The 67,745-nt window shown below is 50.9% G+C and overlaps 3 protein-coding genes across 12 annotated transcripts; 1 reads left to right on the forward strand and 2 right to left on the reverse strand.

Moving 5' to 3' along the window:
- Positions 1–12,201: 12,201 nt before the first annotated feature.
- Positions 12,202–14,253, forward strand: LOC310904682 (olfactory receptor 10A7-like). Its single transcript, XM_083849781.1, has one exon. It carries the CDS (start codon positions 12,556–12,558, stop codon positions 13,663–13,665), a length of 1,110 nt encoding a protein of 369 aa, XP_083705907.1. The 5' UTR covers positions 12,202–12,555; the 3' UTR covers positions 13,666–14,253.
- A 7,956-nt stretch (positions 14,254–22,209) lies between these two features.
- Positions 22,210–33,664, reverse strand: LOC310904986 (mitotic-spindle organizing protein 2B-like). 8 transcript variants are annotated; one of them, XR_014588711.1, is made up of 5 exons: positions 33,488–33,664; positions 33,242–33,387; positions 31,773–31,920; positions 29,128–29,754; positions 28,841–29,038 (listed from the first exon to the last, which is right to left on the reverse strand). XR_014588711.1 is itself a non-coding variant. In XM_083850446.1 (4 exons), the coding sequence occupies exons 1-4, from the start codon at positions 33,622–33,624 to the stop codon at positions 22,464–22,466; spliced, it is 441 nt and encodes a 146-aa protein (XP_083706572.1). In that variant the 5' UTR covers positions 33,625–33,662; the 3' UTR covers positions 22,254–22,463. The 8 variants fall into 8 exon arrangements, 6 of the variants coding, with proteins under 6 accessions (XP_083706571.1, XP_083706572.1, XP_083706573.1 ...); XM_083850446.1 differs by lacking the exons at positions 28,841–29,038; positions 29,128–29,754 and adding an exon at positions 22,254–22,473 and having other exon boundaries at positions 33,488–33,662; XM_083850447.1 differs by lacking the exons at positions 28,841–29,038; positions 29,128–29,754 and adding an exon at positions 22,254–22,473 and having other exon boundaries at positions 31,769–31,920; positions 33,488–33,662.
- A 3,268-nt stretch (positions 33,665–36,932) lies between these two features.
- On the reverse strand, positions 36,933–60,199 carry SHF (Src homology 2 domain containing F). 3 transcript variants are annotated; one of them, XM_083850439.1, is made up of 7 exons: positions 59,529–60,196; positions 51,724–51,853; positions 50,487–50,705; positions 48,903–49,040; positions 45,890–46,061; positions 45,435–45,554; positions 36,933–42,172 (listed from the first exon to the last, which is right to left on the reverse strand). In XM_083850439.1, the coding sequence occupies exons 1-7, from the start codon at positions 60,009–60,011 to the stop codon at positions 41,986–41,988; spliced, it is 1,449 nt and encodes a 482-aa protein (XP_083706565.1). In that variant the 5' UTR covers positions 60,012–60,196; the 3' UTR covers positions 36,933–41,985. The 3 variants fall into 3 exon arrangements, with proteins under 3 accessions (XP_083706565.1, XP_083706566.1, XP_083706567.1); XM_083850441.1 differs by having other exon boundaries at positions 42,035–42,172; positions 45,421–45,554; positions 59,529–60,199; XM_083850440.1 differs by lacking the exon at positions 48,903–49,040 and having other exon boundaries at positions 59,529–60,195.
- Positions 60,200–67,745: the final 7,546 nt, after the last annotated feature.

Below are 67,745 nucleotides of genomic sequence, written 5' to 3' on the forward strand. Positions count from 1 at the left end.
TAAAGTTTCGTGAAGTTTTAATGGGGCCTTCTGAGGCTGTTAGAGATAGAGCTGTTGCAGGAGATCCAAATGGCCCTCCAGGGAGGAGCTGATTAGAGCAGAAAAACAGAGCATGGTTACAGGTAAAGAAAGGAAGGAAAAAATGCTTTCATGAAGCAGCCCCTGTGAGGTGTCCTGTCAAAGAAAGGAGCAAGGATGCTCAACTTTTGCAGCCCTTGCCTGCCTGAGGTTTCTTTCTGATCAGCATGGAGCATGAAGAGGAGATTGCACTCCCAGGATCCTGGAGGGTGCAGAGGCAGCACAGTAAAGGTGTCTGAGCAAAGATCTCTTCCTGCTTGCCCTGCTGCTGCAGGAAAAAAGCAGCCAAGGGTCTGTGAAAGGGACAGACCTCCCTGTCACAGTATGGCCCAATGATGCTCCTCTTCAACTACAATCACTGTGACTCCTGTCCCATATCTCCTACACACACACGGTATCCGTCTGGCCTACACATCACTGCTATCCCAGCTGTGGGACTACCCTCCTCTCCTGTGCTCCCCCGCCTCAAGCACTGCTGCTCAGTCGTAAAACAGAGCCCTCAGACTCAGTTTTCCCGATACACCTCTAGCCTAACCTGCAGGCCCCCAGCAGTCCAGCCTCACAGAGATGGTAGCCAGATTCTCCACATAAAGCTTTGCCTGCCCCAGGCCAATTTCCCACCCCATCAGACCCCATTATTTCAGTGGTGCTTTGTAGACTGCCCCTGCAACCCCTAAACTTCCACTTGCCAAAGACCATTTCCCTAGCTTTCCAGAAATGGATGGCTAGACCATCTTCTCCTAGGTGATGTGGTATCACCCTATAACAACTTTCAGGTCCCAGTTGTCTCATTCCTACCACCCAGCTCCACTCAGCTCCCATTTTGCATCATACCCTCTTCCCCATCCCAAAGCCTTGACCAATTCCCTGAAATACTGCCCACCCAGATCCACCCACCTCAGAGGTGCCCAGCTCACCCAGTGTTCCTCAATGAACTGCCATCACAATTCTACATGGGTCCCCAATGGGATGTTCAATTCACCTCTGGAAATGACTCTTTCAAAGGGCCATTGTAAACATTTTATTTGTCTGAGACCAGGTTATGAGTTCCACTCCACTAGAAAGTGTTGTTTTCAGAGCAAAATGCATACATGTTATGATGTGGGTGCTCAAAAACTGCAGTTCCAGGCCTCTGTCACTGTCTAAAAGTAATGTCTGCCCACAATGTCTTTGGGCCTGGATTCACAAATCTTAGGGATGCATGCATCAAATAACAACCTCTGAGACAAGTGAAATCTGATCTATTTCACCACAGAATGACAGGCGAGGTTCAGGTTGGGTATCAGGAAAAGATTCTTCACCAAGAGGGCAGTTGGGCAGTGGAACAGGCTCCCCAGGGCAGTGGTCATGGCACAGAGCCTGCCAGAGTTCAATAAGTATTTGGACAATGCTCTCAGACATGTGATCTGATTTTTTTTTTAATGGTCCTTTGGGGACCCAGGTATTGGACTCAATAATTCTTGTGGGTCCCTTCCAACTCTGATATTCTATGATTCTATAAAGGCACAGCTTGCAAATCATAAACAGAAAAGAGGATGGAGTATTTGAAGTTAGGCTGATTTTTATCTCATCTTTTGCAGACAATAAATATGTCTTAGCTGAGAAAGCTCAGAATCTGCAGACAGTTCAGAAAAGACATCTCAGACCAGTATTAAATCTCTGTTGGGAGGTTTAATAGGAAGGAAGGAAGGAAGGAAGGAAGGAAGGAAGGAAGGAAGGAAGGAAGGAAGGAAGGAAGGAAGGAAGGAAGGAAGGAAGGAAGGAAGGAAGGAAGGAAGGAAAAAAGAGAGAGAAAGAGAAAGAAAGAGAGAGAAAGAGAAAGAAAGAGAGAGAGAGAGAAAGAGAGAGAGAAAGAAAGAAAGGAAGGAAGAAAGGAAGGAAGGAAGAAAGGAAGGAAGGAAGGAAGGAAGGAAGGAAGGAAGGAAGGAAGGAAGGAAGGAAGGAAGGAAGGAAGGAAGGAAGGAAGGAAGGAAGGAAGGAAGGAAGGAAGGAAGGAAGGAAGGAAGGAAGGAAGGAAGGAAGGAAGCCCTAAGCCTTCTATTCTCCAGGGTGAAAAGACCTAACTCAGAATCGCAGAACTCCTTCAGTCTTTATTTATAGGGCAGGTTTTCCAGCCCTCTGATCATCTTCATGGTCCTCCTTTGGATCTTCTTCAGTCTGTCTGCATCTTTTCTGAACTGTGGGAACCAGAACTAGACGCAGTGCTCCCAGTGCAGCCTGACAATTGCTGAGTGGAATGATCGCATTTCTGTCTCTGCTAGCAATGCCCGTTTGGATGCAGCCCAGGATCTAATTTGCCTTTGCTGCTGGATCAGCACACTGCTGACTCATACTCAGTTTGTTGTCCATCAGGACCCCCAGGTCCCTTTCAGAAAAGGTGTATGGGGCTCTTTGGTCATGTTATCCCAGATGCAGGATCTTACACGTCTTTGTTAAAATTCTTACAATGTTTGGTGTCTGATATCTGAATATCCTCCAGGAACACTTCTCCATCGGCTTCTAGACAGACAGCTTACCCCAAGGACAGTATTCCTGCTTTGTTAATGAACATGCTAGGCCAAGCAGACAGGACACTGTTTTCTAGAATCATCTAACTCATACTGTTAGCAACTCCCTTGGGACCATCTTCTTCAGGAAACAGGAAAACCTGGTCTCTGACTACTCATCTGATATCTTCATCCTGATTGCAAAGGCTTGGACTGCTCCAAAATCCTCACCAGCCCACCTAAGACATATCATTATGGATATTTTTCTAAAAGTTTTCTGTGACATCAATTATCTTTCTTCATTTCTTCTTTTCTTCTTCTTTTTTTTTTTTTTAATTTCCTTATTTAGAAAGTTTCACAATATCCAGATTTCAGCAGGAAACAGCCTTCTCCTCCCCAATAAAAAAGAATTCTTAAGATGTAGATTTCAAATTTCCAACACATACAGTAAAATTACACCTTTCTATTTCATCAGTTCTATTCATATTTCTTAACTTAAACAGGAGTATCAATTCAGATTGCATGACCATTAAATTCCACAATAAATATTTCAGTTAAACAATTTCTGATTTTGCTGTCTATTTATACCTTGATTAGTACTTTTGTCTCTGTTGTCAGAGGAAAACATTTCAGAAAAGTGAGAAAGAAATATGTCACATTCATAGGATATTAGCTTCTCTCCCATCTAAAATCCAAATTGTATCTTCCCAGGTTAAAGCTTTGTTAGAAAAATAGTACTATTCTGGCATCTATAATTATTCCCAAAACACACATGGTTGAAGGGTGAGATAAGCAGAAGGAATGGGATTCTAAGGCAATGTACAGCATATATTGGATTATATGAAAGAAATTTTAGCAAATGAAATGAGGATGTTATTATTAGAGAAGATTATTTCAGATTTCTATTTAAGGATGGGATGAATCACACCTAAGAAGTGAGAATGTCTTTGTATAAAGGGAGTCTTTGTATTTGCACTTATTTACACCGGAGAACTCCAGGGTTAGTTATGCCCTTCTGCCCAAGCTGTGTTTACCACCATTTGCATAAGGCTGCCTAGTGTAGATGAAAGTGCAGTAGCTCCTATGCCTTCTCCATGAGATTGACTCTGCCCTTTATCTTCTGTGGAATGAATAACAGCAGTTCTGAAGATCCCTGCACACTTATGAGTTTTTATCATAGCAGCAGAAGCTAACATGAGATGAACCAAGATGTTGTCACTGTTATTTCAGTAAACTGCAAAATTCACAGAGGTCTGCTTACAGAAGCTGCTACTGCAGGTGATGCCAGATTCTGAATTTCAGCATCCACCATCTACCCTTGCAATGCAGATAAGAGACATTCTGCACCAGCTTGCTTGGAAACCACATTTCTCTCTCTGTTTCAGTCCACAAACACAATAAAAGTACATTTGCAAAGTATCTGAGCAGATTTTTCATCTTCACATGTCTACATGCAACATCTTTCTGCTTGTAGAACCTGCCTCTTCAACCACACCATCCTAGCACAAGCTTAGGAAACAGAGAGGGAAATTAAAGAACATTTAAATGTCTCAGGACTGAAGGCAGGTTAAGGCAGGCCTCACTCAGTGTTAAGGCAGATTGGTTTGCGCTGAGGAATTCAGATACACGCGAAAGCAAAGCTATCTAAATTAACGAAAAAGATCTAACAGTGAGCTGTGTTTCAGACAGCAATGGGAACCAACATGCAAACTTGAAAAACAGTGCCATAGTTGGTATTCACAAAAAGCTACGAGAAACTATTGAATAAATACAAGCTTGAGCAGCAGTAAGGGCACGGCTTGTCTGTTCCAGAGGGAACTAGTTGCAAAGAAATGGACAAGTTGAATCCTGTATATGTACCCAAAGGTTTGGTATTTAATCTAGACAGTTCTGTATTGTTTAACTAAAGATAATGAGCAGCAACAATAAAATAGGAAACTATTTTGAGGATTCATTACACTCACTTCCAGGTTTAGAATCAATGTGAAAATCAGGGCTTTCGGATATTTTTGCACATGATTCTGTCTGCAGTTGCTTGTCAGTTCTTATAAGCTACCTGAAAGTTACAACGGGATCAATCTTTCTTGAGGCATGTCTATTGCTTACCAAGAGAATGAGAGGGGAAGTCTAGTTGACTAATTCGGAAGGTTTATTTAATTTGATGGGGATATCTGTGGCATAGGTGTCTGTATCTGACCCTTAGCTCCCTTTTTTTTGGACTAGATAAAATCAGTACAGAGAGCACAACCTGGTATTAGATTCATCTCCTCCTACAGAAGACATAATTTAGTCATTTAATTTCATCCTAAAAGTACCTTTTCTGGCTGTTGTATATTAAGGGAACCAAAAGCTGAAGTGTAAGTGTCTTACTGATATTGGATTAATTTACTGCATTCTTAAACATAAAAATTGGATATGCAGGCTCTGAGCTAGTCATCCTAGTTTCCTTTACAGTCAGTAGTTATGAAGAGTAGTTTGATATGAAGAGCAAACTAGTACTTTTCCAGAGAAGACTCTTCATCACCTCTAGTCATAAAGGGAGCCAAGGGAATGAGCTCGGGGTCTGAACTTCTACATATAAAACTAGGTCGTATGAACCCTATTTTCAGTCACCTTTTTGTCAACACTGGAAGACAATGCATTTGATCATCTTACACCACTTTACTTATATAATCACATGCAGGAGAGGTGTTTGTGGCATTCCACTGACTTCTGAGGAGCCTTTGCATTCCTGGCATAGGTACAGCTCTTCTTGCTTAGTTGGCTAACCATAGTAGAAAAGGTGGCCACCCCTGGCCACACACCTGTAGTGTGCAGCTTCCTCCTGATCCCCAAGTAATTGGTGAAGGGACAGTGGCACTACTGATGGGTTTGAATGCTCCCTTTTTGGCAAAGCCTATTTTTTTCCATGACCTTCAAGTTAACCCAATCTATTGTGGTGAGAGCAGACAGACCTTTAATTTTCAGGTTCCTTTCTATCTGAAAGAATAGAGTCACTAAATAGAGTCACAGGTACAAATGTCTTTATCATTTTTGACCCCGGGGAAGTATTGCCAAGGTGCTAAAGGTGCCTCCTCAGGAAGTGGTACCCAACACCTGGACAGGTAGAGCAGGCTAGCTCTCACCCACACTGCCACAAGTTCCTTCTGGCATGGCCACGTAGAGTACAGGAGAAGCACTCAGACATCCAAGACATGTTCACAAGGCAGGGAAAAATGACCTGTGCCTTATGAGGGATCTACGTGCTTTCAGAGCAGTAGGTGTAGTACAGCTAGGCATCCCAACAGCACCTAAAGGACACCATATCTCTACATTCAGGCAGCTGAATCCTGTCCTTCATACACACACCACATAGCATTTGGCCCAGGTCATCTTTTGTGTCATACAACACATTTTTAATTCTTGCGGCTTTTGACTTCTAAGTAATTGATATAATTTAAAGACATGACAAAGATGTTTTCAGTTTAATCAAAATTGTTTAGTTTTAAATAAACTTGTTTAGTTTTACAATTTTTTGTAATAAACTTATTTCAATTTAACCAAAAACATATATGTATTTCAAACCACCACTCAGCTCCACTTGTGACTGGGCAAATCATCACATCAATGACCATATGCTTGTTGAAGAAATTACCTCCAATAGCTTATATTTTTATAGTCCAGTGCCCGCCATTGTCACCATGTAGATCACCAGCAAGAGAAGGAAGAGAGGAGCCTGAAGGTCAGGGAAATTGCTAAATCCCAGGAGCATGAATTCTGTAAAGTTGGTTTGATTTTGTTTTCCTATAACTGATACCATGCTGAAGCTTGGGTAAAGCAAATATTGAAATGCAATGTAAAAAATTTAAAAACTGTTTTCCATGCATGTATGTAAAGATACACCATTCAAATCAATCCTTGGATCCAATCTCTACATCCTAGTAGCATATTTAAAATTCCAACTCTTAAAATGTTTTCGCAATGTGAAAAAAAATCCAAATAATCTTTCCTCAGTTTCAATAATAGTTGATAAGCCTCAGGGACATGACTGTTTTCTTCTTCTCTGAGAAATATGGATGAATACATGTTATTTTTTTGTCTCTGTGTTCTGGCTTATTTCACTGTCTTGTAGGAACAAACCCCAAGTCCTATTTTCTGTGCTCTGGATATGCTTTTATGTACTTATGGTCCTTTGCAGATAACCCAGCTATGCTAATACAGGGCAAGTTATTACAAACTACTTACATCTGACCTGTGGTTTTAGCTTGAAGTCACATCACCAGTTTCCCAAAGAGCCAATCTTCACACAAGCTTTCTTAAATTCTGAAACTTGAGTGACCCAGTTGGTTTCCCAGGGTAGGGAAATAATAAGCTTAGGAAAGGACTGTTTCATATTACATATATGGAATTTATTCAGTTTTCTCAATGCCTCATCATTTACAAATTACTGTGTCTTACAGATAAAGATGCAATTGGCATAATAAAATCATGTCTTTTAATAAAATCATGGCCTCAGGGGGCCTGTGTTGAGTGGTGTACTTCAGGGGTCTGTCCTTGGACTGGTACTGTTTAATATCTTTATTAATGACATAGACAGTGGGATCAAGTGTGCACCCTCAGCAAATTTGCACATGACACCAAGCTGAGTGGTGTAGTCGCTACAATAGAAGGAAGGGATGCCATCCAACGTGACATGGACAAGCTAGAGAATTGTCCCACGTGAACCTAATGAGGTTCAACAAGTCCAAGTGCAAGGTGCTGCACATGAGCTGCGGCTATCCCAAACGTGAGTACGGACTGGGAGAAGAACTCATTGAGAGCAGTCCTGCAGAGAAGGACTTGGGGGTTATGGTGGATGAAAAGCTCAACATGAGCCAGCAGTGCGTGCCTGCAGCCCCGAAGGGCATCTGCGTCCTGGGCTGCATCAAAAGAGGAGTGGGCAGCAGGTCGAGGGGGGTGATTGTGCCCCTCTGCTCTGCCCTTCTGAGGCCCCACTTGGAGCACTGTGTCCAGGTGTGGGGCCCCCAGCACAAGAAGCTTGTGGATCTGTTAGAATAGGCCCAGAGGAGGGACACAAAGATGATCAAGGCACCTCTCCTACGAAGAAAGGCTGAGAGAGGTGGGGCTGATCAGCCTGCACCTCATTGCAAACTTTCAGTACTTGAAGGGGTCTTATAAAAAAGATGGAGAGGGACTCTTAGCTCAATGAACTAATGACAGGACAAGGGGGAATTGTTTTTAACTAAAAGAGAGGAGATTTAGATTAGAGATTAGGAGGAAGTTTCTCACTCACAGGGTGGTGAGGCACTGGCACAGGTTGCCCATAGAGGTTGTGGATGCCCCATCCCTGGAGGTGTTCAAGACCAGGTTAGCAACCTCATCTAGTGGGTGGCATCCCTGCCTAAGGCAGGGGGGTTGGAATTAGATGATTTTTGAGGTCCCTTCCAACCCAGGCCATTCTGTGATTCTGTGATATCTTCTTGTCAGCCTGCTTGTCTTTTCTTTTTTTTTTTTTCATTTGATACAGCTGAAACTCAGTACAGAATAAGATGAAACTCAATTTATAGTGGATAGACCAGTTCTTTACTAATGTTAAGTTCTAGATTACTCTTAGTTCTTATATCTGTGGTGTAGATGCCTATATCAAAGGTAGTTGTCTGGTCTTCCTCAATTGCAAATGAAGAGAGTGAGAAAAATTTGTTTGAAAGTCGTTCATCTGATCTATTTTATATGTCTGCCTTATATGTCTGGGTAATATATATCATCAGAGTTCCTAATTCAAGAACTCAGTGACATCTATCTGTCACATAAATAGGTCAAATTAACCAGGCCCAGAAATGTCTATATCACTTAATTTACTATAATGTCTATCCAGAAAGCTAATTAATATTTATACATCTGTAACAAAAACTCTGCATGACCCTAAGTGCCAGCTACTGCAGTTAGGTCAAGGCAGGGCAGGCACCCCAGCCTGTGGTGTCAGCTGCTGGAGCGAGTGAGGATGTCTCGGCAGCAGTCACTGATGTGACTTGGGTGTGTGTGTGTGTGTGTGCAAGTGGAATTGGTGCCATCTGCTGGAGCACGTGGGGATCCTAACATCAGGAATTGGTGGGGCCAGAGCTCTCCGGATCTGAAAGGGTCCTACAGACTTTGAGCATGGAGTGCCAGTTGCTGGGAGGGAACTGTGTGAGTGGACTGGCTGCCAGCAACTGGAGCCAGACAAGGGGCACCTTTGCCCTATGGTGCCCGCTGCTAGAGTGACCGAGGTCTTAGCATCAGTAGTTGGAGTGAATGTGAGTCTTTTACTCCCAGCCATGGGGCGGGAGTGGTGTTTGTTCCCAAAGCAGCTACTCAGGGCACTGGTGTGAGCACAGACTCCTCACTAGTGGCTGGAACAGGGCCGCAGGTCACAGCCCGTGTGCCTGCTGCCTGCTGCTGGCAGACTGAGTGTCTGTATCTTCCCCAACCTTGTATGCATGGGGTGTGTGTGTGTATTCACTAGCAAACTTTAAGCTGGACCAGCCAGCAAGTAGGGGGGGCCTTGCATCTAGGTAGGGGTCTGTACTGGTACACTCAGAGGGACTCGGGGACATGGTGTGCCTGAGGCACAGCTGTGTGAGTGTGTGCATCTGCAGCGAACTTCAAGCTGGACTGGCCAGCGAGAAGGTGACGTGTGAAGGGGGTGAAGGGGTCCAGGAGTATGGGCAGGGCTGCTGAGTGGACAGAGGGGCCGTGCCAGGTACTCAAAGGATCTGCAAATGCATGTGTGCGTGAACTTGGAGAGTGCTCTGTGTGTGCCTTCACTAGTGAACTTCTATCTCTACCAGCCAGAGGGGGAAGGGTCTTGACTCTTGGTGTCTACATTTACGAGAGTCCTGTGTGTTGTTGAAGGCAGCCCTTCCGACCTGTCATGTCAGTGTCCTGTGTCTATCTGGTGTTTCTGTGTGGATCTGGGACACAACATTCAGCTTTGCTACCAGCTGAACCTGAAAAGGGGAAAGTGGCAGCCACATCCCCCAGCCTGGGCAGAGAGCTCAGGGTGTCCGCGCACCAGGGTGGGCATCAGGGGCTGGGCAGAAAAAGTCCTGGGACAGGACAACTGGAGGAGTCCACCATCTTCAAATTGCTCTATATCTCCCTTAACAAACTTATTGCTTCTGTGCATTTAAGATTAAAAAATAATAACTTTCATTAATTTAAATTGTTCTTTGTCTGCTGCAATACCAAGGGAGGTGTTTTGTCTTCTGAGTATACTTGGTAATGAAGCCAGAGAGGAGTTGCGATCTCAGAAAGCAATATAAGACAAAATGTAGTTCAAAACAGCGAAACCTCACTGTCTCTTCAGGATCCTACATGAAACTGTTTACAGACTTGAAGTGTTGCCCAAAAGGCAGAAGAAGGTATCCCAGTATCTGAACTCACGAACAAAGGCGTCATATCAGAAGCTCTAGATGGCTTCTCATGAAAATTGAGGTATATGGGTATTTTCTGGACTTTTTGGTAACAAAAACTGTCAAAAAATGGTGTTAATATAGATGGCTCAAGAAAAAATAATTTGTTTTTAAAGGGCAGAATAGCATGCATCTAAAAACTCTAGATATTTGTAATGCATACAATGTCTGAGCCATATTTATTATATATATATAATTAAATATTTTTATATTTACATATTATTTAAGACTGACTGAGATGTAAGAGAGATATTACTTCCAAAGGATGAACAAAAAGAACATCTGAGAGTTCTCTTTCCTATTCATAGATTATAAGGGAAATTTAAATGGTTTTCTCAGCTGCTGTTTTGTCATACAGATGTTTGCAGAAATAACACAAGAGTTTTTCTTGATCATTCAGTAAAATGCCTTGTAAGAAGACAGATTTTTTTGCTCTGAAAAAGAATATTTTTTAAAGAAACAAAGTAGTTGCACACTTTGGAAAAGGGAGGTGCTACCCATAGCAGAGGACAATCAGGTTATAGAGTACTTCAGTAAGCTGAACCCACTGAAGTCCATGGGACTGGATGCAGTGGATGGTGCTGAGAGAACTGGCTGATGTCATTACCAGATTACTATTTGTCGTCTTTGACAGGTCAAGGTCATTGGGGGAGTTTCCCAGTGACAGAAAAAAAAAATAAAAAAAAAAATGTGTCCATCTTCAAGTAAGCCAAGAAGCCAAGAAGGAAGATCTGAGGAATGTCAGTTTCACCTCAGGCCCAAGGGAAGAATATGAAGCAAATCTTCCTGGAAGCCATGTCCAAGAAAATGAAGGGAAAGAAGGAATTTGTTAATGCACAGATTTACCAAAAATAAGTCATGCCTGACCATCACACTGACATGACTGGCTCAGAGTGGGTGTGATAGTGATGAGATGACTGACTACAGGGGAAAGTGGTAGATGTCATTTAATGACTTCAGCAATTCTTGACACTATAGCCTTGTAGCCAAATTGGGAAGATAGGAACTGGATGAAAAAACTAATTGGTGAGTGAAAAAAAAAAAACTGTTTAGACCATCAAGCTTTCACAGGTACATTCAACAATATGAGTCTAGGTGGTAGCTGGCTCTAAGAGGCATTCTTCATGGACTGATACTGAGACTAATGTTTCTTCACATCTCCGTCAGTGACTGGGAAGATGTGATGGAGGAGAACATCCTCGGGAGTTTCCAGATGCCAGCAATTTGGGAATAGGGGAAAAGGTCCATACACAGGAATGTCATGAAGATAAATGCCAAGTCATGGCCCTGGCACAAATGATGAATCAGATTGGCATTGACAGTCTGGGGAGTAGTTCTGCAGAAAGGGATGTGTGAGTCCTGGCGTATGGCAAACTGAGCGTCAGCCAGCAGGGTATCCCTGCAGTGGAGAGGAATAACCACCTAGCCACCTGTGTTAGCAAGAGCCAGACAGCTGGTCAAGGGAAGCACCCATTCCCCTCTGCTTTGCATGTGTGAGGCCACCTGTGGAGAAAGATGTCCCATTTTGGAGTCCCTCAGTACATGAAAGAGACGGATGATTTGAAGAGAGTTCAAAATAGGGCCACTAAAATGATCAGAGGGAACACAGGTCAAGATGGTAACATCCTGAAAGGGATTGTGTTGTATAAGAATGCAGATTTATAACTCCAGTTTACTGTGAAGAAACATAAGAAGGTCGAACAGTGCTGATGATCAAAGTGCATGTCAGAGGGTGCCTTAAGTTCAAGCTGTCAGGTAGGATCTTTCTCAGCTAATATTGCTTTCTGCAGTTCCTGTAGCTGCTCCTTTCTGTGCTAATAAATAGAGAACAATAAGCACTCCCAGATAGGGAAACCAATGAAAATAACGGGACTCAATGAAAAATACAGTATAGGTTTCTGACTTGCTATTGTAGCTGGTATAAACAGAAAAGGTACTTCAAATGTTTATCTTGAATATGGTTATCTACATTTCAATTAGCTAAATAAGGACTGATAGATTGCAGATTAACTGAAAGAGGAAAGTTTCTTAGAATACTGAATTCATAAACAACTGACAGTAGAGCTGAATAAAGAGCAATGATAGATTTAAAAAAAAAAAAAAAGGTTAGCAGGTCATCATTGTTTTATATTTTAGCAGTGACGAGACCAAAAGTATGCATTCTGTCCACTCTTCAAGCTATCAAAAGTATGGCTGTACCATCAACAATTTTATTGTCCTTTATTTATTTGAAATTTAGTTATGCATATATATGTATGTACGTGTGAAAATAAGGGAAAATACTTTTTCCAAAAGTAAAGCAGAGAATTTAATTAGATTTCATTTCAGTAGGAAATAAACTCACATTTCACAAACAGAAAATAAAATACATGAACTACTGATGAAAACATGTCTGAGAAAATACTGGTTGAATTGATGTAGATGTGGCAATATTTTAGCTTAATTAAAAAGGGAAGTAAGAAAACAGCAAAGAAAATCCTAGCTCTTCTGCACTTAAGCACACGTTTTTTCTTATTACCTTACTTTTATGATATTTTACTTTTTTTAGTGTGCTTCTCAAAATGTTATATGCCCATCTATATTTGTTCATCCCACTTAGTTTATGGAACAGATTTCAGACACACTCAGTATTTTATCCTCATCCGTATAAAGATTTTTCTTCTTCATGTCTTTCTTATTGGCTGATACAGGCTGGGTTGTTCTTTCACATGGAAGCAGACGAAGAACTGGGTCTCAAAAACCAGACATACTTCACCTTGCAGGGGTTCTCGCACCTCGCCACTCTTCAGGTCTTCCTCTTTGAGGGAATCCTCCTGATGTTCCTAATCGCAATGACAGGGAACTTTCTCATCATTTTAGTTGCAACCACTGACCCTGCCTTGCATACCCCCATGTACTATTTTCTCAAAAACCTGGCTTTAATTGAAATTTGCTTTACATTGAACATAGTACCCAAGATGCTTGTGGATTTGCTCTTGGAGAGAAAGGTCATCTCCTTTTCTGCTTGTGCCCTGCAACTTTACTTTGTCATATTCTTTGTCACTTCTGAGTGTTTCCTCTTAGGTGCCATGGCATATGATCGATATGTGGCTATATGCCATCCCTTGCACTACACCACCACAATGAACAGGAGAGTGTGTCTTCATATGGTCATAGCATGCTGGATTGCTGGTATTCCACTTTCTGTAGGACTCACTGGCTGGCTGTTTAGCTACCCCTTTTGTGGCTCAAAAGAGATTAAGCATTTCTTTTGCGATATTGCTCCTGTTCTAGATCTGGTCTGTTCAGACACATACTTATTCGAGCTTCTTGCGTTCATCGCCACTGTTGTAATTGTTTTGATTCCATTTGTCTTGATAGCAGCGTCTTACATCCAGATAATCCATGCCATCCTCCAAATGCCATCTTCTGAAGGAAGGCGCAAGGCTTTCTTCACCTGCATTGCTCACCTGGTGGTGGTGACGCTGTTCTACTGCACAACTGGCTTGATACATTTAAAGCCAAAGTCCAGACTCTTGGTAAAGAGCAGGAAACTGGTGGCTCTTTCTTACACAGTAGTAACTCCTATGCTGAACCCAATCATCTACAGCTTACGAAACAAAGAGGTAAAGCATGCTCTGAGAAAGACGTTTGGAAAGAGACAGTTCAGCAAGATGGATCTGCCCAGATAGACTCACTTATTTTCTAAAAATTGTTCGCACTTGAAAGGATAAAATCAAAGAATGAATGTTTTCCTCAAAGTCTATAAGGAGTTTGGACATTTTATCTTTTTTTTTTTTTTTTTTTTTTAATACTGAGAAATATACATTCTCTATGTACTGAATAAATACTATGTTTAATGTAACTGTCCAAAACATTACAGAGACTACAGAAATAAGCCATTAATTCATTATATTAATTACAATATGTTTAGGCCTCTCGCCCTTTTTCTACACACTGTTCAGCTTTAAAGCGTATATAAAATAAATCACTGTCATAAGAACACATGACTCCAAAATACGTAAACCTAATGGGTAGCAAAGTACCATCAAAGTCAGAAAACAAAATTGCATATTTTTAGGAAGAATATGCCAAAAGATTGCTTGTCCCATGGACATAATTTACTTCCAACAGAGAGTAAAAATGAAGTAGAGAGATTCAGATGACTGGATATATGGCTGGGATTCAGTTCAAGATTATGATATCTGACTGTAGATGTCTATAGGTAAGTCAGCACCTACACCCCCATCAAAGTCAATGACAATCTAATCAGCACAATCATCAGCATTTAAGGAGTGATTTGGTTGAACAGCTGAAAGAAACTTGATTTGGTTGCTTGAAGACAGATATCTAGCAGTGCTATAAAAGTCCTACATCATCCTGTTTTGCTTCTAGTGCAAAACAGTGTGACTTTCCCATAAGTCTGTGATATATCTGCCAGTCCAAATGTAGCAGATAACCCTGGGGATTTCAGGCAGCCAAGGAGGTTTCGGATCACGCCTATATTGCAGCATAGTTAAGGAATGCTTAAGCACTGTGGTGTAACCCAAAAGGACTCCAGCTATCACTCCAGAAGAGTGTCAAGAAACTGAATCCAGTGTCCATGGCCCTTTAGCCCTTTGGGGGGCCGGGGGGAGGATGACACACGACTGTGGTATTTCTCTGACGGCATGGGAGGTGGTTAGGGATCCTGCTGCATGAGATCTTAGAATCACTCAGTGGCTGAGGTTGGAAGGGACCTCTTAAGGTCATCTGATTCAACCCACCTGCTTAAGCAGGGTCACCTATAGCTGCTTGCCCAGGACCATGTCCAGATGGCTTTTGAGAATCCCCATGGTGATCCCACAGGCAATCAGAAGCGAGTATTGCTGTGTCACAGAGCTGCAAACCAACACCAGGAAGAATTACTCCAGAACAGCTCACAACCATATCAGAGAGCAAATGATGGTGCAACTCCCACCCCATCTGTGCAGTGTGGGAATATGGTTATGAAGGAAAACAGCATTTTGGGGTGCAGCAGTGGAGTGACAAAGCAGAGGCACCTCCAGGAAGACTTGTCTTAAAGAGGACCCCTTGAGAAGAAGGACTTCCCTGGGCTGTTAGGCTGTGCAATGGGAGCGACAAGGCTGTAGATGCAAGGGTGTCTGCAGATGACTTGCCTGTGTGTCAAAATATTGGAGGAACACCCTGGCAAAGTGATTGGTGGAAGATACACTGGGCAGGGCCTCACCATGGCTTAGATCCTGCGCTTGAGGCAAGAAACTTGTGGTTTCCTGTGGGCCTTTAAGAGACCATCTCCCACAAGGGCTTTAACAGCTCTGACATCAGACCCTGCCGTTGGGAAGGCACTGCAGAGGGTTGAAGGACTGCTGACAGTGGACACTTGGGTTGCAAATGTGAGCTCATGCCTCTTTTCTGCATCCTTGTCTCCATGTTGCCTGGACTCAACAGTCTGAGGGTAAAGGAGCAGAGGGAGTATTAGGAAATGCCCAAAGAAAGAAAGGAAGCTTAGGAGAACAGAAATTATCTATTGAGGTGTCTGCATAGGTAAGCAGGCATCAGGATGTGTCCTATAAAACATTATTTTCTCTGAATTGGAGAGATATGGATTTGAAGGGTGGACCGTTTGGTGGGTAAGAAACTGGCTGGATGGCCACTTCCAGAGAGTTGTGGTCAATGGCTTTGTGTCCAAGTGGAGATCAGTGATGAATGGTGTTCCTCGGAGATCTGTACTGGGACTTGTGCTGTTTAATATCATTATTAGTGACATAGACAATGGGATCGAGTGCACCCCTCAGCATGTTTGCAGACAACACCAAGATGAGTGGTGCAGTTGACATGACAGAAGGAAGGGAGGCCATCCAGAGGGACCTGGACAGGCTTGAGAAGTGGGCCCATGTGAACCTCAACAAGTTTAACAAGTCAAAGTGCAAGGTGCTACACCTGGGTTAGGCAATCCCAAACATCAGTACAGACTGAAAGATGAATGGATTGAGAGCAACCCTGTGGAGATGGACTTGAGAGTACTGTAGATGAAAAATTGGACATGAGCTGGCAGTGCATACTAGCAAAAAGCCACTGGTGTCCTGGGCTGCATAACAACAAGCATGGCCAGAAGGTCAAAGGAGGGGATTCTCCCCCACTGCTCTGCTCTCGTGACACCCCACCTGGAGTACTGCGCTCAGCTCTGGGGCCCCCAGCACAAGAAAGACATGGACCTGTTCAAGCAGGTCCAGAGCAAGGCCACAAAAATGATCAGAAGGATGGAGCTCCTCTCCTGCAATGAAAGGCTGAGAGAGTTGGGGTTGTTCAACTTGGAGAAGAGAAGGCTCTGGGGAGACCATTCAATATTTAAAGGGGAGCTGTAAGAAATATGGGGAGAGACTTTTTACAAGGGCATGTAGTGATAGAAAAAGGGATAACAATTATTAAGCTAAAAGGGGGTAGATTTAGATTAGATGTTAGGAAGAAATTCTTCACTCAGAGGGTGATGAGGCAGAACAGGTTGTCCAGGTAAGCTGTAGATGCCCCATCCCTGGAAGCGTTCAAGACCAGGTTGGATGGGGCCTTGGGCAGCCTGATCTAGTAAGAGATGTCCCTGCCAATGGCAAAGGGTTGGACTAGATGATCTTTAAAGGTCCCTTCCCACCCAAAGAGTTCTATGATTCTGTACTTTGTACTGAACAGCCACATGTTTGAGCAGGGACATTTGGGGAGAAATGAGTTTTAGATATGGAACTGGCATGGGTGCATGGGGAGGGGATGGACAGGCGAGAGGAGAAATTACATGAAAAGTGTGGAAATTTCCCACATTTTAAACAGGAAATCCAGGTCCTTTCACTTCACCAAGTGTTTTCCCATGATGTGTGTCCATCTTCTGTCAATCTTGAACAGAAAAAAAATGCAAACGTCTGCTATATAGTGACTCAAATCTAAGATGAGGGATGCTGCTCCAGCAAGTGGCAGAAGTGTGGAGTACTGGCGAATGCAGGCACTTTCTTGTGGGGAAGAGGCAGAGCAAACGGTGTGGCTCTAAGGGAAGGATATGGGCAAGGGCTCCAGGAGCCAGCAGGCTCCCCCATGAGTGAGAAGAGCATATAGACACAGGCTGAGACAGAATAGCCCCTAGATGAGTGGAGGGACCCCAGGAGCTTTAAAGTCCCATCTCATCCTCAAAGCAGGGTCAGCTCTTGGGATCAGACCACATTATTCTTGGATTCATACATCCAGATCCTGAAAGGAGAGGCACTACACTACCTTCCTGCAAAACCTGCTCCCTGCTTGACTGTCCTCAGGGTCAAAATGTTTGCCTTTATACACAGTCTGTACCTGTTTCTCCAGTGACACAGGTGTTGGACTTAGACATGACACAAACATGAGAGGTCCCACTCTCTGAGCATGGCCCTGGTGCATAGCCAGTACTTACATACACCCACAGGGACAAGGTCCAGAGTCTCACCAGCCAGGCAGCAAGTGCCCCATGAGCCAGAGTTGCTAGTACACATATCAAGCCCTTCTTAAGTGCTTGGCTGGCCTCCTTGGGTGATGAAGGTGAAGCATTTGTGAGATGGTATGTGGCAGCTGGTTGGCCCAGAGCCCTTCTAGTCTTTCTAGGTCCTGCACATCCAAGTAGTTTAAGCAGGCAGACCCAGAGGACATAGATGTGACTTGTGAAGGGTCTATCTTTGGCTCCAGAAAAAAGTCTGTTACCCCACTGACCAGATGCTAGCAACCAAGTGCAGCAGTGAAATTACACAAGGTGCCTGATCATCTTGATAGAGTCGGCAACCTTTGGGTCTGTCATCCCAGGAGACAAAAAGAGGAAATGGATTAACCAGAAGATCTGTGTACCACAGATGTTGTATAGCATTAACCCCCCCCACAAGGTCCCCTCCACTTCCTTGCACACATTGGAAATGACCTGTGAGAGCAAGGAGGGAGGAAGCTGGGCAGTCATTGCCAAAAACCCACCACAAGGCCAAACAGGCTTCATACCAGGGGAGCCATGTGGGCAACAGTCCCAGCTTCTCCTTCAGTATGAGGAGCCAAACTGCAGCACTGTTGAGGTGTCTTCCTTCTGCACACATGGAGCTGTTGTGAATACACTGATATGCTTTAAGGTAGATACAAGGTGTGTGATGTGCTGAGTAGTCCAGGTTTGTTGTTCTCTTTTGTATGTATGTGGTGGTTTGTTTGGTTTTTGGGGGGACGGGGGAAGGTTGTTGTTGTTGTTGTTGTTGTTTTTCCAAAAACAATTAAACAGTTAACTCTTCAAACTGCCATTTCTGCAAAACCAAAATTTGTGAGAAACTTTGAGCAACCTGGTCTAGTGGAAAGTATCCCTGCCCCTGGTAGGGGGGTTGAAATTAGATGATCTTTAAGGTCCCTTTATATCCAAACCATTCTTTGATTCTTTAACATTCTGCATAAGATAATTAACTTCTTTCCTAAAATCCTGTGCAAAGGCAGTAGGAGCCAACACTGGGATGGCAGTTAACACCAGGCTGTCCGGAAAACAGGCAAAGATCACTGACAGGCATTTTTGCTGCTCACCTTTGGCAACATGCCAGGGGACTTTGATCCCCGTCCCCAGGAGACGTTCAAGGTTGTTACTCACAGAAGATGGGGCAGCCACGCATTTGTCCGTACTCGCCCGGTTTTGAAGGCCAGCGGGGCTGTTATGTCGGCTCGCACCGCTGGGTGGCTGTGCTGCTGGGGTGAGAGCACCACGCTGCTCACTGAGCCCCACGGGACCACACCGCTGCAGCATCCCCCACCCCGTGGGGGCGCCCCCCGGGCTGTGCAGCGAAAGCAGCAACAGCCATAGAAAGGTGGATATGCAACTCCAACAGAAAACAATCACAGGAGCAGAGTGGCGCAGCGGAAGCGTGCTGGGCCCATAACCCAGAGGTCGATGGATCGAAACCATCCTCTGCTATACGTTTTGTACCGCTGTATTAATTGCCAGGATGACAGGGGGAGCTGTCCCCCCCCACCAGCATCTTATGCGGAAAAGGCAGAACCCGGGAAAGGCCCAATAGAGGCGCCGAAAAACCCGCTGGCCGACAGGGCCGGTTAGCTCAGTTGGTTAGAGCGTGGTGCTAATAACGCCAAGGTCGCGGGTTCGATCCCCGTACGGGCCAGAGTAGAGTTTTCTTTCCTCTTTTCTCCTCTTTTTTCCTCTCCCGGTCTCGTTTGCGTTCGGCCAGCAGCTGATACCGATAGAAAATGCACCGGAAGGGCCAGCACCAGCACCGTGCAACACAGGACGCGTGGGGAAAGCAGCTCAGGGTGACAGTTCTAAATAAAAAAAAAGAAAAAAGAAAAAAAATAATACACACACACAAATCCACCACTTAATAGAAAAAATCGTGTAATAATAACAATAATAATAATAACATAATTAAATAAAAAAATCTAATATGGAAACAAAGAGAAAAGCTACCAATAGCAGAGGATGGTTTCGATCCATCGACCTCTGGGTTATGGGCCCAGCACGCTTCCGCTGCGCCACTCTGCTGGTCGGTTTCAAATTTCTTCCCCAGTCCTTTATATACATACCGATAAGTCCCGTTTTTTTGGTGCTCTTTTCAGCCTTTGAGGATGTTCTTACATTCCTTGGGGGATGTTCCCCAGGAGAACTTTCACTCAGGTCTCTCACTATCCTTCTGAAGGTTTTCATTCATATTTGAAAAAGAATGTTCACTGCATACTAAAGCCAACAGCGCTCATACAAGCAGTGGAAAAATGTCAAAAATCGCTTTGTACAGAAAGCGACTAATCAGTGTGCAACACATATACCCGATTAAGTACCAAATACTGTCAAAATGAAAAAAAGCAATGGTGACTCTGAAAAATATATGATCACCATCACCATGTCATCATCACAGCTTGCTGCACTGGAGGTGAGACCTAGGCAACTGCAGTGCTTCTTGTGCCAACTGCCCTCTGGATAAGTTTCCCTTCCTAAGTCAAGAGGGTCAGGTGAGCTTTAGTAGTTCCTCCAAAACATCCCAGATCTGGGTCTCCAGCAAGCAGCACACTCCTCTAGACAACAGGTCAAGCTGTCCCCCACAGCACGGAGTCACTGTGCCTCACCTGCGCAAAAGCTTTGAAGAAAAGGGATATAAAAGAATGCACTGCACACTTTTTTCATCTTGATAGCATGGAAAGGAGAACAGGAGAGTCTACTCAGGAAAACTGGACATCAGGAGAGGAAAAGTGATGATCCACAAGACTGAGGAGAATGCAGTAGGAGGATGTTGTAGTCACCTGGAAGCAGGTGGGTAGGTACAACACAGGAGGTACCCTGAGCTGCAGCAGGATAAACAGAAAAAATGCAGACACGGAACTAAAGAGAGAGGAGGCGGTGACCCTGCAGGCAAAACCTCTGTTGTTAGGTACTGTTTATTCTCAAAGAAGGTCAATGTACTTCACAGAGTTTGAGTCATATCTCAAGCCTGCTCACTTGTATTCCATGGAAAAAGCAGCCCTTCATCTGCTCTCTTTTGGCAGCAAATTCAACTAGGATAACCAATACATTTGCCTCTACTAGGCAGCATGGTTCAGTTTCAGATATTTTTTCCTGGGGGTGTGAGGGTGGGAATAGGTGCACTTTCTTGCAAGATCACAGCAGGAAAAACCCAGACTTTGCCAATGATGAAAAAGCTCATAAACTCTCACTTAGATGTCCTTCAAAGCGTACTACTGCAAGATATTAACTAATTCACTCCCATTTCTAACTCCTACCCTTGAAAAGTTCTGATCTCCGCAGATGGGTTGCAGACTCATGACTTCCACAGCTAGTTCTCCAGCAGGGCTTTTCATACACATACCAACACTAGCAAAACCCCGTAACTGTGCTGGACTGACAGATAGTCCAAAATATTCATGAGATCTCCATGACTCTTGGAAATGTTATCTATCCCCCACCAAGAATGGAAGCAATTTCTCCTAATCAGTGAAGCAGACTTCACTAACAGCTCCTGAGCTACTTAGGCCATAGCAAGTACCCCCACTGCCTGCATAGGCCCTGGAATGATGAATGACAACACTTAACACTAATAAATCCACTTACCTATTTTAGCTACTTGCATGTACCTTACTGTAAAGTGATGAAGCTATTTTCCCCCTTTGTTTGGCACAATGCCCTCATTTAACCTGGCTCATTAGGCAAAGGGTTCTGTATCTTTAAAAAATGAATAATCACTTTACCATCGTTAGAAAAACTAAATGTTACATGACTACACTACGTGAGGGGTCAAAGTGGTTTTCAGATTAAAATGCTAAAACTCACCTGAGCATGCACATGAAGTGAATAGGGCAACCATCAGTTACAGTACAAGAACATACCCCCATCAGACAGTGAGGTTTCCACTGCAAGCTACTATCGTTGTACGGCTCTTCCTTTAACAATATATGACCTAGCTCAGCACTTACCTCATCTCTTAATTCAGCCAAACATTTTCTGCTGCTGAAACTAGAGCAAATATACCAAGTTGAGTTTTGGGGAAGGAATCAGTGAGATGCATTGGTTTATAAGATGAGTCATAACCTGCCTGGAGCAACCTGAGCATTACTTCAGGTCTTCTTAGGCTTCCCACCTCTTTCTTCATCCACCTTCAGGTAGTCTTAGAAGACTGCACTGCTGTCCTGCTTTCAGCTAGGATAGAGTTAATTTTCCTCCTTGTAGCTGGTGTGGTGCTGTGTTTTAGATTTAGGATGAGAATAATGTTGATAACATGCTGATGTTTTAAGTGTTGCAGAGATGTGCTTACACTGAGTCAAGGAGTTTTCAGCTTCTCATACAGCCCTGCCAGCAGGCAGGCTGGCGGTGCACCAGGAGCCGGGAAGGGAAAGAACGAGGACAGCTGACCCAAAACCAGCCAAAGGGATAGTGCATGCCATATGACATGATGCTGAGCAATCAATATGGGGTGGCTGGCCGGGGGAGGGAGGGGAACACGACTGCTCAGGGAATGGCATTGATCAGTCAGTGGGTGGTGAACAACCGTATTGTGCAGCACTTGTTTTGTAAAAATATTTATTTTCTGTCCTATTAAACTGTCTTTATTTCAACCCACAAGCTTTTTACTTTTCTTTCCCCTTATTCTCTGCCCCATCCCACTGCAGGTGGGAGAGGGGCGAGCAAATGGCCGCGTAGTGCTGTGCTGCCTGCTGGGTTAAACCACAGCAGTTGCCAGCAGAATTTTTGGAAATAAGAAACAACAGCTATGTTCCATGTGTTACAAATCATGTTTGCCAGATTAATACACACAACACAATTTTACAAGCACAGTTTATATACATCTTCAAGCATCAAAATACATCAGTGCCAAGGTCTTAGTTACTGTTGCCTCCACTGCTCTTCCCAGATGCTCCTGCTTTCTGCAGCCGGCTTGCACTTGGTTGCCGAGGCATCCTCTGGGCAGATCCTTCCCTGCTGCTCCTTTCTGCTATAACCTGGGTCCCGCTGACAGCAGAACTGGTTTTATTTCTCCCTGAATGAATGAAATACATACATTAGTGTCAGCCCTGTGTCACCCATACAGCATTTAAGCTGCAACTGTTTAAGAAATCATGCTAAAGGCAAAATTGTATTAGATGTCGCAAACGTATCCAGCATCCAACACAGAAAGCAAGTTCGTGAAATCAGGGCCACAAGAACAAAATAAGTTGCAGTAGGAGCATTATTAGTTTTAATATACAAAGTAACCAGCCACTTTGTTCTTTAAATACCTGCTTTCATTTGGCACAGGAATACCAGCACCGCAAACAGCAATTCAAAAACATGAAGAGCACCTAACACCTCAAGGCTGGGATAAGTGAACTGATGTGCCGTCGCCCACCTCCTTCTAAAGCCTGCAGTCAGTGTCAGATCAGAAAACCTCCTACTCATGTCACTTGTAATTTGACGAGCAAGTTTGGGTTTCCTATCATTTTCTGGGGTATCCGGGAATTCAGACGCCTACACAAAATCAGTTACTCTCAGATTTTCTTGCTGGGTTCAGAAGATAACAGAGCTGCCCTTCTGTAGGTGCAGCTGACCATCTCTACAATGCAATATGACAGCAGAGACAACAATGGGTAGAAAGGTACAAGTTGAAGGAAGCAAGGGGCATACAGTCCACCCTGCCAGATTCAGCCACGGGAAAAAGACTGACAGACTAAGATGTGCTGCAAACAAGTGACTGCAAGGGAAAAGTGAGGAAGACTGATGTTTCCTGGCAGAGAGAATTACTTCAGATGAGAAGTAATACTTGCATTAGGAAAGATAAAAATAAAGAACAAGGAAATTATGTAGAAGGGCTCAAGATAGTCACGGCTTTTATTAAAGATAGCAAGCACCAAGAAGCACCACTAAACATGAATATAGTAAGGAGCAAACAAAACACACGAAATCCAGTGAGCTGTTTTTCCCTGAGTATCTATAGTTACATGCATGCAATTAAAATGGAGAGCGACATTTTAGTAATCACGTCAGAGCAAATTGCAGAATGCCAATAGCTACTCCCCACATGAGAGTCTCCATGGCCATCTGGATCACCTTGGATCTGTGCTGCCAGCAGGGCACACACTGGAGATATGTCTGTTTTGCTTACTGAACTGACCTGTCTCTCCTTGGAGTAACTGTCTGAAAACAGCACTCCCATCAATACTACAAACTAATGCCCCACATTACTGGAAGGACAACCTGTAAACTTCTAGATAAGAGTATGTGGCCCTTTCACATCTGTAAAATTTGACAAACTAGGGTAGAAAAAGAAATACATTCACTTATCCCAGCCAAATCAGGTGTTCTTAAAAAAAAAATCTATTATTGTAAACCACACTAGTGATCTGCCAACAGTCATCAGCCCAAGCCAGCCAATCAGCCTTGCAATTTTTCTTTGTAAAGCTCAAGCTTGTAAACACTTAAGCAGTTTTACTAATGCAAGTGCTGTCTATGAAAACAAATTGCGCAAAGGCAATACACGATCTCACAGTATTTAAGAGAAAAGTCTCTTAACATCTCAAACAAAGCATTAGAGTTCACCATGATGCTTTTAGCAGTCCAGTACATCTCTATACGAGTGTTCTCCTCTTCCTCACATGCATATATCAAATAAGAGTGCAGGTTCCCAGCCTGTGTATGATAACTCTAACCATGTGCACATACAAACAACTGTACCGTTAAGTGCTACCAGGAGTCAGGTCCTTGATCTTCTGACCTAGCTGAAATGACTTGGGGAGAAAGATTCACTCTGTAAAGAAAAGCTATGCTCAGATAAAACATGCCCTCCATCTTCATAGCCTTGAAATCACACTAAAACAAACCAGTTACTTCCAACAGCAGAAAAATCACCTGTATTTTTGAAAGCATCATCTCTAGGCCTGTGCACTGGACAAGAGCAGCTCATCAAGCGTGCAGGAACAGACATGGTTTGTGAACTTCCACTACCAGGAGTATAAGGGTCCACTAGTGCAAAGCACAAAAAGTTTACCCTCTGCAATTCAAGCACTACAGAATTGTGGATTCCACTGCCATTTACGTCGCTGACACAAGATGCCCTTATCTCAAAGGTGTCTGGCTGTTCCAGAACAACTGTAGCCCAAGTAGTTACGGATGCAAGAGTCAAGTCAAGAGATTTCTCCAATAACCTCTCTGCCCAAAGACGACCCCAGAAGCAGCAGTTACATGTGCGCCTCCTCAAGAACCTTATATAGTTTGAGAGGAATGGATGTGTGTGCACTGTCTACCCCTGACCGCTAGTTCTCTTTGCTTTTAAAAGACCAGTGCAAGTTGTGCATAGGCTGCTCACTGAACACATTAATGCCAAACACCTCTAACAAAAATGCAATAAAAAATGCTACAGCTACCTCTAGGAGACCACCACCACTCCAAACTTTCACCAGATACCAAGAGAGGAGCCTGCAGGGCAAGAAGAGAGAGTCTTAAGAGGCAGAGGGAAGAAACACTCTCTTTGATTATAGCAGGAAGCAAGTGAAGACCAAACTTAGGAAAGGAACCCCAAATATGCTTTCAGAATTGGAAATATAAAGTTCTTCTCCTACAGTCTACTCTCTCCTCAGTCTTCTGTACCTTCCTCAGGGGATCCTTTCCCACTTCTGAGCAGTAACAGGAACTGCAAAATTTCTTCCCTCTGGCATGAAAAAGAGGGAGAAGCCATCAGGTGCTGCTGTGAGTACCTTTATTTGTAATGCAGTCAGGGAGGATTAGCATGTCAGGGCTGCAACAATCTCTAACACCTCCTTTACAGCGTATGGGCAATGACTATGGCCTAGAGTAGATTTAAATTCTCCACAGTCCTGCTCCTGTTTCTGTCTCTCAGTAGGGCTTACATTAGGCACAGGAAGCCAGCTGGCCTTCCAAGATGAACAAAGACTCAAGTCTGGATGAAAAAAACAGCTTGTAAGATTGGAATCTTGCAATTGTGACGTGGTTACCAGAAGGACTAAACTTTTGCCCACCCACTGGTGGCTGGCACAGCAATGGGACTTTTTTCATGATTAGGAAATGATGAAATTTGAAATCAAATCTCAGCCGCAGCTAGACCTCACTCTTCAAAGCACTTATGGCTCTCATTCTCAGTCCTTCACCACACAAACTGGCAGGTTCTCAAGGCCTCCAAAGCTGTCAAAGTATTTGTGACAGCTCATACACAACAAGGCACACTGGCTAAAACATCATCCCAGCTAACGCAGCCTCGCTGAGAAGACACAGTCAGGAGGCCAGGTACAACTGGCAAAAGGTGCTTCAACAAATCCATCCAACTAGTTCTGAAACAGAGGAAGAGGAAAAATAAGTTTTCAAATGCAAAAAAGTCATTTTCTAAGACCTTCAGTATGCATTAAGGCAAATGGAGCAACGGATCATTATTTGAACACACACTTTCTCTCTTTCACACTTACATGTGAAAGTACACAGTTTCACACTTACCTGACAAGAAGAATGTGTAGAAGGAAGAGAACACAAAGTAATCTGCGACCTACACGGGCCCCCAATTCACCTGCACAGAACTTATAACCTCTCTTCTCTAACATGCCTGTTCACTTAAAACAGGCTAGGTATTCAACTTCATTACTAGCACTACAAAAACAAGCTGAAATTAACATAAATCCCAGATCCTATTCAATAACTTCCAGGGAATACAATCTGACAGTGTTTCCTATTGAACCGTAGCCTGTTCTAAAGCCTCTAGCTTCTGTAATGGACACAAACCACACATTTGTAGCCAAATCATTCGGTAAGTGTCCTGAGGCGTGCAAACACCTCAGTTTTACACACTGGGTAAGAACCCTCAAAAAGAGATGTCTGAAGGAAGGTTAAGGCACAGAGCAGTCTCCCTCTACACCCCAAGTCTGACAGACCTCTGTACTGGGTCTCTTCCGAGGCAACTCTGTGAACAGGTCTGAAACCATACCGTTCCCGTCTGTTTCTCATTTTGCTGACCTTCATCACCACACATGGAAGAGTCATTTCCTCCACTTCTCTTGGACATAGATTATAGAAAGAACATAGAGAAAACATTACTTGTTTTTCCTCAGAGCACTTTATTCAGTCAAGATTTCCTGGGCGTTTTTTGGTTGGTTGAGGGGGGAGAAAAAGAATGATTTGCTGCTCATGATGAACTCACATCTCATTACTTTGCCAAAGTCAAATGACAAGTCTGGCATTTAGAGTATTCCTCTAAATCCCATTTCTTTGTCAGTTTTTGCCTCACACAGACAGAGTGTCAAAAAGAAAAAGAGCTTGGAAGCAATCCCCAGAAGGTATACTAAAAATTATCCCAGCACAGTGATAGCTAGCTCACGGTACAGCAGAGAGTTAGCTCAAGTATCCAGCACAGAGAAAGCCTTACGGCTTTAGGTAAGGCTGTAAACCTCCTGCGCAGGAAACCTGACAGAAGGGACATCTACACTGACCAGAGATGACCAATGCTCTTTGCTACCTGTTCATGTTGGCAGCATGGTCAATGCCGCAAGCCCTGGTTTTAATAATCCACGCGCATTAACTTCCCGATCCATGACCATCACACCCAGAGCATATGTAAAAACATTACACAGGACAACCCGGGCTGCTCTAGGGATCCCAATATTTCAGGGAACTCAATTTTACAACAGTGTTTCCCACTGAAACATAGTCTGTTCAAAAGCTGCTACCTTCTGCAATGGACACTGCCATGCATTTGTAACTAAATTATTTGCTAAGTTGATATCAAGCTCCCACTACATGCATAGCACTGCAAATAATATAGGACACCTAAAAAAAATTACATCCCTGGTAATGCCTTTTTCCCTTTAAAAAAAGTTACTCAGATGGGAAGGAATATGTTATAGACTTCTCCCCCAAAACACAGTAGTGCATGCTGAGTCACAGCATCCAATACAGATTTTTCCTACTCACAAGATTCAATAAAATGACAAATATAAAGTCTACACTTCAGTTTTGAGAGCACATTATTTCCACAAAAATATTTTGCTCTAGGTAGTGAAGCCACCTATTCTTTCAAGACTAGGTCTACATCAGGTTTAGAGTGTTGCAGCCAACAGCCTAGACTTTCTGTAAGTTACTTGCAGGACAAGGAAAAGAAAATAAAAGCTTTGTGTTCTGTTTCCACAACTAAGGATAACCACTTCACTGTCATCTGCATTTTGGTCATACAAAGATTTGGTAGCTCCCTGGTAGAGAGGAGGAACTACATTTTTTAACCAGCCAAGAAAGCAAAAAGCTGAGAAGTTTCTTAATCATTTCTTAATCAGGAAAGCATTCTATCTCCTGCACAGACTAGGAGATTGCACTGGTGCCATGCAGCCTGAAAAAATCCACAAACCAGGTGAGAGCACAGTGAAAAGCAAGCTTATGTTAACAAATCATTTGGTACAAAAAAATAGTTGGGGCAAAGCCCTGGAAAGTAACTTTATGGAAAGCATTTGGGCTGGAGAGTGGGAAAACGTGGAAAAAATAGTGGAAGTGAAAAGAGGAGGACCGTCAAAGAATATTCACTAGTCTAGGAAAAAAAAAAGAGCAGGGCATTGACAAATGCATGTTAACAGAGGGGTAGAAAACTGCAGAAAAATCACCAGCGGCTTGAGGGTGAGGTGAGCTGACGGGAAAAGCAAGCATGGAACAATATGTAAAGCCATATTTAAGTACACAACAGCAAATTATACAAATGCCTAGTCTAAACTAAACCCAACACCATTGTCCTAATGGGTGTGCACAACTCTCCCTTGCATTTATGGGAAGAAATTGCCCAAAGAGCATCCCTTCCTTTTAAAATAAGATCTTTCTCGCCCAAATCAATTATTTCAATTATTGCGATGACCAGTTTGGAATGCAGCTTGCATGAAGCTGTATCTAGCTAAGTATGCCAGATGGATGGTCTAACAGTCAAACAGTAATTTTGAGGCAGTTATGAATTGTTACCAACAAACACCTCTGTGCCACTGTTATATTCTATGGAAAACATAACATAAAGTCATTTCTATGATCCCCTGCTGCTTAAGAGCCTTAGCTGTAAAAAAGCTGAAATAACTACAGGGGTGAGGGGAGGAAAGCGATGTGCTTTCTTACTCCTACCCCCAGCAATGCTTATCAGAGTAAGTCTTTTTTTTTTTTTTTTTTAACTGCTTTAAAAAACCTCCCTGTATCACGATGAGCTGAGAAGCTTAAGCCGATATCTCACTGTTACTGATAAAACTTGAAGGAAGCAGACTCAGCTGATGTATAGTGAGACCTGGATTACTTCAGCCACTTGTCTGTCTTCTGACAAAGGAGGAAGCACAGGAGAAAGAGCAAATATGCAGAGCTGAACGACACTGTGCAAAGCACCTGGGCAAGCTTATGTACAACAATTGCTGTTCTCTGCATCAGCGCAAGGAGCTCTGGCTACGTCAGCAGACAAGTCCCAGCTATGCAGAGGAGGCATCTCCCATCTCCAAACGCCTTGTCCTGTGCAGAAGCCACGCCATCCTCTTCTTAAAAATAAGCAGCATCTTCCAACAAGAGATGGCAGGGCCAACAGCAGATACAGCTTTGGTTCCCCTTCCCCACGGCAGCTCCTGAAGGAAAAGAAGGCAAGGCAAACCAAAAACCCCTGCAGAACGGATCCAGCCCAGAGGACACCCCCGGTCACCCTGTTAACACTTACCCCAACTCCTGAACTGAGGCATTGATGATGGACTGCGTTCAGAACCAGAAAGTTCAGTGAATGAGTAAGCCTGATTCCTCCTCCTCTTCAGTTTGAGCTAACTACTTGCTTCTCCAATTTAAGGAGAGAAAATTAGCCTGAAGATACATTGATTTTAAAGGGATTTGTATGTCAGCAACACCCCTTCCTCTAAGGACTTCAGTAAAACAAGCTGCTGCCTTGACATGCAGATAGTTCAAATCCTAACACAGCCTCATGTGGTCAAGGGAAACACAGACAAGGCTGGCACTGATGGTCCAGTTCTGCTTTACTGCATTACCAGATCCCACAAACTGAAACCTCTGGAAGTCTGTTTTCACGGCCTTCGACCGCGAATCCCACACATCTTCCTCCAACGCTCCATGCACATTGCTCCAGGTGCCTACACCGCACTGTGGTACCAGACATAAGACAGCCAGAATCGTACAAAATTGCAGTTAAGGTGGCACAAGACTGTTAGCTTGCACTTGAAGACCATCTTCGGTCAGGCTAGGCACTCCACTAACACGGCCCCTCCTTGACTGAGTCACAGCAAGCACAAACATCTCCCATCTGAGAGGGGACAGAAATAAATCCTCACAAGGACGTCTAGAAAAAAAAAAAAAACATGCTCTTCTCAATGTTAATGAGATCTCACTGGCACTTCTTATACTCACAGAAGTGAGGATGCAGGAGTAAGATTGTGATAAAACACTATCAGATGTAAAGTTCTGCCCAAAGAATTTCCAGAGATTTAGCTTTCAGTGGTGAATTTATTCACAAGGGCATTAGTCGCTGGTCATCATCAGGAGGTGCTGGGTGATGACAAAGTCACTTAGGCTGACAAACTAAAACGAGAAATCTTCATTTAAAGTTAGCTACTGCTATGAGCCCTAATGCAGCAAAACCTTCCAGAAAATTAAATAAAATAAAAAACACACCTGACACAACTGGGAAGACCAAACCTTCTGGCAAGCACAGCACTGCCCATCAGCATTGGGCCAGGGATGAATGTGTCGGGAGAGGAGGCCAAAGCTCTCCTCTACCACCAGTACTAAGCACCAGCTCAGTGAAAATCCAAGGCCAGCATTCTCTGCAGCTACCTGCGAGAACACTAAAACTGTGGCTTAATGGGGGTGATCCTCCTGTCTCAGTAAGCCACATACGATCCAGTGATCACAGTGCATTACGTAGCCCTGAAGACATGTGTTAGACTCATGAAATGAAGCAGAAATGTGAAATAAAGCACAAAAGCCCAAACTAACAATGTATTTACCATAAGCAACATAGAACTAGGCTCATCTTTCTCTGATTTTCGCTACACTTCACCCTCAGTTCAGACAGCTCGTCACAATGTCCTCAAGGGTTTCAACGTGGTAATTTTAAAGAGAAACTACAGACATTAAGGACTGGCAGCACCAGGGGCCTGAGACAGTAAGAATGCAGTCAGGCTTGGGCATGTCTTGGACCAGGAGATGCTCTGCTTAAAGATGCAGAACGAACATCTTGGACTGATAACGGGAAAACTGATTTAAGACCCCAAGACGGATGTTAAGTCCTAGAAACTCAGGCTCTTTAATGTATTTGCACTACCTCTAGCTGTAGAAGGCAACTACTGAGGGCAGATCAACTCTGCCATAGGGTTTCTGACTTCCTCTTGAGGAATTTAATGCTCGTTAACAGAGGAGTCACCATCTAACCATTTCAAACTGGAGCTGGCCTACAACTAGCTAGAAGTAGCTCATGGCAGTGGCCCAGTATTAGAAGAAGCTGGGTTTTTTTGTTTGTTTTTTACAGGAAGTACTATGTACTAAAGTACTAAACAGCATTATGAGAGAAGAAAAGCTACTCCATATTAACAGACAAACAGGAACAAACATCACCCAAAGTTCCTTCATAGTTTGCAGGGCCCGTCACACCTGAAGCACCAAACTAGAACAAGAGAGCAGGATTTAAAGCATCTTTTGCTCAGAATTCCTACTCTCTTATTTTGAGACATTTCCTCTCAGTGTGGCAAGGGACAGCAACCTGCTGCTTTCTTAAAATATCCAAGTGCTGTGCCCCTCTCACTTTGCTCCAGAAAAATAGCCAGGTGTCTTCTTTTTCCTCTGTGCATCTTTAAAAATCTCATACGCAAGTCTGTTCTCTTTACCACTCACATCCTCTCACCAGGAAACTTTTAATCAAGAACACCTCTTTCAGCAAGAAAGAGGAACCATCAGGTCCTGGGAGTCCAGGACACCTTATCTGCACACCCAAATTCCAGTTAAGGCTTTAGTAAACTTCCTCAGCATCCATGCTACCCCCAGCTGCTCAATGAGGTGAACTGCACCCATTTACCATGTGGAAATACACACTAGAAGTAGCACGCTCTGCTACTGCGAAGGTGCATAATCAGTCTTACCCTGAAACCGACTGCTTGAAGATATTCAAGTGAATCTTGCCTTTCAGATCTGCTCTCTGTAGGACGCGCCATCAGGTACACAGGCCTGCAAGCACAGCCAGCTGCCGTACAGAATAAGCACTCCCTATCACCAACGCAGTCTCGGCAGTGAGACTAGACTAAGCTGCAGTACGATATCATGACAGGAGAACCTTACTTGCCCTCAGCCTTACTTATTACCTACACTGACAGCCAAGGTTTTCTTTTTTCCATCGTTCTGTGTTCCCAACACAGTGGCTGCTGGCAAAAGTTTTCTTTTTCAGTTTTACTACAGAATTCTTCACGGGTCAACATATACTCATCAGCTACAGTGAAGTTTTCGCCCTGGAACACTGAGAAGAAGGGAGAACAGAACACAACAATAAAATTCAGCTTGACCTCATCCATCTCTACACTCCCACTGAGCAACCATCAAACCCCCATGCAATCCTGAGGTGTGAAGCAAACCTATCTTTCAGCGTAGTTTTGTTCTTGGCAACTGCGCAAATCATCCATGAAACCACGCTGTTTTGGCCATTACCCCTTTTTACTACGTTACTAAGCTCAGAAGAAGTGAGAGCTCTCCTGCGCACTGAATTTAAGCTTAGTGACAGCAGACATTTTAGTTAAGCCTTTCGAACCTTTTACAAGTAACCCACAGATGTGTCACACTACCAGCCAAAAGCCACTTCAGAAAGTAGAGGGAATAAAGTTTTATTAGAATTGGCTTGGAAAAAATATGGCACAGCTTCAGGGCTACATTTGTTACTGACCTCTGAGGTCAGAGCAGTAAGAATAATTATATTCCAAAGCAGTCACTGCTATAGTTGACAGCTCCACCCAGCCTCCCCTTTCCATTTCACATTCCCACGAAAAAAAACATTCATTCGGGCACAGGAACCCGACGGGTGAGCAGCACAAGCTGCTGTGCTACCACACGTGGATGGAGCAGATGAAGCACCACAGCTCCTGTTTTCAGTGATTCCTAGCATACCAGAAACTCGTGTTTCTGTGAGCTAAATACAAAATCGAAACAGCGTTATGCAGCATTACATATTCGGGGGGTTAGGCTGCTTGGAAGCCTCAGAGGAGCGAGGCAGGCCGCCAGCCTACACAGGTAGGAAACCCAGCGCGAGTCACCTCAGCGACCCCTTCCTTTTCCTGACACCCCGCGCCGCTCCCGCTCCTCGCGAGCTGCTCCCTCCGCGGAGGGAGCGAAGCACGGGTAAAACACCGGGCTGCGACAGCGCCCGCGGGGCTCCGCTCGGGCCGGGAGGCGCGGCCGGGCCCCGCCGCCTCACACGGAGCGGGCGCCGCGGGCCTCCCGCGGAGGAGGCGGCCCCCGGGGCCCGGCCGCGCCGCCGGGCCGCGCCGCCAGCAGCCGCAGGCCCTGCCGCCCGGCCCTCACCCCGCGCCCCGGGGCCGCCGGCGGCCCGATCGGGCGAGCCCCCGGCGCCGAGCCCGCGGCGCGGCCGGCGGGCGGCGCGGAGACGCAGCGGGGCGGCGGGCGGCAGCAGGCGGCGGGCGGGCGGACGCCGGCGGGCCGCGGAAGCCGCAGGGCGGAGGCGAAGGCGAGCGGCTCCTCCAGGGGCTCTGGGCGGGAGAGACACAGAGAGGTCAGGGCCCGCCGCCGCCGCCCCCCGCCCGGCCCCCGCCCGCCTGCCCGCCGCCTACCTCGGCCGTCGGCGGGGAGCGGCGCCGGCGCGGCGGGGGCTCCGCTCTCGGTGCCCGCCGGCAGCCGCTGCCCGGCGCACATGGACTTGAGCACCTGGAAGACGGCGAGCGGCGCCACGTTCATGCGCAGCAGGTCCAGCAGCACCCTGCGGGGCGGCCGTCAGCGGGGGGCTCCGGGGAGGCTCCGGGGGGAGGGGAGCTCCGCCGCGCCCCGCGCCGCCCGCCCCGCCCCGCCCCGCCGCTCACTTGAACACCTCCGGGTCCAGCCCGCTGCCCGCCGCCTGCGCCAGCTCGAACAGCTCCGCCTCCTCCGCGCTCAGCACCTTCCGCCGCGGCCGCGCCGCCGCCGCCGCCGCCACCTTGCCCAGCGTCGCTCCCGACATGGCGGCCCCGTGCCGCCGCCTGGCCGCGCCCCTCCCGGCCCGGCCCCGCCCCGCGGCCCCGCCGCCCGCGGCCGGCAGGGGGCAGCCGCGCCTCAGCCCCCGGCCCCGCGGCGGCCTCCCCGGCGGCGGAGGGTCGGCGGGGTTCTCTGGGCCCACGGTTCCCCTCGTCCCCCCTGTGGTGAAGAGCTGGAGGGCTTTGGTGGGCCGTGGCCTCGCGGCGACGGTCACGAGTGCGAGCCCTGTGAGGTGCCCACCTGCGGGCACGCGCCCGAGGGAGGCAGCCCCCTGGGACGCCCCCGTGGCCGAATTTCTTGCCGTGTTTCTTTTCTTGAGCCACCTGGATCCTGCGCTGTGGGGGCCGGCTCGGGGTGCTGGTTTTACTCCCCTCACCCCGGACAAGGGCTGCGGGGGGCAGGCCTATGGGTGAAGGGAGCGCTTTGGGCCCCAGGCAGGGCAGCAGACCGGGGTGTGTGGAAGGAGCCGTGCAGCCACGTGTGCCAGCTGCCCCAGGGGGCTGAATATCGATAACTGGCCGCATTCACACACCTGGCTGTCCACCTTTGCAGGGCTCCAGTGCCTCTAACGTGCTTCAGTTCCCAAGCCAGCAGGGAGCATCTGGCTTCGTGTGAGGAAGCAAATTGGAAATTTGGGTCTTGAGTTGCGAGGAGACGTCAAGCTGAGATTGAAATTCTTCTATCTAAATGGAAATCAGCATCGCCTCCGCCATCAGGGGAGATCGCCTACCCCACTCCCCCCACCTCCGTGCAGGCGGAGACCGCAGACAGACCAGCTGCACGGATGAACGGATGGCAGAGCTGGAGCGAGGGCACGATGCAGGGATGTCACCCCCAGGCACCACCGCAGGAGACCCCAGCCCATCCCTGCAGTAAGCCACAGGCGATGTACGCTGCTGCTTCGCACCCCAAGAAAGCTGCAACTGTGCAAAAATCAGCACCCGCCACAGGGTGACCTGACCGTGTGTCCTTACAGGCGTTCAGCCTCAGTAACAGACAGATATTTACTGTAGCTGCCAAGACAGGAACAAGACGTATGATGATAAAAAAAGGACCTTGCTGCTAATGGCCCCGAGCGGGACCAGCCCAGCGGGGACAATTATCACAGCACTGATAACGGGAGCAGCAGCTGCCAGTGTGAATTACCATGCTGTCTGTGGACCAGCAGCGCCACAGCTGCAAAGCATGAGGTAGCCCTGAACGATGGACTTCTGGAAGGGCCTTCAGCTGAGTGGGGCAGTTTGGGGTCTGTGTTGGTGAGAAGACTGGGTGACGTCCTCGTGCTTACTCTCTTGCCTGCTCAGGTATATGATGTGCAGGAAGCACTGTGGGAATGGCTGGAAGTCAAATGCAAGGGCAAGAGCCCTCACTGTGTAGGTGATGCACTCCCCAGCCCTTCCTGATCCCACCTGGACTACTTCCAATGTGGCATCTGAGAGCTCAGCTACAAGTCACAGCAGAACAGGGCAGGATGCTTTTTAGCTCAACCCTCTGGGGGAAAAAAAAAAAAAAACAAAAAAACAAAAAAAACAAAAAAAAACAAAACAAAAAAAAAAAAACCAACCTTCCCTGCAACAAATTGGAGCTGAAAGCTCTCCCTGCATGCTCTGGCTGCCAGTACCACAGCCAGGGGTGAAAACCTTCCCAGGGCAAGTGATGGGAGATCCTGCCTCTCCCATGTTTCCCTCATGGGCTGTCGCAGGTCATAGCTGTGGGTCACAACTTCCTCACTTTCCTTGGTGTAAGCCTGGATAGGCATGTTCTGCAATTTTTTTTTGAGTGACGGCAGTCTCCTCTGGGCTGTTGGACATGTCGCATGGTCTCCTCTGCTCTCTGAAGCACTTCTGGTGTCTCTGATAGGACAGTTTTCCCCTTTTGCTCTACCAAGCCAACAGGTCTGTAGAGGAAGTCATTGGCAGCCCACAAACATCCTCTGGAAAGCCTTCAGTTCCTGGAGCTGCAATCTGAGTGGCACCTGAAGCTCTGGTCAAATGACGCCTGCTGGACATTTGCCCCCCAGAGACACCCTCCACTACCTCTGGCAGGACTTTTAACACCCTTGCAGCCCATGGTTTCCAGAGCAGGCCATCAGCCAGGGCAGCCAAGGGTGGTGGTGCAAGGCTGCATCTCAGCCCTTGTAAGACACAGTTATGAGAGGGGCAGGGCAGATGGTCATGGGCAGAGACGTCTCAGACAGCCCATGTGTGGGGAAGGAAAAGGGAATTGCGTGCAGCAACAGAGCCCCCAGACTTTACCATAAATTGCTAGCTGGAAGTGGGGGGGGGTGCTCAGATGTCAGGACACGGTGATAGTGCTGCCACACACAGAGAAAGTAGCACTGCACTGCGCCTGCACAGGGATTGCACAGCACATGCATGGGAAACCAGGACCCGTCACTAACACACGTGATAAATTTGGATGTCGTGAACACATGGAGGCCACACTACACCACATGGAGTGGCTTCCCATCGCACGCGCTGTAAATCTGAGACTGCCCTGTGCACAAGTGGCAAATCAGGCAGACTGTTCCCCTTGGAGAGAGGCAGTGGCATGTAAGAGCAGCACGTCAAGGTACTCTGCATGAGGCAAAGAGGTGGAAGACCCTGCCCCGTAAATCAGCACATACTATATGCATGGTCAGAGAGCGCGCGCTGAGCACAGGCACTAGAACCAGACGTGCTGTGAATGTGCAGAGAGGTAGCCCTTAATGCGTGCAGTAAATCAGGACATGCTGTGCATGCGCAGAGAAGCCATAATGCTGCATATGGGCAGTAAATCACAGTGCACTGTACCCGCACAGCAAGCCCACCCCGAACATGAACAGTGAGAGAGGACACGCATGTGCAGAGCCATCGGTCCCACACAGACACAAATCAGGACTTGCTGTGCGCTGCCATTTAACAGAGAAAAAATCAGTATGCATAAATTTATCCTGGAAATGAAAGACTTGTAGCTGTGCAGGTCATCAGGCTGAACAAGATGTGATGGAGAGAGTGCCTGAGGCACAACCACCAGATGAGGACACACTTCAAATGCATGAGATGAGGCTCAACCAGGAGGTGCTGTGTGAGAGCAAGGAGGAAAGGAGCAAGGTCATCTCACTGTGAAAGAAGGATCAGATTTAGGATTACCTGGATAGAGCTCAAATAGCAAAGAAATTGAGCTAATGTGCCTCCCACATCCAGAATAGGGAAAAGGGAGACTAAAACATATATAGGCTTTCGTAACCTTGTGAGGCTCTGACCCGTGTTTTGAAGGAAATCCTTCAAGATAGGAAGGCAAATGGAAACAGAATTTCTCACAGATACATTGCGTCAGTTTAATATAATGATTTTTCTTTCATAATTGACTTCTTAGACAAGAAGATGCAGCATGTTTAGGCTGGTTGGAGTTAAGGAAAGTTTGATTTGCCACTCAGTAGGAACCAGTTTCCAGTGATGGAAGTGATGGTTATGGTTACAGCAGAGGAACCAGCTAATTAAATAAATGATGGGTTGTATTAACAGTAGTGTCTCCGAGCAGAGATATTTCTAGCACTTCTTCTCCACCCCCCGTCTCAGAGCGACCCCACTAATACGAACAGCAAACAGTTCAGGGGTGAGTGACGGTGAGTTTTCGGGAGGGACACAGCTGCATCAGTAGCAAGGCACCGGGAAGATCTCACCTAAAAGATCTGCCCAAGCATGCTGTTTGGAGACATCCCTCCAAAATTGTGCAAGGAAAAGGGCGGAACTCATCACAAGCGGAGACCGAAAATGAGGTGGAGGCATCCAAGCACAGATATTTTTCAACAGTTTTTAAACAGCACCAGGAGCAAGTAGCTGCTTTGAGATGATGCTGGGGAAGTTCGCCAAAAGGACCGAGCAAGGGTGGTCTCTGAATTGTGAGCTGAAACTTGCCCCTTGTGTCAAATAAGTTGGTCTCCACAAGATTTGAAAGGAGGCATTCAGCTGGGCCATGTGCGTGCCATATGCATGTGTGTGCTACGTATGTGCTACACCGCACGTTTTGCTGGTAGCCTGCAGGGATCGGGAACAATTTTCTCCACTTTGCTATAAACTTTGGCAGCGGAGCTTCGGGGTTATTTGATCCTCCTCCTGCAGCACTGGAGACTGCTGTGGCTGGAAACAGAATACCGGGCACTGTTTTCAGAGACATTCAAGTGATGCAGGCGTTGCTGGGAGGGCTGGGGTTTAAACTAATCACTAGACTTGGGTTTAAAGGGGCTTTTCCAGGCCAGGGGAGCCGGGAGGGGGGATGGATGATGGACAACTCCCTACACCCATCTGAGGGTTTTACCCAGCCCTGCAAGGGCCGGTTATTGGTGAGGCGTTCAGGAGCCCTGATGGCTCATGCTGGGAAGGGTGATGAAACCCAGGCAAGGCTTGGTGCTAACCAGTGTGCTTCGTTCCCAGCAGGTGGGAGATGTTAGGGGTTGTAATGGAGTTTCAGCAAACACACTCCAGCTTCCAAGGAGGGCAGGCTCAAATTCTGCCCTGAATCAGCCTCTCACCCCTCTGCGCTGCCTTCCTTCTGCAAGACTGTCTTCTGGCCAGTGGCGTTTTGTGCAGGAGTGAGCGCAGCCCTGAGCTGGCCCAAAACCAGGCGGAGCAGCACAGGGCTCGGGGGCTGTGCCAGCTCTGACCCGACCACCGTGCAAGAGCATGCTCCCAGCAGCACTAATCCAATTACAAAACAAACTTCTTTCATTATCAGGGCCTGCAGCATGCTAAAACAGCTTGGCGATTATGGAGGGCTTAGCAAGGGACTAGAGATCAGGTGATGAATGACAGAGCTGTTTCACTGACAGGGAGCAGGGATGGGGAACAGAGGCAGCTGGGAGGGCATGGGGGATTGCTGGGACAAGTGGGGTGGGAATTGCTACAAAGGAAGGTCTTTGCTCCACCTTCATGCCCTCAGTGGGGTTAATCTCAGAGCCACATCAGGCTTCTCAGGCCTTTGTCCACCCTGGGCATGAGCATACTCATGAATGGGAATCCCCTGTCATCTCTCTAGCCCTGTTACACGCCTGTCCCACTTTTATTTCCAAACACCACTCATTTCAGCCACAGGAGAGCAAATGTAGCACTAAAGTACCAGTTGAAGAGGGATTCAGTCCATCGAAATTTTCTGGGGAGCCCCTGAAGTTCAGCTCCCATCACAGAGGATGCAACACGTTGGCCAGACCCAGAGTTAATTCCACAGCAATGTACTTCCCGTGGGAATCCCCAAGTCAGACCCAAAATGTACAGGACCTGCATGGATCTGCTTGATTTGAGCAGCTCAGGTCCATCCGCTGACCCGACGTCAAGCTGCGGGCTGGCTTTTTGCTACATCTCTGTGTTCTGCATGCCCTTCCCTGCAGAATCTCCTCTGCTGTGTGAGGGGCAGCCAGCTGGGCTGAGGTGCTGTCCTCACGTCGCAGTGAACGGGAAGCCCTCTTTATGCCTGCTGCCCAGTACCTTCTGGGAATGCTGTGAAGAGGGGCAAAAGCCTAGCTGGGCCTAGGGAAGTTCTGCTTCTCTCCAAAATAGCCCTTGACTCTGGCCTGACCTCAAGGCTAACCCTGCTTGGAAGGTACAGTACAGAGGTGTGGCCTGCAGAGGGTCACTGGGGTGGCAAGGGCTAGAGAACATGATGTACAAGGAGATGCTAGAAAAGCTGGGCTTCTTTAACAAGAAGAGGGCTGAGGAGGGATGTAATTTCCATTCCCAACTACCCGTAGCGGTGTGGTAAGGAAGACGGAGTGAGACGCATCTCAGAGGTACCCAGCCAAAAGACGAGAGGCAACAGCACCAACTGCATTAGAGACAGTAGCTGGACTCAAGCAAAAAAAAAAAAAAAATTTCTGCTCTTCCCATTCCCGGGTCCTGGGAGGCCAATTTGCTGAGCCTTCACCTCCACGGCATCAGGAGTAGGTGCCAGGCCCCACTGGAGCTGCTTCCTTGCCTGATGTGAAATACTGGGGTGGTTGTACAGGTCAACTCCTTCCCTGCAGCTCAGGGAGGCATCCCCAGCATCCCCCTTCAGCGCAACAGGCCAAACGCTACAGGCAAAATCCTCCACCGTGATCAGCCTTTTGAAGCAAGAACCAGAAGTCCCCGGGGGCAAATGATGGCGGGGGGAGTGCCAGGACCTACACGCCCGTGAGTGTCCATTGAACGCCAGTCCAGTCACACCTTGTCCCTTGTTTAAACCAGCTCCAGAGAAATAATCGCAGAAGTTGCCGTGCGCTTGGCAGGGACACCCCCAAGACACAGCCAGGCTGCGGGGGTGGGATTTCACCATCAGGCTGTTTGCTCTTTGCCACCATTTCTCGAGAAAAAAAAAAAAAAAAAAAAGAAAACCACATGGCTCTCCTGTGCCTTTGTTCCCTGGGTGCACAGAGTCAGGTGGCCTCTGCTTTCCTTGCCACAGTCATAGAGGGCAATCCCCCCGGGGACAAGCACTGCGCTGGGGCCATCAGCACACAGCGGGGCCCCTTGACACCTTTTAAATGCAACAAGGGCATCTAAGAGCATCTCTGCAAATGTATTCCTGCACCTCCAGCCTTTTCCGTGGGCTCTGGTGCTCGCCAGCCCCCGCAGAGGCAGGGCCAGGAGAAAAAACCCTCTAGCCAAAACTCCATCCCCACTGGAAAAGGCTGGGGAGAGGCAGCAGGGGCTGCCAGCAGCCAAGCACTGCTGGAAGCAGACACCGAGCGCTTGATGAGCTCAAACCGCAGCCTTTTAGGGAGCGGGGAAGGCTGAACATCCGGGAACAAACCACCACAGCTTCTGCAGGCTCCAGGGAGCACGCCAGCCTCGCGCAATGCCCCGAGAGCGGCCCAAAACTGCGACGGGACAGCAATCCCCCAGCTACAGGCCGAGTCCTGAAAACCCCAGAGCCCACACTAAGTCCCCATGGTTCCACAGACCATCTCCATACCCCCAGCAAACCAGCAGGGCCAGTTATTTCTTGGGAGCAGGCGATGGGGAGGGCCATCGTTTCTCACACAGCCACTCGGCAGGGCACCAACGGCCCCAGCGCTTCGCTCTGCCGATGCTCAGCAGACAAAAAATGTTTTGCTGGTCCAGCAGCGGACTTGCCCCAGCCAGCCCCTCTGTTGCATGTGGCAGGGCCACTCTAGGGAGAGGAGGGGAAAGGGAACGCATTGTCAGGGTCATCGTGGAGGAGCTGAGCTTATCACGAAGCCCAGATGGGAAGATATGTGCACGGGCATGGTAGCAAGCAACCACCAGGACCAAGGTTAAAAGGCAAAGTATGCAGCAACTGCTGCAGAGCACCAGATGTAACTTCAGCCATAGGAAGAGGAGGAACAAACCAGCCCAGAGACAAGGTGCCAGGAAGATGAAGAACAGGACTGGAGCTACTAGATGCCCAGAGAACAGACCTGTGAAATTCAGGTGTTTTGCCTAATTACAAGGGGTGAAACAAAACGAGGAGGCAAAAGATCCCAAAGAGCATCCCTCTCTGCAGAGCATAACAGTTACGTCCAAAAATCAGCTCATTGCTGCCCACAAAGGACCTCAAAGACGTTGCCAGGACAAGACCAGTGGCGTCCCTGGTCCCCCACGTACGAGAGTAAGCTGGTTGGACCACTCAGGTGCATGGGCCTCTGTGTGTGAGCGAGTGAAAAAAACCCAAGTAATTTTGCTTAATAGAATCCCCCTCCCTGCGGTTTTGCATGGCATAGTGCGACACTGATCCCCCGCCCAGGTGGTGGGGCAAGGGCACAGGGACACCACGGAGCAGGAGACGACCATGCACCGCTTTATTAGGCAGTGGTGCTGCACGTGCGGCCGAGACCGGTCACTATATACATTTGGCAAACGATGGCAGTGAGTACCAGTACCGAGCACCTGCCCCCCGGGCCTCACTCATACCCCGTGCCCCCGCCGGGGACAGCACCAGCCTCCTCTCCTGTGGGCACAGGGCTGTCCTCTCCCTCACAGGACGTGGGCAGAACCAGGCACCCTCAGGACACACCTTGGGATGCTTTCTCCCCCTTTTCCTGCACCTTGCTCCCCCCAGGTCCTCTCCATGGCCCCAGTTCCAGTCCTTGCTTCCCAAGCTCTTCCCGGAGGGGGCGAGGGCAGCAGGCGGCCAACCCTGCTCAGCTCCTCGTGCTGGGCCCCCCTGCCATCATCCCAGCAGGCAAACCAGCACACAGGAACCACCGTACGAGGGAGCTGGATGAGGGGTCCAGCTGCTGCGACCCCCGATAGCACCATCCGTGCCCAGCTCGCTGATCCAGAGCCCATCCTCGGCACCGCAGCGCTCGGCCCTGCAGACGGGCCAGCTTTGGGTCCACCCAGCCTCCAGCCCGGCTTGTGCAGGGTGAGGACTATAGGGTGCGGATAGCCACCGGGTAAAGCAAGGACATGTGCTCGGCCCCCTTGATGGGCAGCTTGCGGCTGGCATAGTGATGAATGATCTCCGGCACGCTGTCGAACGGTGGGCTGTGCTGACCCAGCACGTACTTGTTCTCTTGGGTCCGGGACAGTTTCATGTGCATGAAGCCCTGGCTGCTCCTGCAAGGAGAGATGAAGGCAAGGTTAGGGGGGGACAGCTGGCCCCCACCCCCCCACCAGCTCCTTCCCCTGAGCTGGGCAGCCCATCCCTGCAGCCGCAGGGTGACGCAGAGACAGCGTTTTAACCCTTTAACCTGTGGCAAAACCCCTTTTACAACCACCCTGGCTCACACAGCAGCTGTGCCAGGAGAAGCTGGACTGCTGCACTGGCCAGCCTTACTGTGGCAAAGCAAGATTTTCTCCTTTGGGCAGTGGCCAGCCACGCAACACCCCCCCCCTCCAGGCCCCCCCAACTCCACACCACCACTGCAGGCTCCATAAAACCTGCTCAGCGTAGCGAGGCCATTTCCCGGCACAGCACGGGCACCGAGCCATGCGCGGCTGCGCAGGCAGATACTGCCACGAGCGCTGATTCCAAGTGACGGGCTAATGGCCCTGTTGCTATTAATTTGCGTCTCCGAGGAGAGCCACAGCCTGTCTGCAGCGTCTGGAATGCACATTACGGCAAAATATTGATGACTTAAAAGCAGACAGGACCTCATCAGCAATGCTGAGCCGCTTCCAGCTCCGCGCAGGCCAGTCCCATCCCCCCAGCAGGAGATGGTGCCCGTAATGGACAGAGCGGCTGCATTAGCAGAATGGGTTTGCAATCCATTTAGGAGCTGATCAGCAGGGAGCCGGACCCCTGGGGACAGCAGAGGAAGCAGCACGGCGGCTCCCTGCCAGGGACCAGGCTCGGGGGGCTACCGTGCTGCTGGGAGCACCCTGGCTGCAGACCCGGGGGGTCCTGCACCCCAGCAGTGGAGCTGTGGGGGCTGCACCGCACACAGCCCCCCCGGCAGCGTGCACACACGGCAGGGACGCTCCGCCAACCGGCACACGGCTGCCCGCAGGTGCTGCACCCCGTAGGAGTCCAGTGCAGGATTAGTGCCAGGTCCAGAGCAGGAAAAGAGGTAAAGCAGGCTGGGTTTTGCCCAAATCACTCCCTGGGTCTCCGCACCACGGCTTCAGCCCCTCTCGTGGAGGCACGAGCCACGGGGCAATCATCCTCCGGGCATTTAAGGCAGTACAGCCCTGCCCGTGACAGGCAGCACGGGGTGGCCCAGCCAGGCCTGTCACGGCAGGGTTAAACCTCCCAGCTACCTGACCTGCTCCTGCTGCTCTCTTTTGTGCACATTTTCCTTTAAGGCAGCACAAAAGGACTGGAGGTCAGCACTGAGCTCTCCTTTCAGACCATCTCCTCAGCTGCTCCTCCTTCCTCAAGGAAAAAAGAGTTCGGAAAAAAAAAAAAAAAAGAGATGCAGGCAACCAGCTTACAGCTATATAAAAAGCATCCCTAGGGATTTTCCTTGAAAAGGCTCTATAGAGATAGGCAGTGCAGTAAAAATCATGTTCCTGAGGCTGTGTGCTCTCTGCAAGCATGGCTGGTGGACGTCGCCTGAGCAGCTCTTGGATGGGATGCAGTCTCCTGCGGGCAGAAGCACACTGCTGCAAAGCCACATCCTACCCACCCACACCATTTGAGAAGAGGACTTGGCCATTTTTGCCATGAGGCTAAGGATGGGTAGGAAGAACTGAAGGGGGGGAGGGGGAGAAAAAAAAAAAAGGATGACTGGCTTGTAGAGGTAATGAAAAGGGAGAAATGTGCAGTATTGGTGCTTTCCACACTGGAAAGGGAGGAAACTCCACCAACCCCAACACCACCTCTCAAACACAACTCACTGGCCACTAGAAGCTGTTGCTTCAAAGGAGCTCACAATCCAAGACAAGAAAAAATGACTGAGAAAATTAAAACGTCAGTAAAAATTCTAACAAATACATGAAAACAGGGAGCTCTTCCAAAAAGCTTGATGTCTGACCTAAAAGCTACAACTGCAGAAGAATGATTTTTTTTCAGCTAAACATCTGCCCTACTTTGGTGTTGAAGGCAGCAGTAAAGCATAAAAACTAGAGAGATGGAGCAATCTAATTCACAATTGTGGCACCGGGAAATAAATGGGGGAGGCTGAAATCGCCAGGGAGAAATGCAGGTACAGAGACCACTGGGAAAACTTAAAAGTATATTGAGAAAAGCATAGGGATATGTGGGCTGCTGTTGGGCAGAGATGACTGAAGTGCTCAGTAAATACTTTTTTCATGCTTGCCAGGAAGAGAGCTAATATACTCATCCTGCAGAAGGGCAGGAAGGTATTTCCTAATCCATCATCATTTGCTGGACAAGAACAGCTTTGTTTTGGGGGAGTTCAGGCTGCCCCAGTACTCCCAAAAGAGCTGAGCAAGTTGCTCTGGGCACATACCTCAATGCTTCATGCAGTTTTGGCTCTCAGGGAAGCTGCAAAACTCAGGGAAGGTGCTAAGATTACCCTCCAAAACCCAAGCAGAAACCAAGCTGTGCTGTGGGGGGTGAGGATTCCCTGCTGAGAAACCAAAGCAGCGCAATGCCCTCTCTACCATGTGGTTGAGCGAAAGCTTCGATGGTTATGTGGGCTGGGGAGGAAGGGATGGGTACCCACATTTTCATAAATAATGGGATTGTACAGACTTTATTTTCTCATAAAACTCAGCTACAAATGGAGGGAAGCAACAAGCCAGAGCTGGAAGCTGTAATCAGACACATGCAAGTGAGTAATAAGGCCCATCATTTTATCCGTCTGAGGGATTACTAGCACTGCCAAGGGAAACGCAGCCTGCCTCCAGCTCTGCAAGTCTTCCCAAGAGATGCTTCTGCCAGACACCAAACCAAACGTCAAAAGCCCGTGCCATCCCACAAAGAAATGCAGAAACTGCCCCACAGTTGTGTCCAAGCCACCCCCTCTCCCCACGGCACAGGCCCCCACTCACGTGTGCACCCCAGCACAAAGCCATGCGCCCACCCACAGGTGCCAAGCACCCACAGCGCTGGGGGCACAGGCACGCCGGCAGCCAGTTCGTGTGTGCCCCCGCAGAGTGCAGCTGGATGCACGTGAAACAGCACCATACGGGTACAAATCTAGATGTGAGCCACCACCCAAAGCCTAAGGCTCACCTTCTGCACCACCTGGCCACCTCTGGTGGCTGAGCGCAGCCTACAGGGAGCCTGCAACCATCAACCCAGGCAGAATATTTCTGGGCTGGGCTTGCTGCAGGCAATCACCTTATTCTGGGTGCCCTCGGCCAGGCGTTTACGCTCAGTGCCACACGGCAGTGCCACCTGTGCTGCACGTACGAGAGCAGCACGGCCCCGAAGGTGCGCCCGCCCTGCAGCTCACCCGGACTCACTCACTTCAAGGAGAGGGAGAAGTCGTTCTTGCTGGTCTCGCTGTTGCGCACCAAGTAGCTCGCCTCCTTGCAGAGCCTCAGCAGCGTCTCTGCATCCGTCCGGCTGATGGCCCCGTGGTACCAGCTGCAGGCAGGAGTGGGACCAGCTGTGTGCACACCCTGGGCACGACAGAGCCTGCACAGGCTGAGCCCCGGGCAGCAGCGATGCCGGCCGCAGTGCTGGGGGTAAAGGATGCGGGTGGCAACACCGGGGCTGGGGGACAAAGGGCTGCTGGGCTCACAGCGGGGCAGCCTGGGGGATGCGGAGGGCACAAGGGGACAGCAGGACTCAGAGGAGGGCAGAAGGGAAAAGCAGCAGGTGGGAAAAACATGGTGCCGGGGTAGAAGGCAAGGGCAAGAAGCAGGTCTGCCACCCTGCAGCATCACAACGTGGACCCGGGGAGGGCAGGCAGGACTCACCACTGGCTCTCCAGGGGCAGGGCAGGGTCAATCCTCTCCCCAAGGAAGGGGCCAGGCTCCGCACTCAGCGTCTTGGTGCTCTTGAGGCTGCTGGTGCCGTGTCTGAGGCCAGCCCTGGCCTTCTCCTCCCTGCAGGGCGAGGTGCGGCCGTACCCCAGCCCCTCCGATGGCCCTGCAAGACAGACGGACATCACAGCAGCCGTGGGGACAGGCTGACGGGCTGGACTAATTATAAACCCACCATGCTGCCAGCTTTCCCCACACAGCAGGGGGCTGTGGAGGTGGCCAGAAATGTCACATCACTGGGTCCCCTCTCAGTGCCCTGATGCCCTGCTCTAAATAAGGGGCAGGGCAGCTCCCAGTGGCACCTGGGGATGCTTAAGTGTGCATCCACATCAAGTCAGGACTTGGTGCAGACTGGGCTCCTGAGCCCCTAGATATATTTTTCAGGGAGGTTTCATAAACACAGAGAGGTGTGGCTAATGTAACAAGAGATTCAGTGGCTGCGGCATACAATTAGGCGTTTCCATCAAGAGAATTAGTACTGAGAGGCTCTCCAATCTTGCATAAAAAAGAGGAGTGGGAAAGATGGAGCTTAAAGGAGAGGCAGGCAGTTTGAAAACAAGGGACACATTTCCACCTCTGTTGCGGTGGAAAATAAAATCCCTGGAGGGGAAGGGAGACGTTTCCTCTGAGAGATGCCTCCCTGACACCACCCTGCACACCGACGAACCGCAGTGGTCCAGCGCACGCCGCCCAGCAAGGGATTAACTGAGATGTGCCCTGGGGACCCAGCCTCCCACTGAATGTTATTTCCGTGCAGGATGATTTCAGCATTAATAATATTGTTTCTCCCTCCTCCAGAGAGTTCATTATTGCTCCCCTGCAAGGAGAGCCCCCTCGCACAAATTACTTATCGATCTGTCAGAACTGCCCTGATTCAAGGCTGCCGGTGGCTGCTGCCGCAGAGGCACAGACAGCCTGGGGGTGGCCGAGCTCCAGGACAAGCAGGACCCCGGCCCAAGGGATGCCCTGGCTGCTTGGTGGGCGTGTTTGGCATGGTTTTGTCAGCTCTCCACAACCTCCACAGCTTAGCACGGCTTAAATTCCCCCAGGAGTTGCTCAGGGCCGAAGTGCCCAGCATTACGGCTAGGCAAGCCGTGCCTCTGCAGAGGTTGGCTCTTGCCCATAACAGCCAGACTTCAATTTCAACTCATCACCTTAAAAAATTGGGACAATCGTTAAAAAGGCAGACAATCAAAACACTGAAGTGTTTGCTGGCTGCACAAAGTCATCATATTGGAGGCTCAGAAGAAATACATTGCACCTGTCAGAGAGCAGCAGAAGCATGTACATGATTAAACAGGATATTAAAAACAAGCCCCTAGGAGTAAGAAGACATCCTTCAAGAAGTTCAATTCAGCCCCAGACAGGCAAAGTAGAGAATAACACAAAACTCTGGCAAGATAAACTTAACACAACAAAGCAAATCAAAATAAAAACGAGAATTTGTGTTGCTAAAGCCAGGAAAAATGACAAACTGATGTGTTCATCAGGAGCAGGGTGCGTGTCAGAGTGACTGTGAGGATAAAAAATGATGGGGTAAGAGCAGAGGCTGTATAGCACAGAAATTAATTCTTCATGACGCCTGCATTTATTGTACAAAGAGGAGCAGGAAGTTTCCATTAGACCTTTCTTTTTTGGTGATTACTTCAGCCTGTAGCATCCCTAAGAGAACATTTGGGACAGTACCGGGACATGGCGCTGGCAGATCAGCCGCACTGCTCGGGGGCATCCCGCAGCAAAATCAGCAGTCACGTGCAACCTCGTGCTCAAACCCACCTGGGAACTTAGCAAAAGCCATACAATTTTTTTTACGAAGCTCTGCAGGGACCTGGGTAATTGCAGATAAGGAAATCAGACATCTGCACCTGGCACGTCGCAGCGCCTATCAGGAGCAGTGTTAGTGACGCACAGGCGGCACGGCACACCGGGGCAGAGCCGTCGGTTTGCAGAACAGAGTCACGTCTCACAGATCCATCCCAGTTCTCCGCAAGAGCGGTGGCACGTGAACAAGGCCAGCCCTGAAAGCCCGGGTGGGTTTTTGACAGAAGCCCCTTACCTGACGCTGTTGGGAAAAAAAAACACTAATCTACCATGGCGTAAGAGCAAGGTCCTTAAAAAATTAATAATGGGTCAAAAGAGAAGCAGCAGTCATTGATTTTCATAAGCGAGACAACCAGCAGAGTCCAAGGGGGATTTGCCAGGGGCTCTGCCTTTCAGTGTATGCAAAAAGGGCTTCGCTACAAGGCGAACCTGAGACGACAAAGTGTGCCTTGGGAGATATAGCTGTTCAGGCCAGCAAAAGCGAGAGCCAGGAATCCAAAGGGATCCCCTGCCATTGAGCAGCAAGGCAATAAAGAAAGCAGATGAAACAGAGCAGTGCTAAATGATGAAGTGATGCACTTGGGGAAAAAAACAACCCCAAACTTCAGTGGTTGGATCTGAATTAGTGGTTACCATGCCTGTAAGTGACCTGGGTATTAAGAGTCACAAGAAAACATCAGCTAAATGCTCAGCAGTTGTCAAAAAAAGTAAAAGCAGCCATCAGATGGGAATTTGGAGGCAAAGAAGAGAGAACAAAGCAGACGATAATAGCTCTGCCACTGAATAATCCCCTGGTGCAGCTCAACTACCATGTGCAAGGAGGTATCAGGTAACCGGAGGAGACACAGAAGAGGCAAGGACAAAGGTCTGGCATCCTGCGCAGGACAAGCAAGGGGCCAGGAGGAGCTGGGGAAAGGTGGAGGAGAAGAAAGAGGAAGAGGAGGAGGAGGAGGGTGGATCTGCACTGCTCAGCACAGAGCCGGCAGCATCCATCCACAGGCAGCCCTGCCAGGTCCAGACAAGCTCCAGCGTGGCAGTGTCCCAGTGCTGGCAGGCAGCAGGGCAGGGTTGTGGCGGGCACTGGCCACAGCCCACCCCGGACACCCCACTGTCATGCAAGACCCACCGTTGGCGTCTTCGTAGTTCTGCTGGCCGTGCTGCGGGGGGCCGGGGGCACCAGCCTCACCGTCCGGGGGGGTTTCACCACTGTCGAGCTGTCCCACCGGCGGTGGCCACGGCAGGTCTTTAATGACCTTGATTTCAACTGGATAAGGGGAGGGATGAAGGTGGGGAGAGTGGAAAGAGAGAGAGAAAGAGAGAGAGAGAGAGAGAAAGAGAGGGCTTAGAAAAAAAAAGTCAGCAACACCAAGCCCAGGGAGAAGGACAGCAGTTGGGAGGGTGAAGATCTAAGGTCTGAATTCCCAGGGGCCCTATGCCAGCCAAGGCTTGCTGGGACACACACAGGGGTACCCAGTACCCCAGCAGAGCTCCCGGGGACAGCCAGGCCACCCGAGGACAAGCTGCTGTCCATGACCGTGGGGCTGCAGGCAGGCTGCGGCAGTGGCAGAGAAGGGGGTGCAGACTCTGCTCGCCATGGATTAGCCTCATGCCAGTACCAGGTGCCCATCAGGGGGCTCGCAGAGGGGCCAGCAGAGAGCTCCCAGCTTCTCAAGAAAGGAGAAACACTCCAGAAGCCATAGCAGGACCTGCTCTGGAGCCGGGAGAAAACAGACTGCAGGTCCATGGCACCGCAACCTGCTTCGCCACGTGCAAATTTCCTCCAGACTCAGAGCAAACCTGGAGCAGCCCGGGCAGAACCCACGCATGGGGCAGGCCCATGAGCACACCTCCTCCACCCAGGGGCATTGAGCGAATCTGCAGCGCACACCCCTCCACGCAAACCCAGCCCAGTGATTCACAGCAGAGCCCAAGAAGCTGAAATCTTGGCACAACTGTGCTGGGACCCAGGTCCTGGCCTCCCATAGGCACAACCAGACACTGCAGCGTCCGGTCTGGCACATGCATTCACCCAAAAGGTGAGGAGTCACTCCCAAGCCCGAATCTCCACACCTCTTCACCGCCATCCCCGCGCAGCGCCAACAAACACTGTCTCGAGCGCCTTGTGCTTGCTGGCAGCAGTGCGGACAGACAATGCTGCAATTAAATGCATCCTAGATATGAGCATGGCAATTAGCCAGTGCTGGCGGAGGAGCCAGCGCTAATGCACAGCATGGATTTCCTCATTAACAAACACAAACACAATCGATCCTGCAGCACGGATAAATAGGTCAGGAGGCTGGACGTTTGCGGGGCCAAAGGCTCCTGGGGGGTGCCCAGCTCCTGTCCATACAAAGGGAGTCCCGAAGGAGGAGGGCTCTGCCTGAGCTGAGGATGGAGCCCCAGCCCTGCAATTTGGGGTGGGAGACGGAGGTCAGCTTGCACCAGAGGTGCAGATCAGACAGTAAGGGGAACAGCAACCGGAGATGAGCAGCGGACAGGCTACCGAGGCAGCTCCCTCACCACTCCCCCCAGCCTGGCTCCCACCAGCCCTGCTGAAGAAAAGTAGCCACTGCGAGTCAAGGAGCGCTCCCCGAGCCATGGGAACGGGGAGGCTGACACTGCCAATCCGACAAGGATAAAGGCACACCAAGGACCCATCTTCCCCCTTGCAAAACACTACACAACTACCGCTGCCTCCATCCTGGCTCACCTGCGAAGGCTTTGGAGATCCTCTCCTTCTTCCACTCCCAGGGCTGGTCGTACTCCTCTGGAGGCCGCTCGTCATCCTCAGGCAGCCGGGACTCCCTGGGCCTGGGGCAGGCGGGGCGGTCGCTGTCTGCCTCCAGCCCTCCGGTCACAGGCTCATAGGGAGTGTCGTAGAGGTGCAGGGGCCGGGACGGAGCCTCCCGCAGGCCCTTCTGGCGGATCTCTAGCGGAAGAGGGAAGGGACCACAAACTTTTCACCTGGCCATGCTCCCCAAGGGCTGAGTTTCACCCAAGGGCAACACAGGGAGCATTGGTGATGGAGCAGACCCCAAACCTCCAGCAGGTGCCTTAAACAAGCAGCAAAGCTGCTGGGTCCTAAGCGGTCCCCAGCACCAGGATGCCTTCTCTCCCCACGTTGCAGTGTCTCCCTGCAAAGCGGGGTCCATGGGGACAGACCGTCCCAGGAAATAAGTCCCCACAAGCAGCACGGCTGCTTTTCTCCCCTGAACATCCAGTGTGACTGGTTTAATAAAATGCCCTTCCCTTGAGCAAAACTGAAGCCTCTCTGCAGACACAAGATTCTTTGTCGCTTGCTGATTTTTCCAAAAAAGCAACAGTCTCCTCCAAAAGCCATGTGAGCTTTCCAGAAACCATTTGCTCCAGGAAAACCACGGGACTACAAAGCAGAGCCAGAGCCTGGAGCAGACACGCCAGCACAGCGGCCCTGCATGCGCTGCAGCAGTAAGAGCAATGCCTTCGGGAGCATGTGCTCTCACCTCGCCTGCTTTCAAGCCATAAATGAGACCGCTGGGGACCCTGCTGCTGCAGCAGACAACGGCACGCTCTGGACCCATCATAACCGAATTAAACAGCTCCCACATCCGTCTTGTTTTATGCCAGATGCATCGAATGTCATGTCTCTTCTGGCTTAGCCTCACGGGCAGCACCGCAAGCAGAAGTATCGAGGTGCCTTTAATGCTTGGGTAGCCTTCACAAGTGCTCTGGCTATGGCCAGCCCATCCCACAAGCATGAACCTGTGAAAATTTGGCTGCAAAGTAGCTGTTGCACCACTGCAGCAATCACACAGGTTTGCCAGCCAGCCCTCAGAAGCCTTGTCTGGGCGACCTGGTGCCACCTCAAGCTGTAAGGAACAGAGCATAGTGGCCACCAAATTCACAGAGCAGCAGGGACCCAAGCCGCAAAGAGCACAGTGGCCTTTGCGCAAAGCTTTCCACCTTACCAGCCATCATCTTCTGGGCTTCGTATGGCTCCATATATCCATCATTCTCCGTCACCTTCTCCAGCCCTGCCTGGCTACCGGCCACCTGTGCAGCGTCAAAGGGGTCTGCATAGTCCTCCAGGACAGCCAGCTGGAAAAGGGGAGGAAAGCAAAAGTTTAGGGGGGGGGGGGTAGGGACCAGCTGAATCCCCTTCGAATACCACACCTCACCACCAGCTCTGCTAGGAGAAGCCAGAGAGGCACCCGGGACCCCAAGCCCCAAAGGGAAGAGGGATGGATGTGCCTTCACGCCCCAAGTCCTGGGAGAGGGAGTGAAGCAAGCAGGAGCCCAGGATCGCCAGCGCAACCACGGTAAAGAGCACCAGCACCGGGGGCCTGGGACAGGGCTGCTGCCACCCCTCGCTTGCCCCTTTCGTATCCTCTTTTGGAACAAGGGCGCTGAGTGGGCTTCACAGCACCAGAGCCCTGCCGAGCAGGTGCTGGCAGCCGGCAGCTTTCCAGGCACCCGCGCGAGGCTCTCAGCGGTGGAAACGCTCCAGCCTTTGTCCCGAAAGCTGGGCCGGAGCCAAGCAGAGCAGAAGGCGGCCCAGCCTCCTCCGTTAGCAGCGGCTTGGCACCAGCAAAGCCGCCAGCGCCTGAACGGATGCCCCAGCAAGGTCCTCTCTGAAGGCACTGACATCAGCTCCCCACGCACAGCCGCATTTTCTCGTCCAAAGCAGGCCAGATCCCAGTACAGGGGTGTCAGCTGGCACAACTGGGAGCTTGCTGGTTATTTTCCAGGGCTCCTGCAGGCTCCTTTGGAGACATTCCTTAACAAAAGGGCTACGAACAGCCTGCAGCTTCGTCTCCATCCCTCTCCCAGGACCCTGCAGCATCTCCACACATGCCAAGGGATGTCGGACGGGCTCCTCCACGCAACCAGGAGTCAGCAGAAAACAGCACCAAGAGCCTCTCAGGTACAGTATCTCAAGGAAAACAAAAACCAAACAAAACAAAAAAAACACCAAGGTTTGTCCTTACGAGCAACAGAGACACAACCCTGTGGCAGACAGGAGGGATGACCTGGAGCTCGGTCCCCACCCTTCCCCAGAGCCACGCTCCTGCCCCAGCATCTCAGCGGCTTCCCGGCAGGAGCGCTCCCATCACACAACGCCGTAGCCCGTTACAAGCCAGGAGCTGCACGTGCCACCTCGAGCCCCAGCATCTGGGACTAAACTAGGGCCAAGGAGATATTTCTGGATGGGTCTGAGCACACCCAAGCATCTTGTCTGTTGCCAGCTCACCTGCCATGCTGGGACATCCAGCAAGGTTTGTTGACCACAATGCTGGCTCTGCTGAGCTTCCGCAGCACGAACCTGAGCACAGTGTGGCAGCAGCCAAAACCCATCCTGGTCTCGGTCCCCACAAGCCCAGTGTCACTGCACCCTGCTGCCCCGGGCAGAGCCAGCGGTACTGACCTGGGCAGCTTGCAAATTAATCTCAGGCTCCCGTAATCCGTTTAAAACAAAACCCCTCTTCCTCCTTCCTGTGAAAAGCATCTGACAATAGCCTCGAGCAACAAAACACAGCAGGAAAAGGGGACAGGAACTGGAGCTGTAAACACCTCCCTGCTGCCTGGAGCCTTTGCATCTCTCCAGGCTGCGGGAGGAAAGAGGCAGCTCCTCTATCACCTACCTGCCTCCTCTGGCGGGCTGTGGGCTTCCCGGGCAGCTCTCGCTCACCCCAGGGCAGCTCTCCCAGCCCAGCCCTGCCACAATGAGGCACAAACAGCAGAGCGTCATCCCCCGAGCAAAGACGGCCAGCCCCAGGGCTTGCAGACACCCTGGATGGATGCACGGCGAGGGTTCGGATGTGGTAGCGAGACAATGCCCACGCTGCTCAGCACTGGTGTGAAAGCAGCAGCAGCAGATATCTGCTCAGAGCATCAGCTTCTCTGGATAAGATGGAAAGAGCAAAACGTCTGCAGGCAGGGCCCAGTGCCAGCATGCCACGTCGGGGCTCCAGGAACAGCCAGGAAATCTGCTGTGGCTGCTTTTGCCTCCCTCAGCCAAGGGTGATGTAGGCTCGCGGGGCCCCATGGGACCCAGGGGCAATACCGAGCCCAAGGGCTGCAGCCTTTTGCTCACCACCACTGGGGCAAAACCGCCCAGGGAAATCTGAGCTGCCAGTGGCTTTTGCAGCCGCTCGTCTGCTCGAGCTGCCCTCCCTCCCCAGCATGGGCTAGGGGCGTCAGCATGAAACCCGAATGCAAGCCGGCGCTGCTGCTGAAATCCTGGTTTGTGTTAATGCCTGCCTTTGAGAAGCCCCTCAAAGAGCTGTTTTCTGGACACCCTCACCCTCCGCAAGGCAGAGAGGGGCTCAGCCTGCTAGTCGGATGCTGCCTGGGCGATACTGAGCAGGTTGGTGCCCGCCACTCCAAAGAGCATCCCGCAGGCTGAGCACACGTCCTGGAAAGCCGCAAAAACCCGGCCACTGCTGCAAGGACTTCTGCAGAGCACAGCCCGGAGCCGGTGACAGCTCATCTGCACAAGCACCAGCGCCGAGGGAGGCACGAACACGCAGACACGCACCCCGACATGCACAGGGGCAGGGGCTCGCCGTGCCAGGCACGTCGACAAGGAGCGACCCAGCGCCCACGTTTGCCTGGTTCTGTGCCTTCAGAGACACCGTGCTCAGCGCTCGCCCTTTACAAAGGGCTCTCCCAGCTCCGAGGTGGCTGCAGGGCTGTGAATGCAGCAGGCTGATCCTCCCGGGGTCAGGAAGGGGCTGCCTGCTCGTTCCTCCTGTCCTCAGCCAAACCCGCCTGCATTAAAACCTGCCACAAAGCCTATTTCCTAGATGTGTTTTACTAGATAGACAGACACCTGGCTTGCTGCTGGCACCAGTCCTGGACCCTCCCTCTCCTACCCCATGAACAGAGCAGCTTCAGACAAGACAGGGCGCCAGCACAGCAGCTTTGCAGCCAAGAGGCTCCTCCGCATGCAGTGTTCGCTCTTCCAAACAGGAGGAAAGCCCCTTCTGCACCCCCTGGGTGCCTGGGTCTGGCTCCCTGGGGCGGGAGGGACACACTCCAGGTCTAGAGGACTGTGGGGTCCGATCCAAAGCATCTCTGCTGAGAGCCCAAGCGTCCTAAAACTGGGCGTTTTGCTTGCAGGGGGCTGCAGAGATGCTCTGGAGCAATCAGATGGCCCTGTGCAGGTGGGATGTGGTCTGCTGGGCTTCGGTCAGGCACAGAACTAATGGCCCAGGTCAGGTGCTTGAGTCGCCAGGCTCCCTGGGTTTGGTGTTTTTTCTTGCCACGCTGGCTTTATTCCTCCACTACCTCAAAGATACCTCTTAGTAAGAGTCGAGCCCACAGGGCACTCAGAACGTAAACACTTTCATATCTGAACTGGTCAGGCACTACGGCAAAGAGGCAAGGCATGGAAAAGCTGAGAAGGGAACTGCGAACCACACACAGGAGCAGGCACACTCAGGGTGCAACACCAAGCAAGTGGCAACGCAGCGCAGGCACCGAGGCTGGAGGGGAGCACTGCACACCCAGCGCTGAGAGCGAGGCAGGGCTCCTGGAGGACGAACTGCAGCAACCACGCAGTTGCTGACTGTATCCCAATGCACTGGCACGTGGGGCCGAATTAAGGTTGCCTGGGAAACTGCATCTTTGACATTTCCTAATCCGAGCGCCGGACATCATGAACGGTGCGGGGCTCCAGAGCAAGAAGCCCCGATGCACATTTGCTCCCTCCCATACATGGGCTGAAGCCTTTGCTGTGTTTGAAACAATTCTGGTGCAAAGGGCATGCCTGACCTGCAAAGCCAACACCATGGGACGGCTCTTGGTGCAGAGCAATCCTTTGGAGAACAGCTGGGCAAATCAGCACCTGGACCCCCCGACACGTCCTCTCTGTGCCCACGAGTACGTTTCATGCATTAATCTGCCACGGCAACACACACCCAGATCCCCACTGCCGCACTGAGGCTAGTCTCACTCTATTATTTATGCCCACTGTATGAAAGGAAAACAAACCAAAATTAAAGGTAAGGGCCAGGTTCTAGTGTTAAAACTGTTTTTACGCAGCACACCAGGGAACGGGACAGACAGCAGCTCTCCATGAGAGAGATCGTGGCTCAGACACCGAAATCCCAGGGCAGACCTGAGGCTCTGCACTACCTCACCTACAAACGCCCTACCTGCCACTGCCTTTTGCCATAACAAGACGCTCCACTTCATACAGAGGTCTGTCTCCAGCCAGAGGACACCTGGGCAGATCCTTCACTTTATAAACAAGTGGCTGGAGATGCGTGTGTTTGTAGTTCCCTAGGAAGTCCCCGTGTTTCACACCGGAGGCACTCTGAGTTCTAATTTAACCCAGTTCATTCTCTCCTTTGGGTGCAAGATTTCCCCAGTTTTACCCCCAGGACCTTTTCCCAAAGGTATCACCTTGCCACTCAGCTTTTAGTGGGTGCCAAAGCCACACTTTCAGGTAAACCAAAAGCCGGCTGTCCAAGAAGGGTCGGATTCCCTGCCTGAGGAGCCGGACACGCTGCACCCAGGGCACAGGAGGAGGAGGGAGCCCGGGGCAGACAGCACAGCATCTTGCAGGATGACTCAGTTCGGGGAGGTTCTCTCAGGAAAGACACACGCCCAGGAGCTTCCTGGCCAGCCATTCCCACACCCCACGGTACTGACCCTGCCCTCTGAGCACAAACGTTGCATCTGGAGCCCCAGACTTTGGGTCTGACCCTAATCACACTGCGACTGAACGCTGGCAAACCGCAGGCAACTGGCAGCACCCGAAGCCACGCACCCCTGCGCCACACAACCTCGTCCCCGTCGTCACTGGCGTGCAGCAGCTCGAAGAGGAGAGGCAGATCCTGAGGAAGAGTAAGGTGTCACTGAGCAGGACAGGCTCCCAGTGCTCTGCAAAGGGCCTGGCCTGCAGCCAGCAGCACGGGGCCAACTGCAAGAGCCACCGGCCGGTCCCGACAGGCATGACACAAAGCAACACTCCAGCAAGGCTCCGGCCTCGACATGGGTAAAGCCACATGTGGAGCAACAGCGCAGAGAAACAACCCCAACCCCAAGCGCGTCGTGCCCGGGGCTGAGGCACGGTGTCCCCACGCTCCCATGAAGAAGGTCCCTTCACTGAGAACAGGCTGAACCTCACCCGCGTGCATCAAGGGGAGCCCTGGTGACACCGTTTCTTGTGTCTCTTCCAAATGCGGCATGGAAGACATCTCAAGGGTCCCCCTTGCACAGGCGAGTGGTATCAGCCCTCTGTCTGCTGCTGGAGGGGAAGGACTGCTGAAGGACCCCTGCTGGTCCCCGCCACCTCCAGCAAGCTTTTGTGATGGGAAGGGAGCTACCGCAGAGCTCACCCTAAGCACGTCCCCACGAGATGCTGCAAACCCCACGTACCGCAGCACGACGTGATGACAGCAAATCACATAGCACGTACTCATGGCCGGGGCAGGAGGGATGCTGCTGCCAAGACATTCCTGCCCCTTCTTCAGTTCTCCAGAGAGGGAAGGCATGGCACTACACAGGCACAGGGCTCCCAGGGAACGTGGTCCCCCTGCCTCAATGCAGCACCTGTGGCACAACCCACACTGCCTCAGCCTGCCCACACAGCCACGAGCCAGTGGCTGCTCCTTCCTCTTCCGTCCCTCCTTGTCCTTCCCGCTTGGAAGGGCGGCACATTTTATTAGCGTGCTTTTCAGTGTAACTCTTAACAAAAAACCTCTCTGCTCCAGCAGAGCCTTGCCTGTACCTATAATTAAACTTCGCCCTTCACCTTCGACATCACCACAACTCAGGACCCACACGCGAGCGCTTTTTGGAGTCCCGCTTCCCACTGCGGACATGGAATAGAGCTGGGAACAGGGCCCACCACCTCCTTCTGAGAGCGGGAGCACCGAGCCTGCCACAACCCCATTTTGGCATAAAGAGCTCATCAGGGTTCTCTCCCAGCCCTGACGTGCCTTCCCTGCTCCAGGACACTTTGATGTTGTGTCACCAAGAGCAAGTATCCAGCAGGCACCCTCCATCCCCCTGGACCATCTCCGGAAAGGACCACCGTGAGCATCACGCCCTTGCCGGGGCCAGGGAATCCTCCCACCACCCAGCCCAACTTCAACGCCAGCATATGGGAGCCAGAAAGGGTGCCCAAGCCCAGCAGAAGCGCTCCACATGGTGAACACTCTCCTGCTCCTCCAGGGAAATTGTTTCAATGACTAGCTGCATGCCCTATCAAATATTCCTACCTTATTTCTGTCTCAACCGGCCTTTGGAGCTCTGCCTTTGTCCATCACCTACCGAAGCCCTGAAGAATTAGAAACCTCCTCCCCTCAGAGGCACGCATGAGACTGGGAGATAATCTAATCACGATCTGCCACAGATACAACAAAGGGTCTTCTTCAGCCTCCCACTGTTAGCTGGGCTTCCCCAGATGCCTCCCAGCTCTTGGCTCTTCACTGAGCTTTCCAGCTTCACCCCCGTGCTCTGATGCCCAGGGAGCCCGAGCCAGGCGCGGCTGGACTGGCCAGCAGTCCCTACTCCACACAGTTCCTGCTCGGCCCTTCACATACCAAAGCCCACGTCCCTCCAAGAAGTGCAGCCTTCCCCTGGTCCCTTTCAAAATCATCTAGGTGCCAGGAGCCTGCCTCAGCAAAACAAACCCCTGCAACAGCACCTTCAGTGCCCTCTGCCAGCACCCTCCTCCTCTTCCTCCTCCACTGCCTGCAGCAGGGAACTTGGAGGACCTGAAGGAGGACCAGGGAACTGAACGGGCCCCTCTGGAAACCTCCCAGCGGCACTTGCTCATTAAGAGCAACTTTCAAAGATCCGCCAGCTACAAGTTCTTCATCTGCGTAAAATACTCCCGAGCGGATTTTGCTCGGTGTGTGTTTCCTCAGCACGTCAGGCAACGCCAAGCCCGAGTCTGTGATTATTGTATCAACAATTCCCTCCATCAGCCAGATCTGCAATCTCGTCAAGTTCACTTGACAAGCCCCATCTTGCAGGCTGCGGCGCTGACGGGCGCTAATGAGCCCTCCTGCCTTTATTTGCGCAGTCCCCGTATCAGCCTCTCCGCGAGGAGGCCCAGTGCCCACGGCCGCGGCCCCTCGGGGTTTGCCCCTCGGCAGGGTCCCGGTGCCACACGGCTCCTGCCTCCCGCAGGAAGCCTCTCCCTGCTCCCGTCCGCTGCCCGGCGAGGACTTTTCTGGCCTCCTCGCCTGCCTGCCGCAGCGGCCCCGCTCCTGGAGTGGGAGGCACGGGCAGCACCCAGCGCTGCTCTCACCCCGAGAAGGCAGCTCTGAGGCATCAGACAAAGAGGCACGGGCGCCTCCTGACAAAGCAGCTCCGAGGAGCCCGGCTGCAGCTGGCACAGCCTGGGCAGGCCCTGGCAGGCTCACCGAGGAGATCCGCGCCGCCACACGCGGGGCAGGAGGAGGCCCGGGGCGGCCGGTCCGACCGTCACGGGCCTCTGGAGATGTCCCGAGCTGCGTGGGGCCTCCCTGGGCCGGGAGGTCGTCGCCTCCGCGGAGCAACAAGCACCGGGCTGCAAAGAGGGAGCAAAAGGGGGCAGGCAGCGGGAGGCCGTGTGAGGGGCCAGCAGGGCCTGAGCCCGCACACCCAGCGCTGTACCTGCGGCGGGGAGCCCCGGGAGCAGCCCCCGTGCTGCTGCTGCTGCTGCTGCTGCCGGCCGGCACGTCGCAGGGCAGGAGCCCCCCCGGGGCTGGCTGCTGCAGGGGGCACAGCCCGCTCCTGCCCGCCCCCGCGGACCCGCGGCCGGGCCACTCACCTCCTGCGGCGGCTCGTCGGGCGGCTCGGGGCCGGCGGGGGGCGAGCCGGGGGCGGCGGGGGGAGGCGTCGGGCTGGCGGGCGCCTTCTCGGCCGCCTCCACCTTGATGAGCCGGTGCTTGGGCGAGACGTAGCGGGGCCCGTCGGGGGCGGCGCTCGGCGGCGCCCCGCTGTAGGGGTCCTCGAAGTCGCGCTCCTTCTGCAGGCGGTACGCGGCCACGATGTCGGGCTGGGCCGCGGCCAGCGGCTCGGCGGCGCCCCCCGGCGGCGGGGGCGGCTGAGGCGGCCCGGCGCGGTAGTCGGGCTTGGGCGGCGCGGGCGGCGCGGGCTTGGCGCTGCGGAAGCCGAGGTGCTCGCGGAGCCAGCGGGCCATGGTGCCCACGCACTGCGGGGCCCCGCCGGCACCGCCGCCCGCCCCGGCCCCGGCCCCGGCCCCGGCCCCGGCGCCGCGCTCCGAGCCGGCCGCCGCTCCGCTCAGCAGCATCGGCACTGGCGGACTGAGCGCGGCGGCGGAGCCCGGGCCGGGCGGGGGGGAGAGCGGGGGAGGCGGCCGAGGGAGGCGGCCAGTGCCACCTGCCGGAGCCGCGGCGCCGGCTGCTCCGAGCGGGGCGCCGAGCTGCGCGCCCGGCTCCCCCCCGCTCCCCCGGCGCCCGGCCCGGCTTCCCCCCGCGCCCGGCCCGCCTCCCCCGGGGCCCGCCCCGCTCCCCCTGCGCCCGGGCCCGCCCTCCGCGGCGCCCGGCCCGGGCCCGCCCCGCTCCCCTCAGCCCCGCTCGGCTCCGCGCAGCCGGAACGGCCTCGCTCGGCGCCGCGGGGCTCCCCCGGGGCCCGGCCCCGTCGCTCCCTCGGCGCGCTCCGGGCTGCCCCGGAGCGAGTCCCGCAAGCCTCGCAGCCGGGCCCGGGCCCGCCGGGCTCGCCGGGGTGGCTGCCGGCGAGAGATGGCAGCAGCAGAGGGGCAGGGGCCGAGGCCCCGGGCCGCGTGCTGGGGCCGGGGCGTGCGGGGCTGGGCTGCGCGGGGAGGCGGCGAGCGGCGGGCCGCGGCTGCCCGCACACATCACCAGCCCTGCTCGCCCGCGGACCCAGGACCAACTGTTTCCCCGTGGCCGCCTACCCCTCGGTAGCAGCTCCCAGCCCCGTCCCCGGACCTCCGCCCCTGAATCCTCCTCCGCACCCCTTCCCCAACACCCACTGTCCCCACAGACTGCCACCGCTGCGGCTCGTCCCCGAGCCTCAGACGGGGACACAGCTCAGCAGCCGTGGTTAGAAGTAAATGAGAAATTTCATAGTGGGGAATACGGGACACGAAAGACTTCAGGAGGAGAAAAACTGCCAGGAACAGAGCGAATACCAAGGCAGCATTTACACTAGCGGCAGCGAACTGAATCCTGGCAGATGGAGATGATGGAATTGTTATTAAAGTGCAGAAAAGGCAGAGGTTCTCAATAAATCTGTCCGGCCGGCATTTGGAAGGAAGCAGGATGCAGGGCTTGGTGGCACATGAGAGTGAGAGTACTTCCACGGACTGTCAGGAGCCGAGGGGAACGTTCAGCAACATGTTAGCGATGGCTCTCGTTAAATCCTCAGGCCTGGAAAACACACGCTCTGCATCCCCTGAGAGGTGACCAAGGAGGGGTCTAGCTCTCTGTGATGTCTTTTTTTTTTTTTTTTTAAATGACTGCCATACTGGAGGAATTGCAGAGGTCTTTCCCTCCCGTCCCGTGCCGTCACATCCCTCCCATCGCTCCCTTCTTGGTGAGGCAGCTGCATTGTGGCTGTGCTAGGAGTGGAAGAAGGTCTGCAGTCTGAGCACACCTATGGCTCCAGCACCTCCTCACCATATGCTGGGGCTGTTTTTCTTCCAAATACCTTTTGGCAGGTGGGCACCTGGCACAAGGTAGGCCCGCTCTCATGTCTCGGCCCTGTGGGGCATAATGCTTTCACCTGAGGCTTCAGCAGAGCCTGGAGGGGCATCAAGGAGGAATATCCCAGGACACAGCTGAGCCTTCAGATTTGAGCACGATGTTATCTTCCCTTTCCTAAGGGAAGAGGCCAAACCGCCCATACAGCAACACAGGGCAGCAGGGTGAATGGACCATAGCTGGGGTGAGAGCCCCCTTGGGAGACATCTTTGTGCTTGGAGAGATTTAAAGGGCAGCCAGGGGCTGACCAAGTGAACTTTTTACACCCCACAAGGCTCAGCACAGGCATGTGCTGCTCATATCTTTTCTGCAGTCGCAATGAGACACTAGCGACATCTCTCCATTCACAGCAGTGCATTTCAGGTCTGAAGAAGCAGCGACAGATTTCTGCATTCACACTGCCAAAGCCGAGCTCCATCTGCGTCTCTCGCTGCAGCTGGTGTTGCTCCAATCCCCAACTGTTAATATCCGTCGTCTCTGATGCATGTTGGAACTCGGGCTTGATGCCTGCACCGTAGAGGCTGGCTCTGGCGCCACATCCGTGGCCCTGATGCCGTTCTGCCTGCAAGTCCCCACGGCCGGGCGCATTGCCGTGACAGATGGCTGTCACGTAGCATTGCTCGTGTGGGGACTGGCAGATGGGAGAGGACCAGGGAGCACGCTTGCGTGCCAGACTCAACATTTCATCTGCTTTCCCGTGCAGTCGTGGCGAGTGGCCCCCAGCGGGATGCTTGTGCTGCCCTCGGCCCACTTAGCCCCAGGGAAGGATGGCAGTGGGGCCACTATTTGCAGCTGGGAGGAGAAAAAGCCCTGGCTGTGCAGAAGTGATTTTTGGCCCACTTACAGGCTGCATGAATGGGTGAGACAGAAGGCTGCCTGCAGTGGCCTGCATGGACCTCAGGGAAGGATGTCCACCCGCAGGAGCTCTGCTCCCAGCCTCCATCTTGCACCATCTACCTCCATCTCAGGAGGGTCCAGGAGCTCTTCTCTGTTGTCATTGGGCTGGAGTTCACAGCATGGCCCTCTCTCCTGGGTAAACACTTCCCAGGCAGGTTGGAGCATGAGCCAGGAAGAAAAAGCCAGGCAAAGTCTTCCAGGCTCCTTCCAGCCCTGTGGAGAGCTGCATGTGTCCTCAGCCCTCGTCCGTCCTCCTGGGTGGTGTGAGGAGCTGCTTCAGCCACTCTGAGTGCTACTTGGACTCACCCACAGCTGGGGATGGGAGCCCTTTTTGGCTCCCCAGGGCAAGAACAAGACACGGGACCCTCCCGGGAGTCAAGGAGGGCCCCGGCTGCATGGCCCCAGTAAACCTTCCCTTCCAGTTTAGTCCCGGCCTGCACAGACACAGCCCAGCATGTGCCAGGCTCCACAGCCAGCAGAGGCCTGGGTTTGGTGCCCCACTCATGACTCTGGATTTTGGTGACTCAGGTGACGTCTCTGCTCCTGCATGCTCTGGAGGAGGTGCCAGAAGAAGATTCACCCACAAATGATGTGGGGGCTGAATTTGGCATTTGACACTCACTACCATGTCACTTGAGTCAGGCACTGGGTCAGCCGCTACCCCTGACACCAGTATCTCCCCTGGCTTGCAGGGAAGTGTGCAGCCCCTTGAATCTTCAGGTGCTTCTTCAGCAGCTTTGAATAAAAACCACCCAGCCTCCTCCGGGTGCTTAGAAATGCCTGTAGCATCTCCAACCCCTTCTCTCCGTGGGAGCACCCCACACAAACCAAGATGGACCAAGAGGATCCTACAGCTGCTGGCCATGCACAGCTTTCCCTGAGGTCTGGGCAAAGCAAGGGACATGAGGACTGGGAGGTGAAGACTGTGACGCTAAAAATGCTTCCAAGGAGGCGGCCAGGGAGCCACAGACTGATAAATGACACATCTGTTCTCTGCAAATGAACAAAAACTGGCATAAGGAGTAGGAAACTGGCATCGTTAGGGGACAGATGGATAAATATGACATACTGGGAAGGAGTCAGCACAGCTCTTTTAAAGGGAGTTTCTTTCTTCCAAAGCTAGTGGCTTTCATGGAAAAAGCAGTGGGCACCTGAGGGAGATCCAACTGAGAGGTCACCTGCATTTCTACAAGCTGATTGTTTGATGAGAGATCAGTGGAGAAGTGACAAAATCTGCTAGTATTATTGAATTATTCTGGATACTGTGGATGAGTGCTAAGAATTGCAGGAGGACTTTTAAGAGCCTGAACAACCTGGCAACTAAACAAGATGAAAGCCAGTGCCAGTGAAGTGACACACATGGAGAAACCAACCCTGGCCTCAGTGTCTAAAGTGATGGATTCTGAGACCAGAAGCTCTGACAGCTGTGAAAACGTACCCTCAGCAATCAGCAGAGGCCAGAACTGCAAAACTTCTCAATCAAAACTGATAGGAAAGGTTACAAAAAGGTAGAGACAACATCAGAGGTACCACCATCCTCTGGGGCAGTCCCAGGTACCCATGCTCAAGCGCTGTGTGTGGTCTTGGTCCCCCCATCCCAAGGACACAGCAGAACAGGAAAATGTGCAGAGAAGGGTGACAGGATGAACAAAGGTTTCTGCACGTGGGGTGTGTGATGGACTGGGACTTTGGCATGGAAAAGAGATGAGCAGGAGCACAGGGCAGAGAGCTGCACGGCTTGGCTGAGTGGGGAGAGAGCGGTAGTTGAGAGAGAAGCATGAGGAGGAGACTGTGCACAGTGACCCTCCCTCCATGGGCTGCTGCAGATGCTACGTGGTTTAGGAACAAGACCAGACACATCCACATAAAGAAATCCTTCAAATCCTGTGGTGGTTTTACTCGGGTGGGCGGCTGAACTCCACCACAACTGCTCTCTCACTCCCCCTCCTCAAAGAGGAACAGCGAGAAAATACAATGAAAAGGGCTCAAGGGCTGAGATAAGGACGAGGAGATCGCGCAGTAATTATCGTGACAGGCCAAACAGGATCAGCATCGGGAGATAGTAAGATTTATTGCCTATTACTAACAAGCTAGAGAAGCGAGAAACAAAGGAAAGAAACCAAAAGCACCTTCCCCCCCATCCACCCTCTTCTACCTCCTCCCCCCGAGCGGCGCAGGGGAACGGGGGAACGGGGGTTACGGTCAGTCTGTAGCGCTGCTTCTCCACCGCTCCTTCTCGGTCACTCTCGTCCCCTGTGCTGTGGGGTCCCTCCCACGGGATGCAGTCCTTGCTGAACTGATCCTGCATGGGCTGCCCACAGGCAGCAGCTCTTCAAGAACTGCTCCAGATATGGGTCCGTACCACAGGGTCCATCCCTCAGGAGCAAACTGCTCCAACCTGGGTCCCCCACGGGCAGCAGCTCCTGCCAGGTCACCTGCCCCTGCGTGGGCTCCTCTCCACGGGCTGCAGCTCTGGCCCGGAATCTGCTCTGTCAGGGGTCTTCCACAGGCCGCAGCCTCCGTCAGTGCAGGTCCACCTGCTCCACCGTGGTCACCTCCACAGGCTGCAGCGTGGAACCTGCTCCACCGTGGTACTCCATGGGCTGCAGGGGGACAGCCTGCTTCACCATGGTCCTCACCACAGGCTGCAGGGGACTTCTGCTCCGGCGCCTGGAGCACCTCTCCCCCTCCTTCTTCACTGACCTTGGCACCTGCAAGGCTGTTCCTCACCTCTCTCACTCTCCCAGCTGCTGTGTGGCACAGCGTGTTGTTTTTTTTTTCCCCCTGTCTTAAATATGCTCTCACAGAGGTGCAAAACAACCTCACTTACTGGCTCAGCTCTGGTCAGCAGTGGGGCCCTTACCAAACAGGGGGCAGCTTCTAGATCCTTCTCACAGAAGCCACCCCTATGGCCCCCTGCTACCAAAACCTTGCCACGTAAACCCACTACAAATCCACAGAAAGAAAGTCTTTGTATTTAGAGTAGAGATTTTAGAATAGATATAATTTAGATAAGACTATTTAAAAGGTCCACTGACTTATTGTGTGAGGTCAAAACTGTTGTTTGCAGTACTGGAAATGTAAGATGTCTTCTTCCTTTCTCTCTCCCCTTTACCCATTCTAAATTTGCCCCCACCTCCCCCCAAACTGACATGATATATTTATAACTGACATGTATTTCTGTCTGGTGATCTTCTGAAACTTGGAAAGAGTCCAGGAGGGCCACTGACTCAGCCTTAAGAATTGGTTGGAAACAGAAGTGCTGAGGTACTCATAGGCCAACTCCGATTCTTACCCCTTCCAAAGAGTGTTTATCAATATGGTAATAGGCGCTTTATATATATAAATATAAACATATATGTATATATTGCTTTAAATTATTAAATTTAAATTATTAAGGGTGCCCAGGGAGGGCAGGGAGCAGGCTGGCACAGAAGGGATGCTCTGCACAAGGTGCTCTGCAGCCTCTGCTCGCCCCAGCGCGCTGCACTGAGTTGCACAGCAGTGGCGAGAGCCCAAACCGAGCGATTTGCTTGGAGGAGGCAATGGAGAACAGGGGCCCGTGCCAAGTCTTTTATATGATGTGACATTTTTCTCCTCCCAAGCATCATTAAGTAGGACATCTCTGCATCTACAAGTGATGCAGACCCAGATAAGTAAGAGTGTTTGGGCCGCTTGGTTGCTGTGTCCAGACAGGCTGGGTATGCCCAAAGCATGCTCGTTTACCAAGTGGGGCAAATTCTGGCAGATATTTTTTGCAGCTCCCCAACCTTTCTGTCAAATAAATCGTTATGCAGTTGATAATGTAATTGAAACTATGCTAATTGACCAAAAGAAGAGTCGACAACTTGTTGACAGACATCTGCCAGTGAAATACATTGGTCTAGCCCCAGCGGCACCAAGCGCCTTCTCTGCCTCTGCTCTCAGCTCTGACAGCCCCCTGCACGTCCATGGCCGTGAGCATCACAACCGCTCCTTGGTGTGATCCGTTATTTCATTAACACTTGACAAGGTGTGGAGAGCCGTGGGGAGCTTCATTTCCACAAATCCAGGCGCTGCACCCTGGAAACTGGCCAACAAGAAAGCTGGGTGACAGAGACGAGAGAAAAATGACTTCAGGACTTATGCACGGTGTGAGAAATGCCTCTCTCACCAACAAATGCCAGGTACGGGATCGAGGGAAATTTCCAAACATCCACTGTGCAAACTCTTTGGGCTTATTTTTTTTTCCCCCTTTAAAATGACTGTGCATGGGCTCAAGCCCCTGAGAACTGCAGCCACATTTGGTGCTCTTGGGGATGGGGAGCCAAGCCACAGGGCCTCTCTGCAGCTGCCTTTGGTATTTCCCCAGCAAAACCAGGCTCGTGGCAGGGAAACCTCATGCCAGATGCTGGCTTGGTGGCAACAACCATGTAATATTATGCAGATATCATGGCCTCATCCAGCTACCCGCTTTCACGCTCCCCAGCCAGGCTGGCTCTTTTAGGGCTCCAAGTCACAGCACAAATTCACCCCCTTCAGCACCGGGTCCTGAGGGCCAGTGGGGAGGGCAGGGAGGAACATCTGCATCTGTGGGGCTTGGCCTTGCAAGGGCACAGCAGCCTCCAAGTGGGATGAGATACCCAAATTCCTCTCCTGAACAAACAAAGCAAGCTGGGACCAGCTGGGAGAGTGCAGATCTGAGCCTGATAGCAAGCAGTAAAGTGGAATTGATTGGAGCCGCCTGCACTCATCGATCTGAGGCAGGGCAAACTAAGGAGCCAAGCATCTGCAGGTCAATCAAAGTGACGTGCCGCTTGGAGGCCAGTGCTCGGGGGCTGGCAGGGGACCTGTGCACCCCAGGAAAGTGTTAATGGCGGGTTTGATTAATCCAGCTGCAATGGCCATGCTCACAGGACTGAGTCCTTCCCCAGACAGATGCTCTCGCTGGCTTTACATCGCCTAGGGGCTGTGAACCACCCTGGTATCCCCCCTGTATCTCTTAAAAGGGCTGTCATCAGCCAGCAGGAGGATGGGAATGGTGCACAGGAACAAAACAGGGGCCATTCCCCCATACAGGTGGTTTTGCCACCAGCCCGGCCCCGCGTCTCCAAAAGGGGTAGGAGGTAGAAAATGAAGGTGAATTCAGAGGGGAGTGCAAGTGGTGAGGAGAGGAGGACTGGGCGGGCTGCCTGGCGGTGCTGCCTGCCTGTTTTCTGCCCACTCAGCATCACAAAGAAGGGTTGAGAGGTGGCTGTGTGCAGGCTGTAAATCCCTGCTGCGGGAGGAGGCTCCGCTTGTGGTGCAGACAAAGGCAGAGCGAGAGCTCAGGCTGGCAGCTGGAGCCAGGCAGGGCAGATGCAGACACGTGGCAGCATTTATGCGGGGCTGTGGGGCGGCTCGCCTTCCCCTGCGATGCTGTCATC

Source organism: Anser anser, assembly GCF_964211835.1.
Source record: "Anser anser genome assembly, chromosome: 10".
Lineage (NCBI taxonomy): Eukaryota > Metazoa > Chordata > Aves > Anseriformes > Anatidae > Anser > Anser anser.

Coding starts and splice junctions, on each gene's coding strand:
- LOC310904682 (XM_083849781.1), top strand. CDS start 12,556: ATGTTATATGCCCATCTATATTTGTTCATCCCACTTAGTTTATGGAAC.
- LOC310904986 (XM_083850442.1), bottom strand. CDS start 33,624: ATGTCGGGAGCGACGCTGGGCAAGGTGGCGGCGGCGGCGGCGGCGCGG. Junction 31,921..33,241: donor GCTCCCCGCCGACGGCCGAG/GTAGGCGGCGGG, acceptor CCTTCTTCTCAG/TGTTCCAGGGCGAAAACTTC. Junction 29,755..31,772: donor AGAAAACCTTGGCTGTCAGT/GTAGGTAATAAG, acceptor TTTTTTTTCTAG/ACGTCCTTGTGAGGATTTAT.
- SHF (XM_083850439.1), bottom strand. CDS start 60,011: ATGCTGCTGAGCGGAGCGGCGGCCGGCTCGGAGCGCGGCGCCGGGGCC. Junction 49,041..50,486: donor GATCTCCAAAGCCTTCGCAG/GTGAGCCAGGAT, acceptor CCCCTTATCCAG/TTGAAATCAAGGTCATTAAA. Junction 45,555..45,889: donor CTGCCCCTGGAGAGCCAGTG/GTGAGTCCTGCC, acceptor TCCTGCCTGCAG/CTGGTACCACGGGGCCATCA.